This window comes from Lactuca sativa, chromosome 8 (assembly GCF_002870075.4).
Source record: "Lactuca sativa cultivar Salinas chromosome 8, Lsat_Salinas_v11, whole genome shotgun sequence".
NCBI lineage: Eukaryota > Viridiplantae > Streptophyta > Magnoliopsida > Asterales > Asteraceae > Lactuca > Lactuca sativa.
The window spans coordinates 337,742,654-337,814,742 of NC_056630.2; the positions used below are offsets into that span (position 1 = coordinate 337,742,654).

Consider the following 72,089-nt stretch of genomic DNA (forward strand, 5'->3'; position numbering starts at 1 on the left):
AGCTGTGACTATTCTCTCAAAGTTCCAAGTTTGTGGTGGTTTGTGATTTCCATTTGAGGCATCCACACTATTGGTGCTAGGCTCTAAAACTCCAAGCAATCAACTACAACTACACGGTAAGTAATTCTACTAGCTTTATTTTATTCAGGTTCCCCATGCCATGCTAGATAGGATATAAACCTTGGAAAAATAATTATTTGCATGTATCTTAGACAAACATAGATTCAAGGTTTATTAGGGTTGCATGTACATTTAATAAGTGTTAGAATGCTCAAAACCCATCAGTGGTATCAGAGCCTAGGCTTGTTTGTTTGATACTTGATGCAAAATATTGGAAAAAGTCGAAAAACTTGTTGTCTTCCTGATGAACCCGTCGAGTCCATGGGGGGACTCACCGAGTTCATGTGTATATTCATCCTACTCGGCGAGTTGGTTCGTGCACTCGACGAGTAGGAGCCTCATAATGCATATTTTCGACTTTTGCTGCTGGAAATGGACTAGAAACATTACCCTAAACTGTTTTGGTGTTATAAAACTTGTTTTAGATGGTGTAATGTTTGTTCTAATTCACTTACAATGGTTAATATCAAATTTTCATGATTATATGTTCTCATATGGTCTTGAAACTTTGATATGGATATTCATGTTCTTAATCTTATGAATTTAGATGATCATAGGAATTACTTGTAACCTACTTGGTAGTTTAATTCTTGATCATAATGTGTTTTAATGGAGTCCATAACTTGTCCTCAAGTTATGCAGAACCAAGAGTCACACTTGAATTTAAACCATTAAAAGAACACAAGAGTTAGAAAAATGAAGAGTCTTCATCTTAATACTCTAATTAACTCATAAGTTACAAGAAATGAAAAGTTTTGAAAGTTTACAAAACTTTCCCTCAAGTTTTGGAACAAGTAAAGTCATATTAAAAACTTTAGTCCCAACCCTTAGAATTTTAAAATGTAAAAATCAACCGTTATACTTATAATATTATAAGTTAATAATATATATATATATATATATATATATATATATATATATATATATATATATATATATAAGATCAAAGATGTCTTACCGCTAGTACGCCTCATTCACGAAGTAGTCTATAAGGTGGGTATAAGGTTGTTGCCTATAAAATGGCAACTTAATGGGTGTCCACTCTCACCCACCGCTTGCTTGACTGGTGGAGGCTCGTTAGCCGAACGGGTAGGACAAGGACTTATCAATTCTCATTAAAAGTATAATGATAATACTAAAGTAAATAAACCTTATTGAATTCCCAATCTTAGTTATTTTAGGAAAATGTGAATAAGGTGCTAATCCATGAAATTACACTTTACACTTTGTTTAAGTCGTTAGTGGAGCGTGTGTGGTTAACCGACACACTAAATTGAACTTAACAAGGTAGGTAAAGGGTGACTTAATGTTTATCATAGTATCGATGGAGCGTGTGTGGTTAACCGGCACATCGATTAAGGGGTAATACATTAAGGGTACCAAGTAACTTGCATGGTTACTTCACACTTTGTTTTGTGATCCTCGGCATCCCAATCACAAAACTTGAAGGGCACACTCGAGATTGAAACATGCCATTGAAGAAAGTTCAATGAATCTCAAATAATCTAGGAGTTTCTAAACCAATTAAAACCTAATTAAAAATTTGTTTTTCATGGTGGAAATTGGTGAATCGTCATTCACCTACCTTCAAATATCTTATAGCTTAGATTACGGCATCCCTCTTCTAAGTTATAAAATATTGTGTTGGGTCCTAGCCTTAATACTACATTTGGGTGTTTTATTAAGGACTGTCTCTAAATCTAGTCTAATCTATTCCCTCTTCCTTTCAGATGTCTTCCAATAACAATGCTTCTGGCTCTAACCCTACTAGCTCTTTCTCTCTCATGAATCTTTGTAGGACAGTCATCTTCGATGGATCCAACTTTACTGATTGGATCAGGAACATTAGGATGGTCACTCGGTATGAGAACAAAGAATATGTTCTTGACAAGGAACTAAAGGTACCTGAGCCAACTGCTACTCCTAAAGATTTTGCTGAATATGAGGTACATGAAAGGGATGCTACAACGGTAGCATGCATCATGATGGCCACCATGACAACCGAGCTCCAAAAGTCCTATGAGGACTATTATCCTTTTGAGATGCACTAGGATTTGATGGACGGTTACCATCAAAGTGTTTGTCAAGAGCGATATGAAATAGTCTCCTCCATGATAACAACCCTAATAAAGGATGGTGAACCCATCACGGGACACATGCAGAAAATGCAAAGGTATGTGGACCGTTTACTAAAGCTGAATGTGAACTTCCCCGAGCAGTTAGCAATAGACATCATTTTGCACTCCTTACAATCGTGTTATGATCAATTCCGCATGACATATCACATGAACAAGGAAGAAGTCACCCTCAGTAAACTTCAGGGACTCTTGAAGACCGCGGAAGGTGGTCTAAAGGGTAAGTTGGTTGTTACTACTCTTACTCCTACTCCTACTGCGGCCAGTGTCTTGGAAATCGGGCATGGCAAAGGGAAGAAGAGAAAGAACATTTCTAAGTGTACCAAGGGTAAGACCCTTGAAGGCTCCTCTTCAAGCAAAACCAAGAAAGGTTTTATCACTCCTTCTGCTAACCCTAATGAGGCTGAATGCTTCTATTGTCATGAAAAGTCTCATTGGAAGCGAAACTGCCCAAAGTACCAGTAAGATGTGAAGGATGGGAAAGTAAAACCCAACCATGTAGGTATATACACTATATTGTCTAATAACTCACCTCATTCTAAGTCTTGGGTCCTTGAAACAGGTTGTGGTATCCACATATGTTATGATTTGCAGGGACTAAGAAGAAATGAGAATGTGGAGCAGGGAAAGATAAACTTAATCATGGGAAACAGGAATGCTTCACCTGTCACCAAGATAGGAGTTTATTCCTTAGTGCTAAATAGTGGGTTTACATTAGATTTGAATAAGTGTTATTATTCGCCAGTAATGACAAGAAATATTATTTCCTTTCATGCATTGTATAAACAAGGTTTTACCTTTTATTTTGATAATAATAATGGGAGTATTGATGCTTTCTTTAATAATGTTCATTATTTTAAAGCATTACCTTGTGATGGTGTGTATGAAACTGTATCTGTTGTAGATAATCTAGGAAATAATGTATTGTATATTGACTCTTCCACTTGCTTAGATAAAGAACCATTATGGCATTGTCGTCTTGGACATGTAAGCAAGAAACGCATAGGCCAACTCCAAAAGGATGGAGTCTTGGAGTCATTTGACCTAAAGTCAGATGATATTTGTGAATCTTGTTTGCTTGGTAAAATGACAAAGTCACCTTTTACTGGCACTTGTGCTAGGGGTGAAGGTTTGTTGGACCTCATACACACGGATGTGTGTGGACCCTTCAGAACCGCCACAAGAGATGCTTATCGGTTTTATGTTACTTTCACTGATGATTTTAGTAGATATTGATATGTCTACTTAATCAAGCATAAGTCAGAAACCTTTGAGAAATTCAAAGAGTTTAAGCAAGAAGTAGAGAATCAGTTGGGCAGGAACATGAAGATGCTTCGATCCGATCGTGGTGGTGAGTATCTTAGTACTGAGTTCCTTGACTATCTTAAGGAATGTGGGATTATCTCACAATTAACACCTCCTAGGACACCACAGTTGAATGGTGTAGCTGAGAGGCGCAATCGGACCTTGTTGGACATGGTTCGTTCCATGATGAGTCGAGCTTCACTACCAATCTCATTTTAGGGGTATGCCTTAGAGACTGCTGCCCATATCCTTAATCTAGTCCCTACAAAGAAGGTTGCCAAAACACCTCACGAGATGTGGACTGGAAATGTTCCCAATCTAGACCACATCAAGATTTGGGGTTGTGAGGCTTTCGTGAGACGCAAGACTCACGATAAGCTCGAACCCCGAAGCGAAAGGTGTATTTTCATTTGCTATCCATAGAAATCCTTTGGCTACATCTTCTACAGACCCAATGATAATGTGGTCTTTCTACCAAGAAGAGGATTCTTTCGAGAGAGAGAATTCATGAGTCAAGGAGACAGTGGCAGGCAAATTGACCTTGAGGAACTTCAAGAGTCAATTGATGAAGGAACCTCAAACCCTAGCCCTCAACCTGAGGAGGAAACTCCTGTTGAGACAACTGAAGAATCTATACCTCTGAGGCGTTCCACCAGAGTTAGGAATGCACCTAAGCATTATTATGGTTTCCATATTACTGCGGAAGGTGAGACACTTATGAGTGATAACACACTGGTAAATCTAGATGAGCCTAACAGCTACACGGAAGCCATGGCAGGCCCTGAGGCTGCTAAATGGAAAGAGGCTATGGATAGCGAGATACAGTCCATGTATGACAATCAAGTTTGGAACTTGGTTGACAATGTACATGATCGTAAGGTAGTTGGGTGCAAATGGATCTTCAAGAAGAAGACCGACATGGATGGTAATGTACACACTTATAAGGCAAGATTGGTTGCAAAGGGTTATTCTCAAACTCCGGGAGTTGATTATGATGAGACCTTTTCACCAGTGGCCAAGATTAAGTCTATTAGGGTTCTGTTAGCCATTGCTGCATTTCATGACTATGAAATATCGCAAATGGATGTCAAAAGCGCTTTCCTTAATTGAAAGGTTGTTGAAGATGTTTACATGGTTCAACCAGAGGGTTTTGTAAGTACAGAGTACCCTAATAGAGTGTGTAAGCTTGAGAAATCCATTTACGGGTTAAAGCAAGCACCTCGCAGATGGAATCTTTGCTTTGATGAGAAATTCAAGGAATTTGGTTTTTCTAGGAGTGAAGATGATTCTTGTGTATATGTCGAGGCTAGTGGGAGCATAGACAGCTTTTTGGTACTGTATGTGGATGACATACTACTCACAGGAAATGATATCCCAACCTTGCAGGAAGTAAAGTCCTGGCTTGGGAAGTGTTTCGCTATGAAGGACCTTGGTGAAGCTGCCTATATCATAGGGATAAGGATTTTGAGAAACAGGAGTAAAAGTCTAATTGGACTTAGTCAAAGCACCTATGTGGACAAAGTGTTGAAAAGATTCAACATGCATAACTCCATGAAAGGTGAGTTACCCATTCAGAGTAACGCCAGATTGAGTAAGACACAAAGCCCTAGTATAGAGGCTGAGATAGCAGAAATGAGTCGACTACCTTATGCTTCAGCTGTAGGATCGATCATTTATGCTATGACGTGTACTCGACCTGGTGTAGCCTTTTCTTTGAGCATGGTTAGCAGGTATTAGGGGAACCCTAGCAAGGCACACTGGACTGCGGTAAAGAATATCCTCAAGTACTTGCGAAGGACTAAGGACTGGGTCCTTACCCTTGGTGGAAGTGATGACTTGAGATTTGTAGGGTACAGTGATGCTAGCTTTCAGACTGACAGGGATAATTTCCGCTCTCAGTCGGGCTGGGTCTTTACCCTACATGGAGGAGCAATTACTTGGAAAAGTTCCAAGCAGGAGACAGTGGCTGATTCCACTTGTGAATCAGAGTATATAGTAGCAAGCAAGGCTGTAAAGGAGACTATATGGCTAAATAACTTCATCGGAGACCTTGGAGTTGTACCAACTATAAAGGAGCCAATGGAGATTTTCTGTGACAACAATAGTGCGGTTGCCTTAACCAAGGAACCAAGAGATCATGGGAGTTCCAGACACATTAACAGAAAAGATCACTTCATTAGACATCGAATAGAAGAAGGAATCCTCGTGGCAAAGAGGGTATCAACCGATGAGAACCCAACAGATCCCCTCACAATGGGACTGACTCGGGCTAAGCATCTCCAGCATGCTCGGAGCATAGGGCTGAAGGATGATATTAGTTTTAGTAGTTAGATAATCTCGAAATTTGTAAAATATAATTGACATTTGATGATAAATAAAAGCTGTTATTTATGAGTAAAGTGTTGCCATCACTTGTCAATCGTTTACTATATTTCTTTTGCATGTTTTGACTTCCAGAATAATTATGTTTGGTATAACATATTATTCAAACCTCCACAGTCGGTCATATGTCGGAAGTAGGTATGAATCAAGACTGTCATGATTGGTTGTAGAGGTCTAAGGTGTTGGACATGGCTACAACAATCATGAGTGCTCATAAGTTCTAAGCATTGGACTCAACCCACGCTCACTGGAATCACTTCATGGAATTTATCTCGAGTGATCGTGAGACGGTAATATCATATAAGTCTTCAAACCTAGAGATATGATTTGTTACTTACGAATTGGTTATGAATTGATTGTACGAAAACGCATTGGTAACTCGATGTTATAAAACGTGCTTTTGTTTATAATTCAATGAGTGGTAGAACAAACATATGAGTCGAAGTTTATTTGTTCCTTCTTGGATTAGAAGTTGATATATGGGCCCCTCGATGATTTTGTTATGACCTATGTACCGGGCCCGGTCAGGACTAAATTGATGTGTTCAGTTATGTTCTATGTCAAACAAATCGGAAATCAGGAATCAAATGCTGGACAATAAGTAAGACCATGTTCCTTGTATTTGTCTGGCTGATATCTACAATAGAGGATTATATTATTACTTATCTAAAATGGCGCGTTCTAGTTCAACAGAGTTTAATGAGCTACGATTGCTGATCGGTTCCTGAAGTCATACTTGCAACTATAGTTATTAGACTTATCCAAGTGGCAGACTGTTGGATATAGTGTCTAAGTCCATAACTATATTTGGTATGTACTTGACCCGACCCGGCATGGTCCATTTGAGTTGCACTTCACCCGAACAATTTATGGATAATCTTTGGAGAATAGTATAAGTTATGATTTATTAATATATTATAAGTTCTAATATATTAATATAAGATCATGTTATTTAATTAGTATTGATCTATAATTAATCTAGGATTAGTTTAGAGATCAAAAGTATTACTAATTAAATATGGGCTTCTATATTTATATAGTGTAGGCTAATCTTTATTTGGAATGGGCTAGGCTTGCATGGAAAGTCCATGGATACTCCATGGAGCTTTAACCTATGGATCTCATGGAAACGAAGAGACATGGGTATTAGGGTTTACATGGATGTAACCCTAATCCACCACACTATATAAAGGCTTTGGTTCTTGAAATCACACTAATTGACGTGAGTAAAGCAAGAGGGCCGATTTCAAGATAGTTGTGACTATTCTGTCAAAGTTCCAAGTTTGTGATGATTTGTGATTTCCATTTGAGGTGTAACAATGTAAATTTTCAAAACAATTTTTCATGTTTGAAACATTCATTCATTCATAAAATAATGTCGAAACACATTGTATCAAATGTTATCATCACAAAACATCTCCCCAGAATCTCAACATAAACTCCAATGCGTGTGTGTACGAATCATGTCGGCACCTTCCCGCGCTCATCACTAGTACCTGAAACACATAACACAACAACTGTAAGCATAAATGCTTAGTGAGTTACCCAAAATACCTCATACAACATATACACCACTCGAGGCTATAATACGACCTTCCGGTCGATGTGTCTCAGCAGTACCCTCTAGTCCCGTAACTCGTTGGACGCTCTGGTCCGGTCATAGCTCGTTGGGCCCTCCGGCCCGGTCTGTATCGTTGGACCCTTTGGTCCGGTCTATAACATCATACAACATACATATAACACATAGCATATAATCTCATACATAACACATAAGACCCTCTAGTCTACACAATACACCACTCTAGGTAACGTATAGTGAGAAGACTCACCTCGGTGTCTCGGTAAGTATCTGACTCGGTAGAAACGTGATCTAGCCTCCGCCTAATCACATAAAGTAAATACTCTCATAAATACAACTATACTCAAACCTAAAAGTCAACAAGTTCAACGGTCAAACTTTGACCCGACTCGTCGAGTGCATTAGGGCGACTCGGCGAGTCTACACGTGTCCACTGACTCTCTCTTAGACCCTCTCTTGGCACGTCGAGTACTTCCCCTGACTCGACGAGTTCCACCTGGCATGAATCCAAGGGCCACCTCGACTCAACTCACTGAGTCTCAAGAACAACTCGGCGAGTTCCAACTTGAACTTAGACCCTCCCCTGACTCTCCCTGACTCACCGAGTTATTCTCCAACTCGGCAAGTCCACTCACTGAGTGATTAAAGGGCAACCTTCATACTACTCGCCGAGTCTGTTCTTCGGACTCGGCGAGTTCATGCCATGCACAAACTCCATACAACTTCTGAGGTCAGATCTGTTCCATACAATCATAGATCTGCCCTTCCCAAGCATGATAATCACATAAAGTTCGGACCTTGACACTCATATAACATCTAAATGGTACAAAATGGTGATTTAGCCCCAAAAATGACATCCCTAGCTCATGGCTCCCCAAAAGACTCATAAAGCTCCAAGGGTTAAGGCCTATGAACCTCATTGGGTCTAGATCCAGAACACAAACTCGAGAAGGGGCCAAATGTTCCACTTAATCAACCTCTAAAAGAGTTAGAAAACCCTAACACTAAGAATCAACACCAAAAACTATAGAAGGTCCGAGAATAATACCTCAATACAATCTCTATGAGCTCAAAAACCACCAAAATCACACCTCCTCCAGCCTCCTCTTTCCTTGGTCACTGCCTTCTTGCAAAAACACCCACAAAAGTATCAAGAATGGCCTCTCGTTCCTCACAAACGCTCTAGATCTCTTAGGGTTTCTCTCTGGGGGTTGGTGGCCGCAAATGACGGCCCTAAGGGCCTTTAAATAGGTCTCAAACCCTGAAAATTAGGGTTTAATTAAACAGCGTGGACTCGCCGAGTCCACTCGTGAAGTCGCCGAGTCCAGCTGTGAACTCGCATACGACTTCGCGACCATACTCGGCGAGTTTAGACGCCAACTCGTCGAGTCTCCTCACAACACCCAAAAATAAAAGAACAAAATATAATACCTAGGAATTCGGATGTTACATGAGGCATCCACACTATTGGTGCTAGGCTCTAAAACTCCAAGCAATCAACTACAACTACAAGGTAAGTAATTCTACTAGCTTTATTTTATTTATGTTCCCCATGCCATGCTAGATAGGATATGAACCTTGGAAAAATAATTATTTGCATGTATCTTAGACAAACGTAGATCCAAGGTTTTTTAGGGTTGCATGTACACTTAGGAAGTGTTAGAATGCTCAAAACCCATCAGATAATGCCTCCAAATCTTGAGAGTGAATACCACCGCTCCTAACTCAAGATTGTGTGTAGGGTATCTTGTCTCATGCGGCTTCAGCTGCCGCGATGCATAGGCTATCACTCGTCCCCTTTGTATGAGGACCGTCCCCAGGCCTGTGATGGATGCATCACAAAGTACTAAAAAATCATCGACTCCCTCGGGGAGCGTCAAAACTGGTGCCTCACATAAACACTGTCGGAGGGTCTCAAACGCCCTCTACTGCTCAGGGCCCCACCATAAATCCACCCCCTTTCTCGTTAGATGGGTGATGGGTATTGCAATCTTGGAGAAATCTCGAATGAATCTCCGATAGTACCCTGCTAATCCCAAAAAATTCCTTATGTCTGAGGGAGATTTCAGAATCTCCCACTGCATAACCTCCTCAACTTTGGCTGGGTCAACCAAAATCCCCTCCTGGTTAACGAGATGTCCGAGAAGCTGGACCTCTCGTAACCAAAACTCACACTTCGAGAACTTGGCATACAGTCGTTCTCGTCGTAGAACTTCTAGCAGCTCCCTAAGGTGCTTCTCATGCTGCTCTCGGGTCTTGGAATACACCAAGATATCATCTATCAACACAATAACCGAGCGATCGAGCAACGGTCTACAGACCCGATTCATCAAATCAATAAACACTGTCGGCATGTTGGTGAGCCCAAACGGCATCACCACGAACTCATAATGACCATAACGAGTCCGAAACGTGGTCTTCTCCACGTCTTCCTCCCTCACCCTGACCTGGTGATACTCGAATCTCAAATCGATCTTGGAAAACCAAGATGCATCCTGCAGCTGATCGAAAAGATCATCTATCCTTGGGAGTGGATAACGGTTCTTCACCGTTAACTTGTTTAACTCCCTATAGTCAATGCACATCCTGTGTGAACCGTCCTTCTTCCTGCCGGAGAGGATTGGTGCTCCCCAGGGTGAACTACTTGGGAGAATAAACTGCCTACCCAGCAGCTTGTGCAACTGTGATGCCAACTCATGCATCTTTGGCAGTGCCAGACGGTACGACGCCTTAGTGATGGGGGCCGCACCCGGCACAAGATCAATCTTGAAATCCACCTGCCTCTCCGGAGGCACTCTAGGTAACTCCTCTGGAAACAATCAGCAAACTCCCTAACCACTGGAACCTCTGAAAATGAAGTATGATCCTCAATCCGCATATCTATCATATACGCTAAATAACCGGCACACCCGTGCTGAATGAACTGCCGAGTCCTGGCGGCTGAACAAAACCCTGCTCCCACTCTGGTTCCCTCACCATACACTACCATTTCTCCCCCACTTAGGTTTCGAACTCCCACTAGCTGTCCCTCGTAGTCGATCATGGCGCCAAACAGGCTGAGCCAATCCATCCCTACGATCACACATACTTCCTCCATGGGAATAGGAATCAAATCTATCGGAAATGATACCCCAAAAATCTCTAGATCGCATCTCCGGTAAACCGAAGAAGTAGAAATCCCGTGCTCGTTGGCGATCGAAACTCGCAACGGACACTTAAGCTCATCTATCGACACACTTAACTCTCTACTGAAAGTCTGAGATACAAACGACCGACTCGCCCCCGAGTCGAATAAAACCAAAGCCGACAAAGAGTTTACTAAAAACATACCTAAAAACAAGAACCACCGATAAGCATAACACAGATACAATAATTGAAACAGAAAATAGAAACATACCAGCAACCACATCCGGTGCTGCCTTGGCCTACTCGGCCATGAGCTGGAAGGTGCGCCCCTGAGCCTTCGAAGGCTCCACCTTGACTGGCCTCCCATCCCCAATCCTCAAATAGCTGGTGCAGATCCCTGTACCGGCTTGGCGGCGAGCTGCGGGCAGTTGGTCTTCAGGACTGGTGATAGTCCCTGGCATAGTGCCCCTCCTTGCCACATTTTTGGCAACGACCTCCTGCCCGAGAAACCCCAGAATGACCCCTGCGACAATTTCCACAAGTTCGGCTATGCTGACCCCCGGTCCGAGTATCAGCGGTCTTGGACCGCTTAGGTGTCGGATGAGACTGTGCCAGAACCTGATGTTGCTCCTTCAACTGCAGCTCTAACTCCAACTCACGCCGCCTCACGGCTTCCTGAAGATCCAAGAGAGTCTCACAACGTTGCGTAGCAACAAAATGTCGAATACCAGTCTTGAGCATACTCATATAATGAGTCATCTGAGACTGCTCTGAACCAAACTCCAGGCAAACTATAGCCCTCTCCGTGAAACATATGAGTGATCTACATCACCGACTCCCCATCCTGCCTGAATGTTGAAAACTCATGAGCATGCCGCTCCCGCTCAACGCGTGGAACGTAGCGGGTGCGGAACATATCCCGCAACTGCTCCCAAGTAACAGCACCTCGCTGATCATCAGTGTACGACCCTGTCGTCAATCTCCACCAGTCCTTTACCCTAAGCTTTAGTAGGTTCAGGGCACACCTGACCTTTTGGTCAGCAGGACATGAACACGTGAAGAAACATCCCTCCACATCCGATAACCACCTCATAGCCCTAATCACATCCTGTGTACCATCAAATGTCGAGGGCTTCATGTTATCAAAGTCCAGGTACTGGAAAGCCCTACCGGCTCCTCCTCCAACCCCTACCGCAGTTACAGCTGAAGTGGCTGCAACGGCAGCTATCTCTACTAGAGCTGCATATCGCTCATCAAATTACTTAACTATCGCGGTCTTAATCGACCAAAAAATATTTGGGAGTTGCGTTCGGAACGCTGCAACAATCTCAATGTGCAAAATCTCCCTGATCCTGTCATCCAACTCCTCTATCCCTATCTGTACCACGGGCTCAGGTGCTACCGACACCTCCGACCCTCCGTCTCCCAATCATGATCCTGATCCTGATCCGGATCCAGTAGTAAAACGTCTCGTCATCACCATACTAAAAATATAACCAAGACGTCGGATAAGCAACATATACCGGGAGACCAATTCCCACCACCCTAGGGGTTGTGACTTCCTTGCTACACGTATTGGTCCTGTGCTTTTAGTAGTACGAGCCTAAACTACCTTCCGTACCTACCCATATTTGTCTCAAGTATCACCACAATGCCCTAATACTATCATTAACATAATATGCGCTCAACCCTCACTCCTAGGGGAATATCGACTATCTTGTCACTGGTCTCACAGCTTCCACAACTCACACATCCATGAAACTTTCACCAACCCTGCAAGACTAGTGTATGGTAGCCACACATAATGCTGGACCCGATAGACTTTCGAATATCCAATCCTACAGTAAGGTCGAATCTGACATTCTCAGGCTATAAGATCTTGATTATACACAGTCATGATGTATACACTAAATACCTACAGTTATGATGTCAATTCCATATGCAAGATACCCTAGGCTAGTAGGTATCATATAATCAGGCAAGTCTATCATGCGATTCCTGAAGATTCCTAGCCTAACACTAGCATGCTGTTCTATCATATCATAATATCAAATAACTGTATGGTATTTTTGGGTTTACTTATAGGCTTCGACTGATCGTACCCTTTGCATCCTCCATCCTTTATTTTGAAAATCATTTTAGAATTTATTCCAAAAATTCCCTTGATTTGAGATTGGGTTCACACAAGTGTTTCCCCTAATTCACTCAAACCAAGGCTCTAATACCAACTTGTAACAACCAAAAATTTTACGCCAAATTTAAACTTTTCCAATCATAAATAAAACCAAATAGTATTTGTTTACAAAAATGTTTTCAATCATTATTCATCGGAGTGTCCCAATAACCAGATCATAAGGATGAGGTGCGGTACGGTCATGCCTTCGCCTTGCCAAGATCTCCTGAAGTACCTGAAACATTAAAGTGAAAACTGTAAGCCCAAGGGCTTAGTGAGCTACCCCCCAAAATACCAATACCACACCGATAATACCATATCAGTAACAGACCATCAACAACATGCATACTGGACCATCGGCCTAACTGGACCGCCATGTAGGGCCTACAATCTATTTGAATCTGTCCTGAGCCTTCGGCAAAACTGGACCACCACGTGGGCCTACAGTCTCCCCATACCGCTCATAGGGTGTGTTGGCCTTCAACACAAAGCAAAAACACCTCAACCCAAGCAAAAAGCAAATAACCATGTACACATAACTAACATGTACTTTCATATACAATCATCAACATATCTATCTCACTAATCATCAATCATAGCAATCTCTTATGACTAAAGCATCGACCTAGCAAGTCACTAACCTACCAATCCCAACGGATCATAAGAGCATAACATACTGTCTATCCTGATTCCGATTTAACAGATCATATCCATATGTAGCATACCATAACAATAACCACTAAAAGGTTGGCCTTGGTGCCTTAGACCCTATTGATATAGTGAGGATAACTCACCTTGTAGATGTCGACTCAGTAGATAAACTTCAACCCTCGGATCACTGCCACAAACTCCACCACCTGTTACCATAGTATAATCCTACCCATAGGAAACCAACCTTTTAAGGTATCCCATAAGCCAATTAATCAAACCCTGATCAAAGTCAAAGTCATTAGTCAAGGTAAACAGTCCATGTTTACCCTAACTCGCTGAGTACCCTCGGCTACTTGCCGAGTTCCTTGAAGTACTAGCCCACTCACCAAGTCACAGGAGTGACTCGTCGAGTTCCTTTGGTTTACGATCAAAAACCTAAGGCCACTCGTCGAGTTTCCTTCTTGCAACTTGACGGTTACACGCGCATACATAAATTGGGGAAACCTCGACCGACTCGCCAAGTTGTTCATACAACTGGTCGAGTCTACAACAATCTTCATTGGACTCGTCGAGTTGTTCATCCAACTCGTCGGGTCCAGGCTCATCTTCATGAGACTCGCTGAGTCAACCTTGCGACTCGCCAAGTTCCTTCAGTCCTTAAGCGATACAGACTCTTTTAAGTCATGCATTGGCTCCAAATTATAGATCCATGCTTTTAAGGCATGCTTTTCACGCAAAGTTGGAAACTTTACTTGCATGCATAGCAACAAGAGCTCTTAATGTCAAATCCAAGCTCACAATGAGGGTTTCATACTCAAAGAGACTTCATACATGACCAAATTCGGAGCTTTATGACTCTAGAACCCAAGAAGGGTCCATATCTAGCTCATATCCCACATTATCATCTCAACCAAAAGAGGTTTAGAAGGAAAATTAAGTAAAGGTGATGACTTGATACCTTCAAATGATGCTATTTGAGGTATATTTCTGATTTCCCACACTTCCTTGCCCCTAGCCTTTTGTCCTCCAAGCTCTTCTTCTCAAAAGATCTCCTCTCCAAAGCTTTAGACACACAAGAATGAAGCAAAACATGAATTAGGGTTTTCTGAGCTCTCAAAGGACCGCAAAGAGGCCAAAGGAGGCTTATGCTTTAATAGGGTGCAACGCCCCAGGATTTAGGGTTTCATCTACCAGCTCCTACTCGTCGAGTCCCTTCATGGACTCGGCGAGCGGGCCACTAAATACACGTCCCCAACCCGCTGCTACTGGGCGAGTAGGACAACCAACTCGTCGAGTAGACCTTAGAATCTAAGAAATTCATATTTAATCAATACTTGAGAATTGGGGCGTTACATGATGAATTTTTTTTACATGCTTCAATTCTCGTTAAGGTTGTATGAGTAAAATGTCTACGTTGATATATGGTTGTTTGTTTATGGGGTATAATGGTGTCACGGGTAGAACCTTGCAAGTTTAATCCGTTGAAAGAGCTTAATCCATAATGGTGATTAGTTACCCGATCTTTCTAGATGGTCATCTTACACATGGTTCACGTTCACCCTAGTGTACGAGAAATGGAGTGGTGTTGGCTTTATGGTGTGGACGAATCAAGAATCTTGTGGGAATCAGGAGGTGTATCGATAGAATTGACATAGTTTGTACCGATCCTGAATGACACCGCACAGTACTTGTACTTTGCAAAGTCGGAGTAGCAAAAGTGGAGTCACGGGGTTGGTGTTTCGGGTCGAAGTCATGAGCCACTTAGAGCATTTGGCTGGCCGTGCACACAAGTAGTGAACGGGGTGTTTCTCTTTGGTTTGGTAGCACTAACGGACACTTTTCTATCAATCGGTTGGATAGATATAATAAGAGGTTATATAAATAACAAAAGGTTGGTTGCATATTAAAAGGTTGAATATATAACAAAGGTTGGTTGTATATTAAAAGGTTGAATATGTAACAAAAGGTAGGTTAATAATAAAAGGTTGAACAATTAAAGGTTGCTTATATATGAAATGTGATTATTTATATGCTATGCGATTGCCTATGTGGTATTTTGTTGATTATATATGTTATGTGGTAGAATTGTGGTTAAACATATATGCATGTATGCAGTTGAATATGTGATTGACTAACTATGATATGCGGTTGTTTTCTAAGTGGTATTTGTCTATCATTTTTATGATTAATCATAAAATGAATGATTGACCCATTGGGGTTTGTATGTTTTATGTGCAACTTTATGAACTCACTAAGTAGGGGCTGACCCTTGTATCTCTTCTCTTTTGTGCCTTACGATTGGTGCAGACAGTTTAGAAGATTGGACTTGGTGAGAGGGGTTCTTATGGGTAGTAGATTTATATTAATGATGCCACTCTTGCGCACGTTTTTTGATTATTTACTTTAAAGTATTTTTGTGGTTTTGAAAAATGTTTTGAATTAAAAACTAAGCCTTCCGCTAATGTATTCTGTTAAAAAAATGTTTTAAAAGGAAAAAATATGGTGAAAATCACGATGTTACACACAGACCACTACTAGAAAAAAGGCCTTTTACGACGCTCATTGCGCGTCGTAAAACGCTCAGACGACGCGCAAATGCGTGTCAAGGAAGGCCCTGTCATAAAGAGAGACGACGCGCTTTTGCGCGTCGTCTATAGACGACGCGCATTTACGACGCTCATTTACGACGCGCAATTACGACGCGCGTTTACGACGCGCAATGCGTATCAAGGAAGGCCCTGTCATAAAGGAAGACGACACGCATTCGCGTGTCGTAACCTTACGACGCGCGTGTTAATGACACGCAATGCATATCAAGAAAGCCCATGTCAAGAAAGGCCATGTCATAAATAAAAATGACACACATTTTTGCGTATCATAATTTTAAATGTTAAAAAAATTATTTATGGATTTACTAATTTTCAAATTAAATTTGCATTTAATGTCCAATAATAGAAAATAATATATCATATACAAAAAATATAATCCATTACATAAAATTTAATGTCATACAAATAATTGTTCCATAGAAAAATAAAACAAATCAATAAAAGTTGTAACAGAAATCTACAAACTAATAGCTCTAATAACCTAATGTGTGTCTCACTGTAAACAAGATTTGTGTTGATTTTTTTAAATGTATGCCTCACTTGTCTCCACTCTTCCTTAATAACACCACTTAAGGACTCTCAATCTATGAACTTGCTCATAGTATCTATATTGCCTGCACAAAAAACATAAGTACAAAATAAGTGTGAAGATGGATTAAATAACTACAAAATAACAAGAAAAGGATGAAAAGTTTTTAGGAAATCATATGGACTTACCGAGCTGAAGGGTCATCCATGTGTTGTTCTTTCTGCAAATTACATGCACCACATATTTCTGAATTAAATAAGACAGTAAGGTCACTGACTATGCTACAAAAAATGCAAAATTTACTCCTTTTTATCTTTATCACAAACTATTATGTGAATCTGATATGGTTATATTGACATCATGATGGAACTATAGAAGACCAACATATAAAAAAAGAAAGATTATAATAAGACAACAAGATTAACCAGCAAAACAGCCATCAAGATGCCTGAACCAGGGTACTTGGAACCCAAGAATCCTACATAGACAAGACATATTCCATAAATACCCTTCTGCCTGAAAATAAATAAATAAACAGACCTCTATTAGACTTGTTGCTCCTTCTCCATCCCATGCTATTGATTTGGCAAGCCCTTGCATTACCTTAACAAAAACAAAAAATAAACACTTGTAAAATGCATGTAACAATAAAAGGGTAAATTGGTAATTTAAACATACCGCATCAAGGAACATTTGATTCAGATAAACCACTAGCCAAAGCAATAATGGTAGCATTGGTGCTAGTATCCCTATCTACCTGCAACATTTAATAAGCAATATTTTAGTTATTAATATACACATATCACTATTGGTTAAACGACTAAAAGGAGTTACAAATTACAACTGCTACACTCTTGCTCACAAGATCAGTTGTTGTTATTGCTACAGCAGTAGAATCTGCTCTGCAAATCGAAAGTAGAATTGATAATTAATTTAACATTTAAAGGAAAGCAATACAAGGAGTTACAAATTACAACATTACCACTTGACACTTGATGAAAGCAAACTAATTAACTTAGTAAATGAATTAAGAAGAGGCTCCTACACATAATATAATAAGTCAAACAAGTGGTAAAGAAATCGACTATAAATGAATTTGTTGTGTTATTTACCTTCTTTATTCGTTGACCAATTACCTCAGTTGATTGTATCAAGATTTCATCTGGGCTTACTTGAAGTAACTGTAGAATTGTGAATTATCAGTATTATTTTCATTGTGTAAATAGAAATAAATGAACATAATGAGGTTTACACTTTAGATACATTGGAAAGGGCATATGAGCAGTCTATTACATCTTGGTAACTTACTGTAATATATTTGAATATTTCTTTCATTAACCATAAAATGATAAATTTACTTGAGGAAATATATAAAAAATCAAGGGAAAAAGTGGAAATAAAAGTGTTACAGGTAAAAATAAAGGAGCAGTTTAGACGATTATACCCTCCTAAGGATTTCAAGACAGAATAAATCATCATAAGTCCTGTTTAAAGCTCCTTTCTTGATCCCGCAGTCCACGAGCTCTTGTTCGGATAGAGACACCAATTTACCTGTTTTCAGTTGGGTTATTCCTTCCATAGCTGCCACAGCTTAAAACGCCCAGCAACACCCTACAAACATATATGATGCGATACCGAGTTTAATTAAATATGGTCTTGTTAACAAACATAACTTAATTACTACTTGGACTACGTCTCAAGTTTGAAAATCCCGGTAGTAGTTTTTGCTTACCACATTGGCCTTGGTCTTTAACAGGTGTTACTGCTCCTTTCTTTCTCCAGTCCATTGATGATGGAATTGCTGTCACATTTTCATACCTGAAAGCAGAGGTCGATGGGGAACATTCGTGTGCCTTGAATCGGTTCCTTGTGCTCGTGAACTCTTGGTTTATAAGGTCTGCAAATTCATTGACTGCTAGTTTGTAAGCTTTGTTCATGACACTGTTGGATGACTCTATGTACTGAACATTCTCTTGAAAAATCTTTGAACGTTGTTCTTTCTCATCAGCATCCTTGTACACGCGTCCATAACGAGCCATCCATTGTTCGAGCAAACTCCTTCCTCAAAGAAACTACAAAAGTATATAATATATAAGAAGATTATGCAGAGAGATTGAGAATTACAAAAGCATCATAAGCTTTTTAGTCATAATACCAAAATCAGTGAACCACTTTCATAGAATGTGAGCAAACTCTACATATTCTTTTCCTTCTTTAATCTTATAAAGAAGTAGAACAAGAGGACGAGTGACAATTCCTACAAAATAGATGTTAATTAATCAAATTTTATATTCAAAATTTTGAATCAGAAAATTTTGAAGATACAATAATTACCAGAACCACAAGGCGCAGGGGAGACAGCAAAGGGAGCTGCATAGATCGCGACGAAACCAACGACGAGAGCTGAAACGAAACTCTCTACAGATAAAATCGCGTCGAATCCTGTTCGGGGGTTTCCACCACCAACGGATGCGACAGATGGGAACACATCAGGAGCGCCGTTTCCGAGCGCTAGAAGAGTGACTGCACCGGAGAGAGAGAGAGAGAGAGAGAGAGAGAGAGAGAGAGAATGTACAGGTAGTATTTGATCTCTCCGCTAATCGCCGACTCCAGTGCGTTATAATCGTAGGAAAGATCGGGAAGCGTGAACGTCTGCAATCCACGCACATGTTGCTAAAACCTGGATATCGCAACTAGGGTTTTAGCAAACGCGAGGGTTCGTAGAGCCATGTGTTCCAAGACAGAATAAACCATCGATTTATGATCTTCAACCTCTAATTCGAGTTTGATACCTCTTATTTTTGATGAAAGAGGAGACTCAAATCTGAGAGAAAAATGAGGAGTCGATAATTAGGGCAAGAGGGAAAGAAGAAAAAAAAAGGAAGACCAATCGGGAAATCGAAGCAGATCTTTACCATTTGCGTTCATAAGAGGGCGGGGTGGATATTAGCGAAAGCAGTGATCGTCGATTCTGATTTCCTTTTCTTCGATTGAACACCCAAGAGATCTTATTCCTTTTCTTCAAATTCTCATTTGCCTCCCAACCCCGGAAGACGTGGAATCGATGCCCTCTATTTTTGGAAGTAGGATCGATAGATACTCGTCCTTGTTAGATTTTTTTTAGGCTTCAAAATTGATAGATTTTTTTTTTCGATTCTTTCAAGTTTGAATCAGAAAATGAGAAAGAGTTAGGGAAATCAAGAGTGCAATGCTCGTCCTTGTTAGGTTGAAGATGAAAGATAGATAGAAGATAGAAAAAAAAAGGCGGGTTTTCAAAATTTTGGGGATTTCATTTCCCCCCTTGTCTACTAAAGGCGCGTTTCATTAAAGTTATAAAGCGACAGGTACAGACGACGCGCGTTTAAGATAAAGCGCCCTCCGTGTTTTTAATTTTTTTTCTTGAGACACTAAATTAAGGGCACACAATAAAGCGTGACGTAAATCCTTAAATTTTTTGGAGAGATGACACTATTTTAAGGGCACGTCCTTTTGCGTATCGTTAATTATCGCGTGTCGTAAAAAGCGCGTCATTAAAGGTCTTTTTTCTAGTAGTGGACGTATTCTCCTTCCTTCATCTTGCACACCATGAGGGACTTGACCCCTTCGTACTTTTCGTGATGAGCTCGCTTATGGTACTTTTCCATTAGGTCCTTGTTAATCTTGTAGGCCCCAGTAATCCTCATAAAACCTATGTAACTCAAGGTTCATGGTGGCTACAATCATGCAAGAAACTTTTGTTGCATCATCGTAGTGCTTTTGGTAGGAGGCATATTCTTCAGGAGTAGCTTTGCCTTCATCGACTTCAATGACTTCCTTTTCGAGAACATAATCTTTGTTCTCAAATCAAAGGGCCATTTTAATATTTCGCAACCAATCATTATAATTGGAACCATCCAATATGACTTTGGAGCAAATAGAGAGCAAGGATAAGTTATGGTTGTTGGAGGAGGAGGAAGCATAAGAATCAGTTGAAGTTGAAATCTGTAAAAGGAAGGTAGTTTTAGTTAGAATAGAATAATCCTTAATTTAGAAACCCAAAATAAAATATTAATTCTAGGATACAACTAATTCACAACTTAGAAAAGGGATGTCGTAATCTAATTGTAAATTTTATAAAGGTAGGTAAATGACGATTTACCAATTCCACCAAATAGTAAATGAAAATTAGTTAAGTAAAATTCCTAGGTCTTTTGAGATTCTTTGAAACTATTCAATGTCATGTTTAATATCAAATTATGCTCTTCTATTTGTGATTAGGATACCGAGGATCACAAGCAAGATGTGAATAACAATGAAAATGTGTTTGGTAACACCATTGTCATTTATCATCCCAATTGATGTGCTGGGAAACCACACATGCTCCATCAACAATGATAATTTAAGAGATACCCATTAGAAGCCCTTATTCATTCCTATTAGTGTGCTGGTTAACCACACACGCTCCACTAATGACTCAAAAAGTGTAAGGTGCAATTTCATGGGTTAGCATACAAATTCGCATTTTTCCTAAAATAACTGGATTTGGGATTTTAATAAAAGAAGGTTCTAATACTTTTTAGTATCATTATACTTTTAGTGAGAATTAATGTCCTCTCAAGTTTGTTTTGCTAACGACCCTCTACCAATCAAGGAAGTGGTGGGTGAGAGTGGAGACCTATTCAACTACCATTTTGTAGACAGTTTCCTTATAACCCCTTTATAGATTGACATCGTGAATGAGGCATACTAGCAACTTGACTGACTTAGTCTTATACATATAATATATTAACAATTAATAATATATATATATATATATATATATATATATATATATATATATATATATAAGGTCTATTTTAAACTCTTCAAAATATAGGTTTATTCTATTAAAATTTTGAAATTAATAAACAATTAATTTAAATTCAAAAGTAAACTAAATGATTTATTATTTATATATTAATTAACTTCTAATTAAATATATTAAACCAATTAAGGATTAACTAATTAAATCAATCAAATAATTTAATCCTAATCCTTACCCTCTAAAATTTAAAAAATAATGGGTATAAGATTATCTAATTTTATAACTATCCCTTTTAATCAAATTAAACTAACAATTATAAAAAATTAGGATTGTGTTACCAACAATTCAAGTATATACCAATTATAGTTATGGGCTTAGACACTAAAATCACTAACATATGGGTGTTGTATTTGTTGCTGTTATCTTTTGGTTTGATAAACAATTTCCTTTTCTTGTCTATTAGTTTGGTTATGGAGTTGGGTACAACCATATTATCGTGTTTTTTCATATTGTCTTTTCTTGCCAATTAGTTTTTCCTTTTTGTGATATCTTGTGAGTGGTTGCATGGGCTCCCCCCTCTTTCTTTATATATCTTATATTCCAAAGTTTTTTTCTTGTACCCACTATAAGGGTCTATTTATTTATGTAGTGGCTTTATCTCAATTCTATTATACTTCTAACTCTTGTATTTTAGTTCCATTGAATACTAATACTGTTACCATCTTGTCACATTATTGAGTAACTGAAGATTTGTATTGATTGGATACACACAAGTGATAAATGATCAAGTGATAACATAGCAAAACTAAACTTTTCTCCCCCTTTTTGACTGCATCAATACTCACTACTTTTTTTAAAGAAGACAACAAGTAGGCCAAAATTAAGTAAACATCAATAAATTTCAGAAATATGAGAAGATTTGGTGTATCACACTATTGTGTTGTTGCAATAGCAAATCATTTACATTGAATTGTCAAGTCTCATCAGCGTATGGTTTTATACGCTGAATCGTTAACTACATTTATAAGAAGAGAGGGAGAGAGTGGAATGATGCGTGAAATACATTTTGATATTGAATGTACCCATCGGCATAAATTTTTCAAGTTCTCATCAGTGTCTGGTAGTTGACACTAAATCATAAAACCTTTAAAAAGAATGATAGGGCAGGACAAAATTCCAAACTTTTATCAATGTGTAGTTTTACACAGTGAATGAACAAATTCTATATTAGAAGACATGTGGGAAAGAAGTTATAACACCCCGAATTCAGAAGACCAAGAAAGGAAAGGAAAACCCCCAAGTCCAGAGGTCTACTCGTCGAGTCGAGGGAGGAACTTGACGAGTAGGAGCGATGTAACAACCCGGATTCCCAAGTATTATTTATTCTCATAATTTTGGTGATTTATGAGGAGACTCGGCGAGTTGGAGCCCAAACTCGCCGAGTTGGAGCCCAAACTCGGCGAGTCCAAAAGGTGGACTCGGCAAGTCCACGCTGTTTAATGAAACCGTAATTTCCAGGGTATGAGACCTATTTAAAGGGGCTTATGGCCGTCATTTGTGGCCACCAACCCCAGAGAGAACCCTAAAGAGTCTTTGAGCATCTTGTGAGAGAGAAGAGGAAGATCCTTGACTATTTGTGGGTGTTTTTGCATATAGAAGAGCATCAAGGCAAGAGGTGACCAAAGAAGGTGCTAATCCAGTGATTTCTGAGCTCAGAGACTTCATTTGAGGTAACCATTCGATCCTTTCTCAGTCCTTGGTGTAAATCTTAGAGTTAGGGTTTCTTTATGGAATGATCCATGGAGTAATTGGCCTCTTCTTGTGTTGGTGCTTTAGATCTGGACCCAAAGAGGTCTAGACACCCTTTTCCCTCAAGCTTTATGAGTGTTAATGGAGGCCATGAGCTTAGAATATCATTCTAGAGACCATATCATCAAATAAGGCCTTTGGACCTTTGCATGAGCACCAAGATTGTAACTTTACGTGATGTATGTGCTTAGAAGGACTGGATCTATGAGTTATTGGAATGGATCTGACCTCAGGAGTGAGTTTGAGATTATGCATGGCATAGACTCGTCGAGTTCGAAGAACAGACTCGGAGAGTAGCATGAAGATTGTCCATAACCACTCAGCGACTGGTCTTGCCGAGTTAAGGGGTTGACTCAGTGAGTCAGGGAGAGTCAGATAGGGTTGACGGGTGGACTGAGTCAAGTTGGAACTCGCCGAGTTGTTCTTGAGACTCGGGGAGTTGAGTCGTGGTGGCCCCGCGATTCATGCCTTACAGGAGATTCATCCAGGATTTCTCCAAGATAAAAGTACCGCTCACCCAACTGACCAAGAAGTCGGTAGCGTTTCGTTATGGGCCTGAGCAGCAGATAGCGTTTGAGACCCTCAGGCAGAGATTATGCGAGGCACCGATTCTTACCCTGCCGGAGGGAGTAGAGGATTTTGTAGTTTACTGTGATGCCTCGATCGCAGGTATGCAAGCAGTGTTGATGCAACGAGGTCGTGTGATAGCTTACGCCTCGAGATAGTTGAAGCCTCACGAGGCCAATTATCCTACGCATGATTTAGAGTTGCGGGCAGTGGTGTTTGCCCTCAAGATTTGGAGACATTACCTTTATGGGGTCCGTTGTACCATTTACACGGATCACAAGAGCTTGAGGTACCTTATGGATCAGCCGAATCTGAACATGAGGCAGAGGCGGTGGTTAGATGTGTTGAAGGATTATGATTGTGAGAGCCTTTATCACCCAGGGAAGGCCAACGCAGTGTCCGACGCTCTAAGCCGAAAGGCAATAGCGGCCCCGATTAGAGACATTTAATTGAGGATGCCGGTGATTACTCCATTATTGGAGCAAATCAAGGAGGTACAGGTAAAGGGCCTCAAGGAGGAGAGACAGAAGTTTGAGAGGATCGTGGGCCGAGTAGCTTCTTTTGACTATGATAGTAGAGGATTGTTGACCCTTCATGGGAGAGTTTGGGTGCCGTACTGGGGCAGAGTACGGCAAGTGTTGATGGATGAGGCTCATAAGTCTCGATTTTCCATTCATCCAGGGCCGACGTAGATGTATAGAGATCTTTGACCTTATTATTGGTGGCCCTGCATGAAGCGGGATGTCGCCTGGTATGTGGAGAGGTGCCTGACCTGCAGGAAGGTTAAGGCAGAACACCAAAGACCTCATGGAAAGATGCTGCCGTTAGACATTCCAGTGTGGAAATGCGAAGACATCACCATGGATTACATCATGAAGCTTCCCAAGATGACGCGTGGAGTGGATTCTATATGGGTTATAGTGGATTGGTTGACGAAGAGTGCTCATTTTATACCGATCCAGGAGAGTATATCAGCAGAGAACTTAGCTGATATTTATGTGTGAGAGGTGGTGGCACAACATCGAGTGCCTGTTTCAGTGGTGTCAGAACGAGATTTTCGTTTTACTTCCAGATTCTGGAAGTGGTTTCACGATGAGATGGGTACTCGTCTCCATTTCAGCACCGCTTTCCATCCTCAGACGGACGGGTAGAGCGAGAGAACGATTCTGACTCTCGAGGACATGTTGCGGGCATGTGTTCCAGACTTTGGTGGCAGTTGGGATACGTATCTTCCGTTAGCGGAATTTTCGTATAACAACAGCTACCACGCGAGTATTGATCGACCTCCTTTCAAGATACTCTATGGGAGGAAGTGCAGGACCCTGATTTGTTGGGGCGAGGTCGGTCAGCGAGTCATTAGGAGCACCAAAGTGGTGCTCAAGACGAAAGAGTTAATCCAGCAGGTTCATGGCAGACTGCAGACTTGCCACTCTTCCGAAACCTGATAACACCCTTCCAGGGAGATACCTTCAGGAGGACCATATCGCCCACCTGGAACTCCAAATCTGAACGCCTCCATTGAGGATATTCATGTGGATAGCATCCTGAATTATGTCGAGAGACCAATTGCGATCTTAGATCGGAAGGTGAAGACCTTGAGGAACAAGGTGATTCAGTTAGTGAAGGTGTAGTGGCAGCACCGGAAGGGTTCATAGTGGACGTGGGAGTCTAAGGAGGAGATGCCAGGGCATTACCCAGAGTTGTTTCCAGATTCAGCAATAGCATACTTCGAGGACGAAGTCTAAGACAAGTGGGGGAGAGTTGTAACGCCCCAATTCTGGTATGTTATTTAAATAATTATTTTTCAAGTTTTCAGACTTCGAGGACGAAGTCTAAGACAAGTGGGGGAGAGATGACTCGTCGAGTTGAGTCGGGACTTTGAGCATGTGTAGGTTGGCAACTCGACGAGTCCATATTCCGGACTCAGCGAGTCCGCCGGTCTGGATGAAACTCTAATTTCATGGGTTTGCACCCTATTTAAAAATTTTTTGGGGCCTCAAGTCAGCCCCCATCACACCTCAGAGCACCATTCTCGAAACCCTAGAACCCTCTTAGCATTTTTGTGTGATTTGGTGGGTTTCTTTGAAGATTTTGAGAGAAGAATGAAGGTAGATCAAGAGGAGAAGAAGGAGATCCAGGATCTTTGTGGCATTTCAGAGAATAGTGAGGTATAACTTGCCCCTTTTCTGTTTTCATGCTTAAATTCCTTTTGGAAAGCCATTAAATCTATTCTTGAACCATTTCTTGGCTTGGAAATTGTAGCCGAGGTGAAACCGGAGCCGCAACAGATAGATTCCAGAGCAGTTCTTTCAGCAGCTAGGCTACGAGGTGAGTTTCCTTCCAGTAGGAACGGGTCTACGGCCACAATGCCGGCCCGTTTAGCAAGCAGTAGTTTTCGGACTTCGGTCTGATGCAGTAGATAGTATGTTTGATGCCTTCATGGCACAGACAGGATTTATGTGTTGGGTGTCCCGGGCTACGGTCCGATGCAGTATGTAGTTATGTGTTCATGCTAGTTGATATGTTTATGCTATGCTATGTTATGTCAGTTTCCGGACTTCGGTTCGATGCAGAGGGCAAGGCCCTGGTTAGTTCCGGACATCGCTCCGATTCAGTTAGTTTCGGACTTCGGTCCGATGCAGGGGATGCGGTCCCATTCAGTTCCGGACTTCGATCCGATGCAGTTTATGGGCTTCGGTCCGATGCAGAGGGAAAGGCCCTGGATAGTTTAGGACTTCGGTCCGATGCAGTTTCCGGACTTCGGTCCGATGCAGTGGGAAAGGGCCCAGTATGTGTTGTATGTTATTGTATGGTATGTGGTGTTGGATTAGTGTCTAAGGCTCTAACTATATTTGTGAAGTACCTGACCCGATTGTGCATGGTCCTTTTGGGTTGCCTTCACCATTGCAACTTGATAGGGTAATTTAGAAAGAAGAGATATTATTATTAATGTATTATAAGAATAATATGTTAAAAGAATAACAATATTATTTGATTAATATAAGTCATAAATTAATTAGGAATTAATTTGGTGACTTAAAGAGATTAATTGAATAAAGGGGTATAAATTGTCAAATGTATGAAAGTTGTATTTTGAGCTGATAATCCTTATGGATATAGGGTTGGACGATTTTAGGGATATGGATCACCTAGAAATCGTCCAAGGCCTTATCTAGGAAGGGATTTGGGTTGCTTTGAGGCTAAGTTATCCAATTAGGGTTTTAAGGTGAAACCCTAGGAGCTCACAGTATAAATAGACCCATAGGGTTGAGGAAATCGACCACCCTTGTGATTGGAGAAACCCTAGAGCCGATTTCCCTCTTCCTCATTTCTCTCAAATCATCTTCTTGCTAGTTGGTGTTTGTAAGCCATTATAGGAGTGACATTTGTGACTCTAAGCACCAAGAAGAAGAAGGTTTTCAAGCAAGTAACTCAAGGTATCATTCTAGATCTGTTTTCATATGTTTCAATGGTTAGTTTATTAGATCTAGCCATGAAAGTCTTGGATATATTGCATGTTCAATTAGTGAAACCTAGATCCAAGCTATAGGGTTGTATGTCCAAATAGGTAAAGTACTTATGTCAAAAACCCATCAGTGGTATCAAAGCCATGATTGGTTTCAATTGAATATGATGCTTAACTGTTTTACTTGCTGAAAATCATTTTTCTTGCCCTCTGTCGACCCAACTCGGCGAGTTAGTGTTTTGACTCGGCGAGTTGGCCCTACTCGCCGAGTCCAAAGCTTGACTCGGCGAGTCCAAGCGTCAGACAGAGGATAATTCGGGATTTTCTTGTTGTTTTGTCTTGGATTGATACCTAAATCGTGTTATTATGTAAAAATCCGAATTTTGACTTAATTTAATGATTATCCTTGACATAAATATAGATAATTTTAAATCTTTTAAATATTGATTATTTATATGATAAATATTGGACTATTTAAGATTATTTGGTAATTATCTAATGACTAAAATTTAATTAGGTCAAATATAGATAATTTTGAAATTAATTGTTTAATTTGAATTATTTGTTATTTGATCCCTATTGTTTTGAAAAGTTCAATTTCTATCCCGAAGTTTTGAATTTTGAATTTTGTGCTTAATAGTTTAATTTAGAAGAATTTAAAATTCAACCCCTAGAGTTTTACAAGTTTAAAATTCAACCCTATAGTATTATATTATTAAAAGCTTAATAAATATATAAATAAAATTAAAATTCTAGTCTTACCGTTAGTAGGCCTCATTCACGAAGCCGGTCTATAAGGTGGGTATAAGGTTGCTGCCTATAAAATGGCGCTTAATGGGTGTACACTCACACCCACCGCTTGCTTGACCGGTGGTGGATCGTTAGCCGAACGGGTAGGATAGGGCAACGCTCTCTCCTCATTAATAAGTATGATGAAACTATAAAGTAACAAAACTATTTTATAAAATTCCCAATCTTAGTTACTTTAGGAAAAGTGAATTGATGCATTCCCATGAAATTGCACTTTACACCCTTGCTAAGAAGTTAGTGGAGCGTGTGTGGTTTACCGGCACACTAATTGGTTCTAAGCAAAGGTGGAAAAGGGTGATTCATCGTTTATCATAGTTCGATGGAGCGTGTGTGGTTTACCGGCACATCAAATAGATGATTGTAACAATGAAGGCACCATGTAGATTTGCATGGTAATTCACACCCGCTTTGTGATCCTCGGTATCCCAGTAACAAACTAGAGGGGCATATCGAGATTTAAACATGCCATTGAAGAGTTCAATGAATCTCTAAAATCTAGGAATTCTCAATAAAACTTAAGGTTATGTTTTCGTGGTGAAGAATTAGTGAATCGTCATTCACTTACCTCCAAATTATTTATATGATTGGATTATGGCGTCCCTTCTCTAATATGTAAATAATGTTGTTGGGTGCTAGCCGTAATTTTTCATTTTGGGTGTTTAATTAGGGATCCAAATTCTAATCAAACTTTGTCCTTTCTATTTGTAGATGTTGAACGCAAACAACGTTGCTGCTAACTCATTCACATTAATGAGTCTTTGCCAAAAGGTGACCTTCGATGGTACGAACTTTAGCGAATGGATAAGATACATTCGCACCATTGCACGCTACGAGGACAAAGAGTATGTCCTCGACGAAAAGCTCGAGAAGGTCAACCCGGAAATCGCTACTCCCGAAGAGATGGTTGTCTTTGAGACAAATGAACGTGATGCAAACGAAATTCCATTGCATCATGATAGCCACCATGAACCAAGAATTCCAAAAGTCCTATGAGGAGATGTATCCATATGAAATGCATCAAGACTTGATGGAGAGGTACCACCAAAGCGCGAGGCAAGAGCGCTACATGATCATCACTAACATGATCACCGCTAAGAAGGAAATGGAGAATCATTGACAGTGCACTTGCAAAAGATACAACGATATGTTGATCGTCTTCGCAACTTAAATGTTAACTTTGGGGAGGATTTGGCCATCGTCATTGTTCTTCATTCCTTGCCTTCATGCTACAACCAATTTAGGATGACCTACCACATGAACAAGGAAGAGGTCACCCTAAGCAAACTCCAAGGACTGCTGAGAGCAACCTAAAGGACAAGTCTGTTGCACCAACTCCCGCACCAACCGGTGCTCCTGTTTTGGCTATAGGGCAGGGAAAGGGCAAGAAGAGGAAGGCTCCGTCAAAGAGCCACCGCAAGGGAAAGTCCCAAGATGGTTCCTCTTCTAGTGGGACCAAAGTTGATCCCGCTAAGCCCAACCCTAACCCGAAGGAGGCAGAGTGCCATCATTGCCACAAGATAAGGCATTGGAAAAGAAGTTGCCTAGAATATCTGCAAGCCATCAAGGATGGAAAGATCAAGCCATCTTTTGCAGGTATATACACAATTAAATATAGTAATTCATCTCACACTATTTCTTGGGTTCTTGACACAGGATGTGGTTACCACATTTGTTCTGACTTGCAGGGACTAAGAAGAGATAGAGATGTGGAGAAAGGAAGAATAAATCTAATCATGGGAAATAGAAGATCGTCGCTTGTCACCAAGATTGGAGTCTATTCTTTAGTGCTTAGTAATGGATTAAGTCTAGATTTAAATAATTGTTTCTACTCGCCAGATATGGCAAGAAACATTATTTCATTTCATGGTTTGTTTAAAAAGGGATTTAGATATTTGTTTAATAATATGAATTGTTCTATTTATGCTTATCTAAATGGTGTTTTATACTTTGAAGCAATGCCTTGTAATGGAACTTATGAAACTGTTATGGTTGTAGATAACCTAGGAAATGATGTGTTGTGTATAGATTCTTCCAATAGTATGGATAAAGCATCTTTGTGGCATTGTCGTCTTGGACATGTCAACAAGAAGCGAATAGCCCAACTCCAAAAGGATGGAGTGTTGGAGTCATTCGACCTTAGGGAAGATGACACATGCGAATCTTATTTACTTGGAAAGATGACCAAGTCACCCTTCACTGGCACTTCTGAGAAGGGTGAGGGTTTATTGGATCTCATACATACCGATGTATGTGGATCCTTTAGATCCACCACAAAGGATGGAAACCGCTTCTACGTGACTTTCACCGATGATTATAGTAGATATGGGTATAATTACTTAATCAAGCACAAGTCTGAAACATTTGAAAAGTTCAAAGAGTTCAAGAATGAAGTGGAGAATCAATTGGGCAGGAAAATCAAGATGCTTCGATCCGATCGAGGAGAAGAGTACCTAAGTCTTGAATTCCATGACTGTCTCAAGGAATGTGGAATAGTTTCGCAATTGACGCCACCTAGGACACCGCAGTTAAATGGTGTGGCAGAAAGGCGCAATCGAACCTTGTTGGACATGGTTCGTTCTATGATGATTCGTGCTTCACTACCTATCTCATTTTGGGGGTATGCCTTAGAGACTGTCGCCTATATCCTTAACCGAGTCCCTACAAAGAAAGTTGCCAAAACACCTCACGAGATGTGGACAGGGAAAGCTCCCTCGTTGGCACATATCAAGGTTTGGGGTTGTGATGTTTTCATAAGACGAGAAACTCATGATAAGCTTGAACCTCGTAGTGAGCGAAGTATTTTCATCGGCTACCCGCAGAAATCCTTTGGATATCTCTTCTATAGACCGAGTGACAATGTGGTCTTCGTTGCGAGGAGAGGGGTTTTCCGAGAGAGAGAACTCATAAGCCAAGGAGACAGTGGGAGGCAGCTCGATCTTGAAGAGATTCAAGAGTCGAGCGATGAAGGAACCTCTACCGCTGGCGCTCAACCCGAGGAGGAAACTCTGGTTGAAACAATTGACGAGTCGTTACCTCTTAGACGTTCCGAAAGAGTTAGAGTTCAGTCCCAGTTGTATGGTTTTCATATTACTACCGAAGGGGACACGTATATTAGTGATAGTACACTAATAAATCTAGATGAACCTAATTGCTATAAGGAAGCCATGGTAGGCCCGGAGTCTACAAAATGGAATGAGGCAATGGACACCGAGATTCAGTCCATGTATGACAACCAAGTTTGGAATTTGGTTAACAATGTGCCCAGACGTAAGACGGTTGGGTGCAAATGGATCTTCAAGAAGAAGACCGACATGGATGGAAATATGCACACATAAAAGGCGCGATTGGTTGCGAAGGGCTTTACTCAAACTCCCAGAGTTGACTATGATAATTCCTTCTCACCAGTTGCGAAGATTAAATCTATTAGGGTGATGCTAGCTATTGCTGCATTTCATGATTATGAGATATGGCAAATGGATGTCAAGACCGCTTTCTTTAATGAGAAGCTGGATGAGGATGTTTACATGGGTCACCCAGAAGGTTTTGTCGATCCGAAGCATCCAAATAGAGTGTGCAAGCTTGAGAAGTCCATTAATGGAATTAAACAAGCGTCTCGCAGATGGAATCTTTGCTTTGATGAGATAGTCAAAGAGTTTGGATTTGTACGAATCGAAGATGAATCAGGTGTATATGTCAAAGCCAGTGGGAGCATAGTTAGCTTTCTCGTTTTGTATGTCGATGACATATTGCTTATATGAAACGACATCCCTGTTGGATTAGCGTCTAAGTCCATAACTATTTTGGTATGTACTTGACCCGATGGTGCATGGTCCTTTTGGGTTGCCTTCACCAAAGCAACTTGATAGGATGAATTATGGAGAGAAAGGATTAAATATGATTTATTAATATATTATGAGAATAATATATTAAAGGAGAAATCATATTGTTTAATTAATATTAGTCAATAATCAATTGGTAATTAGTTTTGTGACTAAAAGAGATTAATTAAACTTAAGGGACTGGAATTGTAATTATAAGATAATTCTAATTTGGGCTATGGATTGCCTTAATTATGGAGTGGATGAATTCTATGGGGAAACCCATAAGGAAATCGTCCAAGGCCCTAATTAAAGGAGTCCATGGGTTGCTTAGGGCTTAAGCATCCAAATTAGGGTTTCCTTGTTAGATAACCCTAATAGCCTCACTATATATAAGACCCTTATGACCCAAAAACGTGGGGAAGCTTTATTCTAGGGTTAGAACACGTTTTGGGCAGCCTCCTTCCTCTCTCCTCGTCATCCTCTTGCTTATGGTGTTTGTGAACCATTAGAGGAGTGACAATTGTGACTCTAAGCTTTCTAAAGTCAATACAAGGAGATTTGGGATTGTTATTGCTACATAACAATCAAGGTAACATCTTAAACCTATTCTCATGTTAATATGATTAATTGAATGCTAGAATTATGGTTTATAGTCTTGGATTACTTGCATGTACAATAGAGAAACCTAGATCCAAGCATTAGGGTTTGTATGAGCACATAGGATGTCTTATGACCAAAACCCATCAGTGGTATCAGAGCCTAGACTGGTTCTATTGTATTGATGCATTGTATGAATGAAAAATTCGTTTTTTGTGTTTCTGGAGGCTGGACTCGCCGAGTCCATAGATGAACTCGCCGAGTCCATGCTGACTCGACGAGTCCATGCCTGACTCGGCGAGTCGGCTCGTCAAATGGAGGGAAAACCGAGATTTCTTGCTGTTTTTGCTTAAGGATAGTTGCGTTTTCATATTAGATCAATATAAATCCGATGTTATGATATATTTGACTATATTCATCATCTAATTGAAGATATTTATCAATTAATAAAATATTTGTTTCCTTATGTGATAATTGATTAATTGTTTTGATTAAATTGATAAATTGTTTTGCAAGAAATCATTAAATAAATCAAATATGGATAATTATATGATTACTTGTTAATTTAGATTATTTGTTATTTGATCCTTGTGTTATGAAAAGTTTCATATTTTCCCCTTTTGGTTTTATAGTTTAAATTTGAACCCAAAAGTTTTGTTGTTTTGAAATTTAAATAGTTAAAACCCTAATGTTTTGAAAAAGGTTTCAAAACTTGCCCTCAAGTTTTGGAATTTAAATTTTGATTAATTGTTTAATTTTGATGTATATATAAATTCTAAACCCTAATGTTTTTGAAATGTTTAAAAACTTGCCCTCAAGTTTTGGAATTTAAAAGTTGATTAAAAGTTTAATTAGGAATGTTAAATTCTAAAACACTAGTATTGTTTTGAAAAAGTTCAAATCACACCCTTATGGTTTTATTAATTAATTAAGGTGTATAATTAAAAGAGGTTTAATAAATCCATAAAGTTTTTGGTTAAAATTTAATTCAATTAAAATTATAATTGTTAGATTTGACCACCTAATATTTTAAAAGTGTAAAATACACCCTATACTATATATAACATTAAAACTCTAACATTATATATATGTATGAGTAAAAGTCAGTCTTACCGTTAGTAGGCCTCATTCACGAAGCTGGTCTATAAGGGGTGTTTAAGGAAATTGTCTATAAAATGGGGATTGAATGGGTATCCACTCTTACCCACTGCACTCTTGACTAGTGGAGGGTCGTTAGACGAACGGGTAGGATAGGACGAAACCTTCCATTATAAGTATAATGAATTATTAAAGTAACTAAATTTTTTCATAAAATTCACAATCTTAGTTACTTAGGCAAAAGTGAATTGATGCAATTCCATGAAATTACACTTTGTACCCTTGCGAAGACGTTAGTGGAGCGTGTGTGGTTTACCGGCACACTAAATGGTTCTAATCAAAGGTAGCAAAGGGTGACTCAATGTTTGTCATAGTTCAGTGGAGCGTGTGTGGTTTACCGGCACATCGAATAGGTGACTGTAACATGTGGGGGCACCATGTAGTTTGCATGGTTATTCACACCCGCTTTGTGATCCTCGGCATCCCAGTCACAAACAAGAGGGACATATCGAGATTTAAACATGCCATTGAAATGTTCAATGAATCTCATAGGATCTAGGAGTTTTCATAGATTTAAAACTTAAATTTCTTTTTCGTTTTTCATGGTGGAAATTAGTGAATCGTCATTCACTTACCTTCAAATGTTCTACAATTTGGGTTACGGTTTCCGTCTCCCGAGTTGTAGAATATTGTGTTGGGTCCTAGCCTTAGTATCTCATTTGGGTGATTTACTAAGGACTCAATCAATCAACTAACTTGAATTAGTTTTCTCCCGTTTTGTAGATGTCAAAGTTCGACAACTATGGTCTTCTCAAATCCCGTGGAACAAGCATTCCACATGAAGATGATATTCCACGATTCGATCGAGAAACAAGATATCATACTTCACTTCCTCCTCCTCCTCCAATTATTCTCCCTAACCCACAAGTTCGAAGGCTTGAAAAGTTGAAGATCACTCAAGCCCTTTTGGCAAGTAAACATAAAGAAGGAAAGCCGGTGTGTGCACACGTCCTAGGGATGAAGTCACACATTGATAGGTTAAGAATGTTGGGATCCGTTGTCTGTGAGGAAATGGCTGTTGATTGGGTTCTTCAGTCACTTCCTTACTCATATAGTGAGTTCATAAAAGAGTACTATATGATGAACCGCGACGTGACCCTTATAGATCTCACCTATATGCTTATTGCTGCTGAATCAGAAATGTTTTGGCACAATGGAAAAGCAAAGTTGATTGGTGAATCTGCCTTTAAGACCTCTATGGATATAGACAATGGCAACGAAAGATATGCTATGATCGAAAAGTTTGATTATAAGAGAAAGGCAATATCTGAAGTAGTTCCATGTCATGTTCCAAAAGAGTCAATTTGCTTTTATTTCCAAGAGAAGGGGCATTGGAGACGAAGCCACCCCATTTACCTAAGAGATCTAAGAGATGGGAGAGTCGAAACATATGGCTCTAATATAGGTAAAATCCATTAACTAACTCTTTTCAGCTTCTATTCTAGATTCTTGATACATAATGTGATAAGATTGCAATTGATGTTTTGTAGGATCGAAGAAAAGGAAGGAAGCTTAAGAGAAGAAGTGAGCAGAATCTAACCGTGAAGGAATGGATTTCGATTGCATTTCTCGAAGATTAGATTCTTGAGCTACTACTTAGAGTTAGAATTAGATTGCTAAGAAAGATGTATTAGCATAGTTTTTCAATGAATTGCAATGTAAGGACAAAATTTTTCCGCACTAAAATAAATTTTGATTTTATATTATTTGTTTATCCTTGCAATGGTGTATATGAAAATTTGATGCTTGAATGTTTCTATTATTAGCAAAAAAATATGGATTTGGTTTTTATTATGTTATTTATGGAAAGTCGAGAGTTTAACAAATAAAGAGAGTTTCTCATTGCCCAAGTTTCAATTGGACAGAAACTTGGAATCATGCAACTTGGTTGCACGATGAATGAGAAAATTTATATTTTGGAAATTAGACTAATTCATTGACAAGGTGTCAAGTGAAGGACTAGGAGATCGAGCACACAAAGTTGCGTGTTGATCAAGTCCACCATAAGAGTAACAATGATATTCGTCATGATTCACTAAAGGTTTAGTAAATGTGATTATACTTACAAGATTAAGTGTAATTCTAGATTGATTGAAAAAGGTTTAAATCAATAGTAGAACGAATAAGAAGAATCAAGTAGGCAGAAAGATAAAAGTTTCTCCATTCAAAGAAGAAGGGAGAGTACCTTTTATGCTTTATGATAGGTCTTAATGATTAAGAACCATATCTCAATTGATCCTCTAAGTGAGTCTTAGTACAATTGTATGTTTAAGAAGAGGAATCAAGGATTGAAGAAATGGTTAAATCAAGAAGTCAATCATACTTCGTTCCAATAACAAGTCTTAAAGTTAAGATTGTGACATTGAGTGAAAAGTATTAAGAAGGTTTGTAACATTCATCAAATGTTGAAGGTTGTGATGTCTTGGATAATACAAAGACCAACTAGGACCAATTTATGAAGAGTTTTGATAAAAGCTACGCTAACTCTTGAATATTTGTTTGTCAAGAAATGTTTTGACAAGAGAATCTTATACGTCAAGGAGTCAGTGGGAGTCTGAATGGTCTTGAAAGGTTTCAAGAACAAATCAAATAAACCTTATCGATCATCACTAGCACACGAGTTGAGGTTTACAACCTATCGTGTTGACATTACTTTGTTTCTATGCCGTTGCAATTGAGTTAATTATGCATATGAGTTCTATGAGTTCTCGTTCGAATGCATAAAACGCAAGGACCTTGATCAATGAAGAGTACATTGATAGGAAAAGGTGAGCTGCTTAACTACTTGGAAGACGTGGTGGGCAGCTGTGCTACCATAAGGCAAGAAATTGAGATTAAGAAAGTTCGATCCATATGAGTATGAATTTATCGTAAACTTTGGTTTTGACAAATTCACATGGATAAGAACAAATACACCGTTTAAATCTAAGTGTCATAAGATTTCCTCCTTCATGAAAATTATTGTGAGGAAATGCTTTCACTAAGAAAGATTTTAAGAAGATAGTGATTGTAAAATTGCATTCTCAAATTCGATTATGGTTACGATATCCCTTTCCATGATTTGAATTGTGAGGTTTGGCAATTAGTCTTAATTGTTTAGACACACATATGAACTATCTAAGGCAAAGGTGTATAAGTTCAAAAAGCCTTGATAAAAGATTATCAATGCACTAAGTATTAGAAACATGGACTTAAGAAATTCAGTAGGTATTGTTTTTCTGAAAGTTAAGATGTTTATGAATACATGTCGAAGCTGGTGGAAGCATAAGTGTTATGTTTATAATAATCATCATGATAGTGGGAGCATAAAAGTTATGATTGTATGATTATTAAGGCACGTATTGCAGGTTGGCAATATTAATTATAGAAAACAAGAGTTATACCTTGCAAAGTCATAAGGGTTGTAAAGTTGTTTTGCTATAATTAAGGGAGAGAATATTATGCTTCATTTCAAATCTAAAGTTATAGGTTGTGGAATGTTAATAAATTTAGTCAAAGGTACATAGTGTGTTCTTAAAATTCCGATTATGATTACGACATTCCTCTTCACAATTCGAATTTTGAGAACATAGCAAATAAAACATTGTGCGTCGTGTCCCATACGCTTCGGGTATAGGATCGATTGCAAATGCTTTAATGTTTGACCATTCAAAAATTTTCCAAATGTCTAGCGCATTTAGAGGGAAAAGGGACTATAATCGGTTTTGACTAAAATAATCAAACAACTATCAAAGGACAATCCAAAGTTCGACGAGGATTGGTCGCTTGTGAGTAGTTGAAAGCATGGTATTGGATGGACCATATTGACATTATTATGAATAGAAAAGATTCTATTAAGAATAAGTTGTCATATGAAAAATATGGAAATGTTTCCATATTGGATGGACTATATCGACATTATTACGAATATATAAGATTCTATTAAGAATAAGTTGTCATATGGAAAATATGGAAGCGTATCCATATTGGGAATTGAATATTGAAAAATGTATGTCTATATTACAAACTTTTATGCAAAAGGATGTTTAAAGGAATGTACTTTGAGTGAGAGACATCATATCTAAGGAATTGTCTTGTAACAATCTCCGATAGAGAACTTTGTAATATCATTGGCAATAGTCTTTGTGACGTTAGTGCAGTGACATTACAAAAGGATCATTGCATAAAGTGTTAGAATCTAGCATATTCTTTAAATGGCAAGTTTTTGATATTCTTACACTTATGAAAAAAGATTTGGAGTTGTGATAAAAGGAACGGTGTATTTAAACGGTGTATGTTTAAGAAGAGGACTCAAGGATTGAGGTTTACAATCTATCGTGTTGACATTATTTTGTTTCTATGTCGTTCCATTTGAGTTAATTATGCATATGAGTTCTATGAGTTCTCGTTCGAATGCATAAAAGGCAAGGACATTGATCAATGAAGAGTACATTGATAGGAAAAGGTGAGTTTCTTAACTACTTGGAAGACGTGGTGGGCAGCTATGCTACCATAAGGCAAGAAATCGAGATTAACAAAGTACGATCCATATGAGTATGAATTTATCGTAAACTTTGGTTTTGACAAATTCACATGGATAAGAAAAAATACACCGTTTAAATCTAAGTGTCATAAGATTTCCTCCTTCATGAAAATGATTGTGAGGAAATGCTTTCACTAAGAAAGTTTTTAAGAAGATAGTGATTGTAAAATTGCATTCTCGAATTTGATTATGGTTACGATATCCCTTTCCATGATTTGAATTGTGAGGTTTGGCAATTAGTCTTAATTGTTTAGACACACATATGAACTATCTAAGGCAAAGGTGTATAAGTTCAAAAAGCCTTGATAAAAGATTATCAAAGCACTAACTATTAGAAACATGGACTTAAGAAATTCAATAGGTATTGTTTTTCTGAAAGTTAAGATGTTTATGAATACATGTCGAAGCTAGTGGGAGCATAAGTGTTATGTTTATAATAGTCATCATGATAGTGGGAGCATAAAAGTTATGATTGTATGATTATTAAGGCACGTATTGCAAGTTGGCAATATTAATTATACAAAACAAGAGTTATACCTTGAAAAGTCATAAGGGTTGTAAACTTGTTTTGCTATAATTAAGGGAGAGAATATTATGCTTCATTTCAAATCTAAAGTTATAGGTTGTGGAATGTTAATAAATTTAGTCAAAGGTACATAGTGTGTTCTTAAAATTTCGATTATGATTACGGCATTCCTCTTCACAATTCGAATTTTGAGTACATAGCAAATAAAACATTGTGCGTCGTGTCCCATACGCTTTGGGTATAGGATCGATTGCAAATGCTTTAATGTTTGACCATTCTAAAATTTTCCAAATGTCTAGTGCGTTTAGAGGGAAAAGGGACTAGAATCGGTTTTGACTAAAATAATTAAACAACTATCAAAGGACAATCCAAAGTTCGACGAGGATTGGTCGCTTGTGAGTAGTTGAAAGCATGGTATTGGATGGACCATATCGACATTATTATGAATTGAAAAGATTCTATTAAGAATAATTTGTCATATGGAAAATATGGAAATGTTTCCATATTGGATGGACAATATCGACATTATTACGAATAGATAAGATTCTATTAAGAATAAGTTGTCATATGGAAAATATGGAAGCGTATCCATATTGGGAATTGAATATCGAAAAATCTATGTTTATATTAGAAAATTTTATGCAAAAGGATGTTCAAATGAATGTACTTTGAGTGAGAGACATCATATCTAAGGAATTGTCTTGTAACAATCTCCGATAGAGAACTTTGTAATATCATTGGCAATAGTCTTTGTGACGTTGGTGCAGTGACATTACAAAAGGATCATTGCATAAAGTGTTAGAATCTAGCATATTCTATAAGTGGCAAGTTTTTGATATTCTTACACTTATGAAAAAGGATTTGGAGTTGTGAAATGAGAATGGTTGGAAATGTGTTCAATTTGATCTATTTCACAAAAGTAAGAACCATAGGTAAACATTGTGTACATGCTAAGAGCATGGGACAAGTGTAATAATTCAAGTAAGAAGTTGATTACCTGAAACGACAAATAATGAGTAATCGATATGGTGATAAATAATAGGAGTTATATTTATACTCAAAGGTTTGTGGCCATATGGGATTAGTATTATTTTTGTGTTTCACTTTGCATGTTTTGACTTCCAGAATAATTGAGTTTATTAAGAATAATTGAATTATTCTAACGGGCCACAGTCGTTCATATGTTGGAAGTAGGTATGAATGAAGACTGTCATGAATTGGTGTGTGGATTGTCTAAAAGAGTATTAGACATAAGCAAATGTTTGCTGCAACGTTCGTGAGTGCTTATGAAAATGAATTTGAGCATTGGATTAAACCCACGCTCACTTGGATTACTCCATGAACTGTATCACGAGTGATTGGTGAGACGATAACATCTTATATTCTTGAAACCGAGATGTGTGAGTTGTATCATGCAAATCGGTTGCACATTGATAATATGTAAACGCACTAGTAACTTGTTGTTATAAAACATATTGTTGTGTGTGATTCGCTGAGTGAGTGCAAGCAAGCATTGTATCAAAGTTTATCCGTTCCTTTTATCCAAAGTAGGATAAAAGCGATATCTTTGGGCCCCTCGATGATTTAATGATGACAAACATAAATGCTCGGCCGGGCTAGGGCTAATTTGATTTGTTCAATTAGTCAGTCGTCATACATCGGAATTCGAGAGATAGTACATAGAGAATGATTAGAAATCAAGTCTCATATGATATCTAGAATGGAGGAATATATGATCCCTTATCTAAGGACACGCGTATCTAATATGATCATAGTTGACAGCGGCTTTGGAAAGCTACGATTGCAGATCAGGATCTAAAGTCATACGCATAATAGTTATTAGACTTATCCAAGTGGGAGACTGTTGGATTAGTGTCTAAGTCCATAACTATTTTGGTATGTACTTGACCCGATGGTGCATGGTCCTTTTGGGTTGCCTTCACCAAAGCAACTTGATAGGATGAATTATGGAGAGAAAGGATTAAATATGATTTATTAATATATTATGAGAATAATATATTAAAGGAGAAATCATATTGTTTAATTAATATTAGTCAATAATTAATTGGTAATTAGTTTTGTGACTAAAAGAAATTAATTAAACTTAAGGGACTGGAATTGTAATTATAAGATAATTGTAATTTGGGCTATGGATTGCCTTAATTATGGAGTGGACGAATTCAATGGGGAAACCCATAAGGAAATCGTCCAAGGCCCTAATTAAAGGAGTCCATGGGTTTCTTAGGGCTTAAGCATCCAAATTAGGGTTTCCTTGTTAGATAACCCTAATAGCCTCACTATATATAAGACCCTTATGACCCAAAAACGTGGGGAAGCTTTATTCTAGGGTTAGAACACGTTTTGGGCAGCCTCCTTCCTCTCTCCTCTTCATCCTCTTGCTTATTGTGTTTGTGAACCATTAGAGGAGTGAGAATTGTGACTCTAAGCTTTCTAAAGTCAATACAAGGAGATTTTGGATTGTTATTGCTACATAACAATCAAGGTAACATCTTAAACCTATTCTCATGTTAATATGATTAATTGAATGCTAGAATTAGGGTTTATAGTCTTGGATTACTTGCATGTACAATAGAGAAACCTAGATCCAAGCATTAGGGTTTGTATGAGCACATAGGATGTCTTATGACCAAAAACCCATCAATCCCGACTTTGCAGGAGCTAAAGTCTTGGCTCGAGAAGTGCCTCGCTATGAAGGACCTTGGAGAGGCTTCCTATATTTTGGGAATAAGGATAGTGAGAGAAAGAAGTAAGAGGCTAATAGGACTTAGTCAGAATACTTACTTAGATAAGGTACTAAAACGTTTTAGTATGGAAAAACTCAAAGAAGGGAGAACTACCGATACAGAGTAATACCAAGTTGAGTAAGAGTCAAAGTCCGAGTACCAAAGCCGAGATAGTTGAGATGAGCCGCGTACCTTACGCTTCCACAGTTGGCTCGATCATGTATGCTATGACTTGTGCTTGACCTGATGTGGCCTTTGCTTTGAGCATGGTCAGTAGATATCAAGGGAATCATGGTAGAGGGCATTGGATTGCGGTCAAGAACATCCTTAAGTACCTTTGGAGGACCAAGGAATGGTTTCTAGTCCTCGGAGGGAGTGATGAATTGAAGGTGCGAGGGTATAGTGACGCCAATTTCCAAACCGACAGGGACAACTACCGTTCGCAGTCGGGATGGGTCTTTACCCTTAATGGAGGAGAAGTAACTTGGAAAAGTTCCAAACAGGAAACTATAGCTGATTCAATGTGCGAATCAGAGTACATTGTAGCGAGCAAAACGTCAAAGGAGGCAATATGGTTGAAGAACTTCATTGGCGATCTTGGAGTTGTGCCTGCCATAAAGGAGCCTATGGAAATTTTCTGTGATAATGAAGGAGCGGTTTCCTTAACCAACGAACCAAAGAATCATGGTGGATTTCGGCATATCGATAGAAAATATCACTTTATTAGGCATCGAGTAGAATAAGGACACCTCGTGGTTAAGAGGATATCATCAGAAGATAACCCAGCAGATCCGCTTACAAAGGGACTGAGCAGGGTTAAGCACTTGCAGCATGCTAGGAGTATTGGGCTGAAGGATGATACTAGTTAAGATTAGATAGTGTTAGAAACGTGTAATAGATAAATGTAATTGACATTTGATTATTAAATAAAGGAGTATTATTTATAATTAATGTTACTGTCTTATGTTAATTGTTTACCTATTGTTTCACTTTGCATGTTTTGACTTCCAGAATAATTGAGTTTGTTAAGAATAATCGAATTATTCAAACTGTCCACAATCTTTCATATGTTGGAAGTAGGTATGAATGAAGATTGTCGTGAATTGGTGTGTAGATTGTCTAAATGGTATTAGACATAGCAAAGGTTTGCTACAACATTCATGAGTGCTTATGAACAAGCTTTGAGCATTGGAATAAACCTGCACTTGCTGGAATCACTTTGGAGTGATCGCAAGACGATAATATCATATGGTCTTAAAACCTAGATATATGGTTTATTATTTACTAATTGGTTGTACATTGATAATGTGAAACCGCATCAGTAAATTGATGTAATAAAACACATTGTTGTGTATAGTTTGTTAGTCGATAAGTAAATGCATATAAGTCGAAGTTTATCTGTTACTTTTATTCTAAGAGGGTAAAAGCGATATCACGGTCGCTCGATGATTTGATTTGACTTATGTGCCGGGCCCGGTCAGGACTGAATTGATGTGTTCAATTAAGTACTATGTCAAATAAATCTGAGATCGAGAAAAATAGTTGTTGGACAATGAGTATGACAATGTTTCATGAAATCGTCTGCACGATATCAAAACAGAGGACTATACGATCCCTTATCTAAAGGACTGGTTACTGATATGATCAGAGTTGACAACGTCTTTGAGAGCTACGATTGCTAATCGGATTGTGTTTGCGTTTATAGTTGCTAGACTTATCCAAGTGGGAGACTGTTGGATTCGTGTCTAAGGCTGTAACTATATTTGGTAAGTACTTGACCCGATTGTGCATGGTCCTTTTGGGTTACCTTCACCATAGCAACTTGATAGGGTGATTTAGAGAGAAGAGATATTATTATTAATGTATTATAAGAATAACATGTTAAAAGAATAATAATTTTATTTGATTAATATAAGTGATAAATTAATTAGGAATTAATTTGGTGACTTAAAGAGATTAATTGAATAAAGGGGTATAAACTGTCAAATGTATGAAAGTTGTATTTTGAGCTGATAATCCTTATGGATATAGGGTTGTACGATTTTAGGGATATGGATCACCTAGAAATCGTCCAAGGCCTTTTCTAGGAAGGGATTTGGGTTGCTTTGAGGCTAAGTTATCCAATTAGGGTTTTAAGGTGAAACCCTAGGAGCTCACAGTATAAATAGACCCATAGGGTTGAGGAAATCGACCACCTTTGTTATTGGAGAAACCCTAGAGCCGATTTCCCTGTTCCTCATCTCTCTCAAATCATCTGCTTGCTAGTTGGTGTTTGTAAGCCATTAGAGGAGTGACATTTGTGACTCTAAGCTCCAAGAAGAAGAAGGTTTTCAAGCAAGTAACTCAAGATATCATTCTAGATCTGTTTTCATATGTTTCAATTGTTAGTTTACATTAGATCTAGCCATGAAAGTCATGGATATGTTGCATGTTCAATTAGTGAAACCTAGATCCAATCTATAGGGTTGTATGTGCACATAGGTAAAGTTCTTATGTCCAAAACCCATCATGTGGTAGTTTGGGGTAGCTTACTAAGCTTTGTGCTTACAGTTTCAGTTTTGGTTTCAGGTACTTCCGCAAGTAAAGGGAAGAGCTCGGGCTGATGGCATTGTAAACACCACAACTTCAGTCTTATTCATGGGAGTTTGTTGGTTCATAGTTTGATTTGACACAAATGTTCAAGACATCTTATTATAGGTTAAGATATTTGACACATGGTTTTATGATGCGACGTTCAGTATATGATTTTTATTATTATGAAAACAAAAATTTTTGGGTCATATTTTTGGTTGTTACAATATTGGCAAAATTGGTCATTAATGAAAAATTGAATAAATCTGGTATACATCAAAAATGCGTCTTTGTTTCCTCGAGTCATGGCGCCAATGTTCACCAGGAATTCATCAAACACATATTTCGAGAAATTGAACTTGTTGCCAGCGGCCAAGGAAACGATTGCTCCTGTATTTCTAATATAGATATCATCTGCTCCTGATCTCCTTCCTGACATGCAACTGATGAACACATGAGCCAAGAAACGCCAGTAGGGAGGCAGAAGCTTCTTCACAGTTGGAGGATAAGAACCCTCGTATCCCATCCTATCAAGGATTTGTGATATTTCTTCAGCTTCAGCTTCAGTGGGATAATCAGGATCATCAATGATTAACAAGGTGTCTCTGATATACTGCTCTGAAATTCTGATCTTGCAATTTCGCACCACTGCTTCAATAATCATCTCTTTATTCATCTCTGTCACCTTGGCTGATCTCCAGAATTCTTGAATAAGATTCTCATAGATAACAGGATTCACCGTGATAGCATGAGCCAGGCAGCATTCTTGAAGTCGATACATCATTGACATAAAGTCTTTGTGGGCCACCAGTGGATCATCCAATACAATGGCAAGGTTATGCATCTCAGCAGCTTTAAGATACACCATTAATATGCATTGAACGAGCCAAGTAAGACAATAAAATATTTAAAAATAGAAGGCTCAAGGTTTACGGTGAAACTTGGTTCAACTGACCGTAAACAGGGTTTACGGCCGTAAGGCCAAACCGAGTTTAGGGTCGTAAGGTCAAAGGTTGTTTACGGTCGCAAGGTCACAAAGGGAGTTTACGTTCAATGGATTTATGGTCTATGAATTTACGGTCTATGAATTTATGGTCTATGGATATCCTAACACCGTAAACCCCGATGAACTTTAATCTCAAATTACTCCTTTGATTTGCAGTCGATTCGAACAACAAAATACATTTTCAAGGTCGGATTTGTCATACCTTCAACATGGACTAAGCGATTTCAATAAAAATAACACGTGATTTTGAGGATTTGAGAGAAGAGAGGCAGTTTGCGGTTGATGAAGAGAGGAGGCGGTAAAGAGAGTTTACAGGAGTAAACTCCTCCTTATATACCACTTTGACTTTTCAACTTCCCTTACACAGTTAGATTATCAGTCCAATTCACAAATATAATTTCAAAAACAAAACATTTTGAGGATTATTAAAGTAAAAGTAAAAATAAAAAATAAATAAATAAAGAAATAAGATTATCCTAATTTCAAAGTTTAAGAAAAATTTGACACTTAAGAATAATAATAAAAATAAAAATAAAGAAAAATAAAAATAACCTCAAAAATAAAAGAAATTTTTTTAAACAAATAATACGCGTAAGTAAACTTTTTACTTCATCTTGTGATACTGGGATCAAAGTTGTTAGACAATCTTTATCCACTTGTCAGTACTTTTCATATTCACATCTTTGTCTGGTCGATCGTCGGTATTGTGATCCACTTAAACACGAAAAATTGTGACAGTTTTAGGACATACTAATAATTGTAGGACACAGTGATCCTAAGAACCTAGATATTATATCTGATCCTAATTCCTTAGATACTATACCTTAGGGACCATTCATCTGACGGCAACCAGGGATATTGTTGTCCACCTAAATTGAGCAACGAGATCTATAGACAATCTTTGAGTGTTCAATTTTAATTGTACTGGAACATGTTTCCCGCTTCCAGATATGCCCCGGTAATGAAGGACTTCCAGAGTACTCCTTACATCGGATGAGCAGACCATTATTAGGGGAGAAGATAGATTCAGAGTATTATCATTTATAGTGCATATGCTGTGTACCAGGTAGGATTGTTAGTCACGCAAAGGAGACAGCATATGGCTAACAGATAAGAGGAATTTCACATGTCTATATATGTATAATATGTAGAGATATAGAGTTGCATATGTTACAGTACAGGTCGGATTCCTTCCAATCACGCAGAGGAGGTAACATATGACTAACAGACAGAAAGAAAGAAAACGATTTTGTACAGACCTAATTTATCGGAATTTACCAGTTGCCCCATCAATACCGGAATTAAGGACAGAATCCGCACATGGAGGAAAAGTTAAACCACGGTTCCAGATATGGGTTCAATTAATGTGACGAGTAGATTCCCATATATATCTCCGTGCTCAACCTATCTGAGCGTCGTATTGTCAGGATGAATGGATCGAACTAGGTCAAAATTTGTCAAGTCTATAAATTTACTAAGTTCAACTCTACCTAGTCAAGTCCATTTAAAATCTTTCGTGCCTACCGACGCACCAAACTAGAGCATAGACCCTTCAACTTTGGGTACGTTACGCAGACTCAGGTTGCCTGTTATCACTTGATAATATCACTTCCCAGTCCTTCAACAACAAACAAAACTATTAGTGACAATATTTTTGAATTTTCTGAATTTTTGATGTTTTTGGATTTTTTAATTTTTTATGTTTTCGGATTTTTTTGATTATTTCTCCCACTAAATTTGTGCATGGGAGAGAATGAAAATGACTAAAAATGCGCAAATTTATACTAAGAAAACCTAAAAATTAATCCTCAAAACGAATCATTTTTAAAAATCCAACAAGCACATCGAATCGAGCTTTGTTAAACGGCTTTGTGATAAGATCCGCCATATTATTAGCAGTGGGAACCTGTTCGATCCGGATGAGCGAACGCTCATAACAATCTCTGATGAAATGAATTTTGATGTCAATGTGCTTGATTTTGGAATGTTGGACAGGATTTTTAGTGACCCGAATAGCAGCCTCATTATCACAGTGAATTGGGGTTTCTAGATAGTTCAAACCGTAGTCCAACAGCTGATGTTGGATCCAGATAACTTGAGAGCAACACGCCGATGCAGCAACGTATTCCGCTTCTGCTGTAGAAGTAGATACTGTATGCTGTTTCTTGCATTGCCACGACACCAGTCTATCACCAAGGAACTGACACCCTCCTGATGTTGATTTCCTGTCAAGCTCACAGCCTCCATAATTACTGTCAGCAAAAGCATATAAATCAAATTCAGATTTTTTCAGATACCAAACACCCAGTTTTGGGCTACTTTTGATATACGGAAAAATCCTTTTGACAGCAATAAGATGTGGAAGTTTAGGATTAGCCTGATAGCGAGCGCATTGACACACTGCAAACATGATGTCGGGACGACTTGCAGTGAGATACATCAAGGAACCGATCATCGATCCATAGTGAGTTTGATCTACGGATTCGCCATCAATATTTGGAGTCAGCAGGGGTCTTCAAGCCATGGGAGTTGATGCAGGCTTTGTTGGATTAATATCTAAGTCCATAATTATATTTGCTATGTACTTGACCCTACCCGGCATGGTCCATTTGGGTTGCACTTCACTGACACAATTTATATGGATAATCTTTTGAGAATAGTATATTTATGATTATTATTAATATATTATAAGTTCTAATATATTAATATGGAATCATATTATTTAATTAGTACTGATCAATAATTAATTTAGAATTAATTAAGTTATCAAAATGAACTAATTAAATATGGACTCTTATATATATATATATATATATATATATATATATATATATATATATATATATATATATATATATATAGAATGGGCCAAGTTCATTTAGGTTGGGCTAAGCTTTCATGGATAGTCCATGGAGTGTTCAACCCATGGATCATATGAAATGAAAGGTCATGGGTTTAACCCTAGTTTCCATACTATATAAAGATGTCCTTGGTTGGGTAAATTGGCGCTAGTGTGGTTACACTAAAAAGGCTAGCCGATTTCACTAGAGAGAACCAAGTATCCATATTCTCTAAAGTCTTCCAAGGTGTTTTGGTGATTTGTGATTCCACTTGAGGCTTCCACACTATTGGGGCTAAGCTCTTAAAGCATGAAGACATCAAGCTACATCAAAAGGTATGTGATCTAACTAGTACTTTGTAGTATAAGAGCTTCATAATATGCTAGTTAGGATTAAAGCCTTGGAAAGTTCTTATTTGCATGTATAATAGAGAAAACATAGATCCAAGGTTTATAGGGTTGCATGTACACCATAGGAGTGTTAGAATGCTCAAAACCCAACAAGCTTTGCGTCTGAAAATCCAAACTTCTCAAGAATATCTTCAACATACTTTGCTTGCTGTAGCAGGATTCCGATTGAATTCTGTTTGACCTGAAGCCCTAGAAACATGGTCATTTCACCTAGAGAACTCATCTCAAATCGCTTCTTCATCACGCCTTCAAATTCTTTGCAAAGCATTGGACACGTGGACCCGAAGATGATGTCGTCAACATAGATCTGAACCAGTATCTGATCATCACCCACAAGCTTGATGAATAAAGTTTTATCAATAGTGTCGCGAGAGTAGCCGTGCTCGAGCAAGTGCTTTGTTAGAGTCGCATACCACACTCGAGGAGCTTGATGTAACCTATACAATGCCTTGTCCAACTTGTAGACATGATTAGGGAACTTTGAGCTAACAAACCCAAGGGGTTAATCAACGTAAATTTCTTCCTTCACCTTGCCATACAGGAAGGCAGTCTTGACATCCATTTGGTAGACCGTGAAATTCTTGTAAGAAGAATATGCGAGAAAGATTCGAATAGCTTCCAGACGAGCCACGGGAGCATACACCTCAGTATAATCAAGACCCTCGACTTGTTGAAACCCGCGAACCTCCAACCTTGCTTTATTTCGTACGATTACACCAGAATCATCTTGCTTATTACGATAGACCCAACGCATGTCAAGAGACCGTTTGCCCTTTGGTAACTCAACTAATTTCCAAACCCCAAGCTTTTCAAACTGATTTAGCTCTTCATGCATCGCATCTACCCAATTGGGTTCATTCAAAGCCATTTCAACATTTTTGGGCTCTATTTGAGAGATAAAGCAAGAGTAAAGACATTCATTTACGTCTCCACTCTGACTTCTGGTTTTAACTCCGTCACCCAGCTGGCCAATGACATTTTCGATCGGATGATCGCGTTAAATTCTAGAAGGTATGTCTGTTGGATTAATGTCTAAGTCCATAATTATAATTGGTAAGACTAGACCCGACCCAGCATTGTCCATTTGGGTTGCATGGCATCATGCATTTGGATAGCCTAAAATGAGAGAAATAACACTTAAGGTTTGTTAATATATTATAGGTTCTAATATATTAATAAGGTTATTTATATAGTATTGATCAATAATTAATTTGGAATTAATTAAGTGATCAAAAGGAGACTAATTAAATATATGGGTTGATTGTGTAAATCATTCATTCTTATATATGTGGGCTTGTGATCCAAGATTCCTTATGTTGGACTAAGTCCATGGGGTGACCCATGGATGCTCCATGGAGGTTAAAATCCATGGAGCATAAGGAATGGGTAAAGTCATGAGTTACATGGTCTAACTCTAATAGCCACCATATAAAAGAATCCCATGGCTCAAGAAATCGTGCACTATGTGTGAGTGTGAGGGCTAGACGATTTCAAGGAGTGTTCAAGTTTCTCACAAGTTATTCCAAGTGTATTTGGTGTTGTGTGAACCATTTGAGGTGTCACACTTGGGGCACTAGGCACTCAAGCTTCATGAAGACTTTCTACATCAAAGAGGTATGTATTCTATCTTGTTATATTCATTGTTTTGTATGCTAGATTAGGATAATACCTTGGAAGTTCATATTTGCATGTATTATAGAGAAAACATAGATCCAAGGTATTTAGGGTTGTATGTACACTTAGGAGTGTTAGAATGCTCAAAAACCAACAGTGGTATCAGAGCCACGGGTTGTTTTATGTTATATTGATGCAAATATTTTATTTTCAAAGTTGAAAAAAAAAGGAAAAAAACATGAAGTTTGTCCAATTTTAAGATAATTACTTGTTCTTGTGAAAAACTAATTATTTGTAAAATTTGAATAATTTTCTTTATGAGTTGAATTAGGTCAAATTTAATAAAAGATAAAATGATATGATTATTTTATTAGCTTTAAAAGTTTGATCTAAAGAGTTTTATTTTTTGAAAACTCCATAAGTTATGGATATGAAAAGGTTTTAAAAAAATTGATTCAAAGTTTTTATGGAGTTAGAAAATTTGGTGTTAATGTTTTAAAGGATTTCATAACTTAAGAATAAGTTATGGATCACCAAATGTTTTTTGTGTTACCTTGTTTTATGAGTGAATTTAGATTAATGAATAAAATTATGTGATAGTTGGTCTTAATCCAAATTAATCTAAAAGAAGTTAATAAAATGTGTTTATGTAACTTATAAGTCACATTTATGAATCTTAAAACACATAAAAGTTGCCATAGGTTAAAAAATGAAGAGTCTTTTTCCTCATTAAATTGTTTTATGACTCCATAACTTGTCCTCAAGTTATGGATGTTCAAGAGTCACTTCATTAAAGTTTTTAAAACTTTAATTAAACTCATAAGTTATGAAAATCCAAGAGTTTTGAATAGTTTTAAAACTTGCCCTCAAGTTTTGGAATTTGTAAAGTTTTCCCCATGAATACTTTAATTCCAAGTTAGCCCTTAGAATTTTAAAAGTTAAAATTCAACCCTTATACTTTATAATATTATAAGTTAATAATATTTATATATATATATGTATAAGAGTAAAGTCAGTCTTACCGTTAGTAGGCCTCATTCACGAAGCCGGTCTATAAGGTGGGTATAAGGTTATTGCCTATAAAATGACAGTTTAATGGGTGTCCACTCTCACCCACCGCTTCCTTGACCGGTGGAGGGTTGTTAGCCGAACGGGTAGGACAAGGACTAGAATTCTCCCTTCATTAAAAGTATTAATGATAAATACTAAGTACCTAAACTCTTATAAATACCCAATCTTAGTTACTTAGGAAAATGTGAATAAGGTGCTAATCCATGAAATTACACTTTGCACTTTGTTTAAGTCGGTTAGTGGAGCGTGTGTGGTTAATCGGCACACTAACTCGTATTTAACAAGGTAGGCAAAGGGTAACTTAATGTTTATAATAGTATCGATTGAGCGTGTGTGGTTAACCGGCACATCAATTGAGGGATAAACACTTAAGGGTACCATGTAATTTGCATGGTCACTTCACACCTTGTTTTGTGATCCTCGGCATCCCAGTCACAAAACCTGAAGGGCACACTCGAGATTGAAACATGCCATTGAAATGTTCAATGAATCTCAAAGATCTAGGAGTTTCAAAAACCAATTAAAACCTAATAATATATTTCGTTTATCTTGGTGGAAATTGGTGAATCGTTATTCACCTACCTTCGAATATTTTATAGCTTGGATTACGGCATCCCTCTTCTAAGTTATAAAATAGTTTGTTGGATCCTGGCCTTAATATTTCATACTTGGGTGTCATATTAAGGACTTTAAATCAACTATCTTGAATATCTACCAAAAAGATGTCTGGTTTAGACATTTATGATCTTCCTAAATCTCTTGAAACAAGCTTTCCTAAATGAAGACGCTGTCCCATGCAAATCATACTTCTTTCACCTACTCCAATTATTCTCCCTAACCTACAAGTTCTTGAAAATTTTAAGGTCACTCAAGCGCTATTGGCAAGCAAAGGTCTATATGTGATCACATCTTGGAGATGTAGTCACATATTGACAAGCCGGGAAGTTGGGTGTCAAAGTGTTGAGAAAGTTGGTGCCTACTACTTTCTAAGTCACATAGTGAGTTCCTTTGGGACTCCTACGAAACAGACTATGACAAGACCCTTAATGATTTTATCTATTTGCTAAGATCAACTTCCTAAAACTTGTGGACATTGAAAATAATGACATTGAATATCCAATAAAGCTCTCTCTTTCCAATGGAAAGGGATCGGCCATAGTCAACTCGGTTGACCAAATGGTAAAGATAGAGGCTAAGTCTGAGACAGTCCCATTATCAAGGGTCCATAGGTAACTATTGTCAAAGGAAGGGGCATTGGTGGCGAAGCTGCCAAATTTACCTAAGGATGTTAAAGTCAATAAGTTTGGCTCTACTTCAGGTAAAGTCCATTGTCTAACTCTATTAAGTGCATGCTAATTCTGATCGCGAAGATGGATTTCAATCGCATGGTTCGGTGATCAGAATTTTGGGCTATTACTTAAGAGTTATGATATTTATATTGCTTAGGAATAGATAACAACAAGGTTTTCATATGGATTGTAAGGATAAGTTTTCCGCAAAGTTTTAAAATAAAAGAAAAAGGTTTTGATTTTATTTATTTTAAGTATCCTTACAATGGCATTTGTGAAAAGTTGTTGCTTATAAGATTCCACTGATAGCAATATTGGAAAGTGAATTTGATTCTTTCATTTGTGATAGTGTCTAAATTTACCAAATAAGGAAAGATTCTCATCACCCAAGTTTCAGTTGGATAGAAACTTGGAATCATGCAAGTTGTATAGCATGATGAATGAGAAGTTTCAAGCATTGAGAAAAAATCAAGACTAACTACTTGTTCACATGGATGTGTGAGTCAAGTGAAGGAGTACGGGATCGAGTACACATTCTTGTGCATTGGTCAAGTCCGCCACAAAAGATCATTAAGACTATTCGTCATGGTTTACTAAAGCTCAGTAAATATGATTATACTTGCTTAAGTGTAACTCTAAGACATTGGAAAAGGTTCCAATGTATGGCAGAGCGAATAAGAAGAATCAAATTAGGCAGAAGGATAAAAGTTTCTCAAATCTAAAAAGATGGGAGAGTACTTTAGTATTAGTTTTGTGATCATCTTAATGATTAAGAAACCATAGCACAATTAGTTCTCTAAGGAAATCTTAGTGCATTCTTATGACTAAGACGAGGAATCTTGAATTGTTGAAATGGTTAAATCAAGAAGATGAGTCATACTTCTTTCCAATACAAGTCTTAGAGTCATACTCCAAGATTGTAATTTGAGTCACATGTCTTAAAGAAGGTTTAAAACACTTGTCAAATGTAAGAGTAAAAGTTTCCTACTCTTGTACATTTGAAATTGGTAAGTTGTGATGTTTTGGATATAACAAAGACCAACTAAGGCCAATTATGTGAAGTGTTTGTCTTGATTAGAATCCGCACTATCTCTTGGATGTTTGACAAGGGAGTCTTATTGGTCAAGAGGACAGTGGGAGTCTTAAAGGTCTTGAAAGTCTCAAGAACTAATCAAGAATAAAACCTAAAGTTCTTCACTAGCACACGACTTGAGCTTTATAACCTATCATGTTGACATATTTTGTGCTCATTCCAGTTAAAATTGGCTTTGCATATGAGTTTTTAGAGTTCTCAATTGGTTGCACAACAACTTGGAAGCAACGGCAGGCCCTTGAGCTGCCAGGTGGCAACAAATTAAGATTGAGTTCAATCCATATGAGTTTGGATTTGTCATTGTCCTTGTCTTGTGATTATGGTTTTGACAAATTCATATGGGTAGGAACTCATACACCATAAAAATATAAGTGTCAGAAGGTTTCTCTCCGATTCATGAAAATGATGGTGAGGAAACACTCTCACTAAGTAGATTTTAGCTAGATAGCAATTGCGATATTTTCATTCTCAAAGTCGTTAGTGGAGCGTGTGTGGTTAACTGACACACTAACCTGTACTTGTGAGAAGTGGCAAAAAGGTCTAACCATTATGATTACGGCATCCCTCTTCATAATTGTTTAGACACACCTATGAGCTATCTAAGGGAAGGTGTATGATTTTGATAAAATTTTATCAAAACAATCTAGTATCAGAAATCTGAACTTTGGTAAGAAAGTCAGCTGATTTCTGAGTACATGTCAAAGCTAGTGGGAGTATAAGTGTCATGCTAATAATCATCATGTTAGTGGGAGCATGATAATTATGATAAGTATTGCAAGTTATCAATGTTAATTATAGAAAACAAAAGTTTCAATTGGGAAAGAGTTGTTTTGCTATAATTAAGGGAGAGGAAATTATACTTCATCTCAAATCTAAAAGCTTAGATTGAGGTTTTAATCGTATTTAGTCAAGGATATATATATATATATATATATATATATATATATATATATATATATATATATATATATATATATATATATATATATATGAATTTCATGTTGGAATGGCTCAACATAAGAAAATTCTGTATATGGGTCCATTATTTGCGTTCTAAAATTCAATTATGATTACGGCATCCCTTTTCATAATCTGAATTATGAGAACTTGGCAAATAGAAATGGAAATGTTATAGCAACAGATTGGTTTAGTCTTTATGTGAGACATCATGAATCGTGTCCCATATGCTTCAGATATAGGATCGATTACATGTGCTATATTCATCCTTTCTAAAATTTTCCTAATGCCTGGGGCATTAAGAAGGGAAAAGGTATAGAATTGGATATGACTAAAAGGATTAATCAATTGTCGAGGACAATCTATGGTTTACCAAAGATTGGGTGCTCAAGGACAGTTGGAAGTATAGTGATAATTCTGGAAGGACCATATTGACATAATCTGTAAGGAGGCAACTCTTGTTTAGAAGTGATAGTCAAAATGAAATTGGAAATGTTTCAATGTTAAAATTTTCAATCTATGTAACATTAAGGAAGCTTAATGCAAGAAGGATGTTTCCAAGGAGTTGATCTCCTTTGGAATACTTTGTAATGTTTGTTGTCAAGTCCTTGTGACTTTGTGCATAATCATTACAAGAGGATCAATGCATATAAGTTTAGAATCTAACAGACATCAGTAAATCGCATGAATTTGGAATTTTTGCATTTGCAGTAAGGATTTGGGACTGTGAAAAGAGGATCATTGGAGTTATGTTCAGTTGATCTATTTCACAAATTAAAGATCATAGACAAACATAGTATGCATACTTGGTGTATGACATGACTAGTGTTTAGAAAACCTAGTGTACATGCTTGGAGCATGGGACAACTATTGTTTTAAATTCAAGAATAAAGTTGATAGCTGAAACAGTGTACAACGAATAATGTGTAATCATATGGTGATAAATAAAAGGTGTTTTATTTATGTTCATTGGTTTTGATACCATATTGGATTCAATTATTCTTGTGTTTCATCTTGCTTATTACGATAGACCCAATGCATGTCAAGAGACCGTTTGCCCTTTCGTAACTCAACCAATTTCCAAACCCCAAGCTTTTCAAACTGATTTAGCTCTTCATGCATCGCATCTACCCAGTTGGGTTCATTCAAAGCCATTTCAACATTTTTGGGCTCTATTTGAGAGATAAAGAAAGAGTAAAGACATTCATTTACGTCTCCACTCTGACTTCTGGTTTTAACTCCATCACCCAGCTGGCCAGTGACATTTTCGATCGGATGATTGCGTTGAATTCTAGAAGGTATGTATGTTGGATTAATGTCTAAGTCCATAACTATAATTGGTAAGACTTGACCCGACCTAGCATGGTCCATTTGGGTTGCATGGCATCATGCATTTGGATAGACTAAAATGAGAGAAATAACACTTAAGGCTTGTTAATATATTATAAGTTCTAATATATTAATAAGGTTATTTAATTAGTATTGATCAAGAATTATTTTGGAATTAATTAAGTGATCAAAAGGAGACGAATTAAATATATGGGTTGATTGTGTAAATCATTCATTCTTATATATGTGGGCTTGTGATCCAAGATTCCTTATTTTGGACTAAGTCCATGGGGTGACCCATGGATGCTCCATGGAGGTTAAAATCCATGGAGCATAAGGAATGGGTAAAGTCATGAGTTACATGGTGTAACTCTAGTAGCCACCATATAAAAGAATCCCATGGCTCAAGAAATCGTGCACTATGTGTGAGTGTGAGGGCTAGACGATTTCATGGAGTGTTCAAGTTTCTCTCAAGTTATTCAAAGTGTATTTGGTGTTGTGTGAACCATTTGAGGTGTCACACTTGGGGCACTAGGCACTCAAGCTTCATGAAGACTTTCTGCATCAAAGAGGTATGTATTCTATCTTGTTATATTCATTGTTTTGTATGCTAGATTAGGATAATACCTTGGAAGTTCATATTCGCATGTATAATAGAGAAAACATAGATCCAAGGTATTTAGGGTTGCATGTACACTTAGGAGTGTTAGAATGCTCAAAACCCAACAATGTCTTCACTGATATCATTGAGAGAAATAGGAAGTGTGTGAATGTTAAAACCTCCATCATCTGTTGATTGAATCCTATTAGAGGAATCTACTATGAACTCATTTGCAATTTCTTCACTAAAGAGGAGTTCCATAAATGTTGGATTTATAGCGGAAGGATCTGTAGACATGAACTCTCTCTCAACAAGTGTAAGATGTGTAGCTTTAGAATTAGGAGTTCCAGTTGGAGCCTTAGACGTTGTTTGTTGCGCAGAAGACTCCCCCTCAGATGGAACAGAGGACTCCCCCTCAAATGGAGCAGAGGACTCCCCCTCAACCGTTGGGGGTCTGTAGACAACCTCTTCATCTTCGTCTTCGTCTTCAAAAACATTCTTCAAACTAGAAGGAGATCCACTTGAATTATCTGAAGACACATTGAAAGATCTGAATAGCGATGTGTAATCAAATAACCAGTTGGGACCCACTCGAGCGTATGTTTCATTCTCCTCCAGCCAGCGCACGTCATAGGATTCAACAATCATACCCCACGAAGTAACAGTCATCAGCTTTGGCATTGAATTTAGGGTTGGATTCTAAGTGAAGAAGGGTGCAAGGATAGCCAAGTACACAGAAATGGCCGACATAAGGCTTGTGTCCAAAAAGAATTTCGTACGGTGTCTTCATCTATGCTTTGTTGATTAGAATACGATTTTGCACATAGCAAGCAGTGTTAATCGCCTCGGCCCAAAAGAAAACATGTAGTTTGGAATCACAAAGCATTGTCCTTGCGGCGTCTTTTAATGTTCTGTTTCTCCTTTCAGCAACACCATTTTGTTGAGGCGTGTAAGCAGAGCTATATTGACGCACTATTCCCTTTTCTGTGCAAAAATGGTCAAGAACAGCATTCTTGAACTCAGTTCCATTATCAGTACGAAGCGCCTTCACTTGTTTATTGGTTTGCTTCTCAATCATCACAATGAACTTCTTTATCAGATCAGCAACCCCCGCTTTGTTGGATAAGAAGAAGACTCACGTAAATCGAGAGAAATCATCAATCACAACTAGACAGTACGAGCTTCTTTTGATGCTCAGGACGTTGACCGGACTAAACAAGTCCATATGCAATAGTTTGAGCACTTGACTAATTGAGTTGATTTGCTTGGGCATATGTGGTTTCCGATGATGTTTTCCTTGAGCACAGGAAACACACTTTTCAAATGTGATAAAGTCTCTGACAGGGAGGCCTCGGACCATCTCGTTTTTCACAAGACGATTCAGGTTTTTTGCGTTAGCATGACCGAGTCTTCGATGCCACAACATTGCGTTGTGTTTGGAGACCTTTGAGAATAAACAAGTGACTTGTTCAGGTAGGTTACAGTTCATATCAATAATGTAAGCATTCCCATCTTGTTTAGATTTGACTAGACTCCATTTTCTGGGATGACAATGCCTGGCTTGAGAATCATATACTCTTTATCAGTAAAATGGGTAGAGTAGCCTTTGTCGCATATTTGGGAAACGCTCAACAAGCTGTGCTTTAACTTGGGAGCATAGTTGACATTTTCGAAGCTCAGGATTCCATTCATAACAGTTCCACACTATGTGATCTTTCCACCATCTCCGCCCGCAAAAGAAACATAACCCCCATTAAAAGATTGAATTTCGCTTAGTTGGGAGATGTCTCCAGTCATATGCCGGGAGCAGCCGCTATCGACTTACCAAGGACGAACGACATTCCTCAGCAACTGTCCCTGCAAAATGAGCGGAATCATTTAGACTTAGGAACCCAGGTCATCACTATCCTGGGATTCCCTTTTGGTTTCTTTGAATCATTTTTCATAATTTTCAAATTTGGATCTTCATTCGTGCTTTCTTCAGAGGATTTCAATGATGAATTCGAAAGGGATTTGGGCTTCCATTGATATTTAGGTGTTATAAAATTATCAAGTGCTTTTGAAATTGGTTTCTTAAAGGTTTGCCTTGAGTCTCTGGATTTTCCACCAGTGGGGGTTGAAGATCCAGAGCTACCTTTTGATGCGACCGATCTTGGAGCATCCTTGTTCGATTTTGGCAAACGATTGTGAGTTTTGTTAGTAAAAACCTTTTTATTCTTTCGCAAAACAGTCCTTTTTCTGCCTCTATCACCTTTCCAATCATCATTTTGAGTGAGAGATCTTGTGGAATTTCTAATTAAAGACCTTCCCGAGATTCATTCTCTCCTATTGGTGACAAGTAATTCACAAAGATCCTATTTTGACAATTCCTAGCTATATGACCACCAACACCACAATTAAAACAAATTTGTATATTATTTGAACTTGTATTGCATTTTTCAGATTTATTTTCTTTACAGACACTCTTACTCTTCTCAGAATAACATGCATGAGAAATAGGTTGAGAAGTAAGTAAAGGTGCCTCAATCGTTTTGACTTGTGGAGTTGATGATTCTTCATCAGAATCACAAGCATCAGAATTACCAAACAATTCATCAAACATATCGAATAAATTTAATTCAATAGTATCAAATGATGAGCCAACACAATCAGAAACACTTTCAGTCTTAACATCAGAAACACAATCAAAATTGTTTATAACAGAAACATCAGATTTAAAAACAGAAACAGATTCTCCAGCTTCACTCTTTGCCTGATCTAATGGTTGATCTGCAGAGGAAATAGAAACGTTAGTACTTTCAATGTTAATAAACCTCTTGAAACAAAAGCAGCTGGTTTGCCATATCGAAGATGTGGCTCCCTGTCAATTTCGTCCCTTGTCATAGGGATAGATGTGTAGTTATAATTGAAAGGTGTAGGAACACTATCATACCCTAGACCCTTGTGTTGATTTTCTTTGAATTTTAATTGGGTTTCATATAAGGACTCGACTGTATTACTTGACGCAGTATAATTTTTGAAACAAACATCTATTTTTTCACTCTTATTTTTCAAAGCATCAAGTTCTTTTGTTACAACATCAAATTGTCTCTTAATATAGTCATAAAGTTCAGATTTTTCACTATATTCTGATTGAATTCTTCTAATGTCTTTTATTTTAGCTTCTAATTGTGCCTTAAGGGATTTTATCCTTTCCTAAGTTGATAACCCTCATTTTTAAGGTCTTCTACTTGCCTACGTAAGACTTGAATTTCATCACGAAGAAGTTTAACATATTCTTTACAAGCAAAAGAACAAGATGGTAGATTTACCTCGCTTTTCTTGGGCTCGGAAGAGGTAGTTACCATTAAGGAAAACTGTAGTTCCATCATCTCTGCTTCGGGATCAACATCATTATTCTTTGAAGCAATATCATCAATTTGAGCTAGGTGAGCATTTTCTGGCCCTGAGATATTCAAGGCTTGAATTTGATCCTCCTAGTCAAATGAATGAGCAACCATAGCTATTTCTCCATTAGCTGTAGCTCCTGCACGATTGTTTCCCACTGCAACCATCTGCTTGTTGTTGTTGATTCTGCGATCTGGTTCCGAGCAATCACGAGAAAAATAACCTGGCTCACGGTAGTTGAAACATCTCAGCATGCTTTTATTGAATCCCACCTTCTTGTCAGCATTCATGGCCTATATGTTTTTCCCGGTCTTCTTGGCGAATTGTTTGGCTCTGAAAATAGCCATGGCAATTTTCCATGTAATGTCCATTTCCTCCACATCTTCAGGATGTCAGTTGTGAGTGCAGTGAACCTTTGCAATTGAGCTTCAAGAGTCTCTCCTGGAATGTAGTTGAACATGTTGAATTTCTGTCTCAGCATGTCCTGCCTACTCTCTTTCATATCTTCATTGCCCTCATATACCTCAATAAGTGCTTCCTATAGAGCTTTAGCTGAAGTGTACTCACGAAAGCCTTGAGCAATATCAGGAGATAATGCCATGGTTAAAGTGGCTAATGCTCTTTCCTGTTCCTCAATCAATTCAAAATCCTCATCAGTATAGTTTTCAACAGATTTGTCAACCAATTGACCTCCAACTATCACAGTGATTCTGACAGGATCTCTAAGAATGCTTCTCCAAATCTTGAAATCTTTCATTTTAATGTATTTCTCTATTATGTACTTCCACTCGGGAAAACCTTCAGTAGACATTAACCTTGGAATACGTGTAGTAGTGCCCATCACATCATCAAGTTCTTGAAACTGAGTTTGACTTTGAGAATCCATTTGAGATTAAAGTATTTTAAAAGTTCCAAAGAGGTTTACGATTTTAAAACTAAAGCTGATTATGACAGAAAACAGAATTTAGGGTTGATGAATTTGCGACCGTAAATTGGGTTTACGGTTCAAGTTCATGGTTTCTGAGTTTACGGTTTCTTCGATCCTGATTACGGTTGTTGAAGATTAACTGTTTATGATTGATGAGATTCCTCATTTTACGACCGTAAACTAAGTTTACGGTTGGGCAGTAAACTCACAAACGGCGTTCAAAACATGATTTGAAGAAGAAATTTGTACCTTCAAAGCCTAGTACGTAGAAGCTAATGATCGAACAATGAGAATGACAGCTTAAACATTCAAAATCTCGATCAAATGAATTTTTGATACCAGTTTCTGCTCTGATAGCAATTGTTAGGTCCGGATCTGGATCTAATACTAGTAATCAAACAATCACAAATCGAGAATAACAATAAGATGAATGAGAATTGAGCTTGCACACGTTTATATCAAATAACCGTCTGGTACAACTCAAACACGAGCTGTAAACTGACTGGCATCCAACCATACAAATGACCAAGTCATAGCCCTTATATACTCGACTAGACAGTAAACGGAGTTTCGAGCCATAAACACGTTGACGACCGTAAGCGTGTTTACGATCATGAACATGACAAAACAATAAATAACTCAAAAGTACTATTACAGACTCATAATCAAACAAATCACATAGAAAGCCTAGCCCAAACCATTTATCATACCCTTTACATTCAGTAGTTGAGGACTAGGTTTAGGTTGGAGGTTACCCTAGGGCAAGCCTAGGATGAGTTTAGTGCTGGGAGCAGTAGTGAAAGGGGCTTGGTGGAGTTGAGGAAACTCTTGAGGAAAGTACGGATAGATGTGGAAGGACAAGGTTCGACTTGCCTCCTGTCTTCTGAATGATAGAGCACGAGATTGGTGGGAGGAAGTGTTGGATAAGGTGTCTAAGTCCATAACTTATTTGGTATATACTTGACCCGACCGGCATGGTCCATTTGGGTTGCATCTCATCCAAACTATTTATGGATAATTTTATGAGAGTTATACACATATGTTTATTAATATATTATAAGTTATAATATATTAATATGAAATTATGTTATTTAATTAGTCTTAGTCTTAAATTAATTATGAATTAATTTAGAGATTAAAAGGAAGACTAATTAGATCATGGGCTATTGGTTTTATATGGTGTGGGCTAACACTCATTTGTTAATGGGCTAGGCTTGGATGGAAGTCCATGGATGATCCATGGAGCTTTTAACCCATGGATCCTTGGAAAGGAAAAGACATGGGTTATTAGGGTTTCACCCTAATCATGCACACTATATAAGCATGCTTATGGAGCATGAAATGGCGCCTAGTGTAGTTAGTGAACTAGTGTGTGTGTGCTTGTGTGTGGCCGAAAATACAAGTGTGTATACTCTCTCAAAGTTTTACAAGAGTTTGTTGTGTTTTGTGATTCCATTTGAGGCATTCACACTATTGGTGCTTGGCCCTCAAACTCCTTAAGAACCAAACTCATCAAAAAGGTATGTAATCTCTTCTAACTCTTTTATGTTGAAATGTTCCCCATGCCATGTTAGATAGGTTATAAACCTTGGAAAATTATTATTTTTCATGTATTTAGAAAAACATAGATCCAAGGTTTATTAGGGTTGCATGCACACTTAGGAAGTGTTAGATTGCTCAAAACCCAACAGTGGTATCAGAGCCTAGGCTTGCTTGTTTGATACTTGATGCAAAATAGTTGAAAAAGTCGAAAAACTTGCTGTCTGGCTGATGAACTCGCCGAGTCCATGGGGGGACTCGCCGAGTCCATGTGTATCTTCAACCTACTCGCCGAGTAGGTTCATGCACTCGACGAGTAGGAGCGACAGAGTGCATATTTTCGGCTTTAGCTGCTGGAAATGGACTAGAAACATTACCCTAAACTGTTTTGGTGTTTTAAAACTTGTTTTAGTTGGTGTAATGGTTGTTATAATCCATTTACAATAGCATATATCAAAATTCCATGATTTTATGTGTTCATATAATTCTTGAAATTTTGATGATCATGTTCATGTTCTTATGAATTTTGAAGATGATAGGAATTATTTGCTGAATTGTTAGGATTAATTCTTGATCATTTATGTGTTTAATGGAGTCCATAATTTGTCCTCAAGTTATGGATATCCAAAGGTCACTTTTCTTTAACACACACTTAAAACACATAAGTTACATGAAAATGAAGAGTCTTCATTTTTATGAACCTTTAATTCATAAGTTATGAAATGAAAAGTTTTGGATGGTTACAAAAGATGAAGAGTCTTGTCCTTAAGTTATGGAGGTTCAAGAGTCACTTCATTAATAAATATATAAATAAAGTGTAACCTTAATTAATTCCATAAGTTATAAAATAAAGAAAAGTAATTCTTTTATTAGTTTAAAGTCTTCCATAACTTGTCCTCAAGTTATGGAACTTGAAGAGTTTTTGGATTAAAACCACTTTAAACAAATAAATCATGGAATTAATTAGTTTTGAATAGTTTCAAAACTTGCCCTCAAGTTTTGGAATTTGGAAAAGTTTCACACACTTTAATAAACTTTAATTCCAACACTTAGAATTTTAAAAGTTAAAATTCAACCCTTATACTATTTATAACATTAATGGTTAATTATATATATATATATATATATATATATATATATATATGTATAACAACAAGTCGTTTTACCGTTAGTAGGCCTCATTCACGAAGCCGGTCTATAAGGTGGGTATAAGGTTGTTGCCTATAAAATGGCGACTTAATGGGTGTCCACTCTCACCCACCGCTTGCTTGACTGGTGGAGGGTCGTTAGCCGAACGGGTAGGACAATGACTTTAAATTCTCATTAAAAGTATAATGATTATTATAAAGTAACTAAATTTTATTTAATTCCCAATCTTAGTTACTTTAGGAAAAACGTGAATTTGGTGCTAGCCCATGGAATTCACACTTTGTACCTTACCAAGTCGTTGGTGGAGCGTGTGTGGTTAACCTGCACACTAATTTGGACTAGTAAGGATCACGAAGGGTGACTTAATGTTTTTCATAGATCAATGGAGCGTGTGTGGTTAACCGGCACATTGATTGGGTGATAATATTAAGGGTACCAAGTGAATTGGTATGGTTATTGACACCTTGTTTTGTGATCCTCGGCATCCCAGTCACAAAATTTGAGAGGGCACACTCGAGATTGAAACATGCCATTGAAAAGTTCAATGAATCTCAAAAGATCTAGGAATTTCAAATCCAATTAAAACCTAATAAATTATTTCGTTTTTCATGGTGGAAATTGGTGAATCGTCATTCGCCTACCTTCAAATATTTTATAGCTTGGATTACGGCATCCCTCTTCCAAATTATAAAATATTGTGTTGGGTCCTAGCCTTAATATTTCATATTGGGTGTTATATTAAGGATTTTGAATCAACTAACTTGATTTTCTCCCATTATAGGTGTCTGGTTCAGACAACTATGATCTTCCCAAATCTCTTGAAGATGGTGTCCCTCAACAACATGCTTCACTTCCTCCAATTATTCTCCCTCACCCACAAGTTCTTGAAAAGTTTAAAGTCACTCAATCCCTATTGGCAAGCATAGTCTATGTGTGCTCACATCTTGGAGATAAAGTCACATATTGACAAGCCGGGAGAGATGGGTGTCAAAGTCCCGTGAAAGTTGGATGTTCAATCACTTTCTTAGTAACATAGTGAGTCTCTTTGGGACTACTATGAGACGGACTATGACATGACCCTTAATGATGTTATCTATTTGCTTGGTGTTGTGGAATCAACAATGATTTGGAACACCAGTAAAGCAAATTTGATTAAAAGAACAACTTCCCAAGTCTTAAATGGAAATTGACAATGGTAGCATTGGATATCTAGAAAAAAGATTTCTCTTCCCAATGGAAAGGGATCGGCCATAGTCAACTCGGTTGACCAAATGGTAAATAGAAAGGCTAAGTATGAGATAGTCTCATGTGACATTACCAAAGGGTCCATGTGTTTTGTTGCCAAAGGAAGGGGCATTGGTTGCGAAGCTGCCCTATTCACCTGAAAGGTCATAAGGTTGATCAAGTCAAGAGGTTTGACTCTACTTCGGGTAAAGTCTACTATCTAACTCTATTAAGTTTCTATTTGGAGATTCTTATTACATAATGTGAATGGGTCACATGCTGATGTTTTTAAGAATCAAAGAAAAGATAGGAAGCTTAAAGTAAGTATATGTTGATTCTGATTGCGAAGGTGGGTTTCGATCGCATGGTTCGGTAATCAGAATTTTGAGCTATTGCTTAAGAGTTATAATATATTGCTTATGAATAGATAACAACAAGGTTTTCATGTGGATTGTAAGGATAAGTTTTTCCGCAAAGTTTTAAAATAAAAGAAAAAAAAGGGTTTTAATTTTATTTATTTTAAAAATATCCTTACAATGGCATCTGTGGAAAATTGTTGCTTATATGTTTCCAGTAATAGCAATATTGGAAAGTGGATTTCATTCTTTCATTTGTGGTAGTGTCTGAATTTACCGAATGAAGAAAGTTTTTCATCGTCCAAGTTTCAATTGGACAGAAACTTGGAATCATACAAGTTGTATTGTATGATGAATGACAATTTTCATCTTTGAAAATTAAGACTAGTTCTTTGATCACATGTATATGTGATTCAATTGAAGGACTAAGGAATTAGGTACACTGGGTGTGCGCTGGTCAAGGTCCACCACAAAGATTGATTTGTCATGATTTACTAAAGATTAGTAAATATGATTATACTTATGAGGTTAAGTATAATTCTGTAGCATTGGAAAGGTTACAATGTATGACAAAACAATTGAGAAGAATCAAATTAGGCAGAAAGATAAAAGTTTCTCAAATCTGAAAGGATGGGAGAGTACTTTAGTATCGTATTTCATGATCATCTTAATGATTATGAAACCATATCACAAATTCATACTCTAAGGACATCTTAGTGCACTGTTATGGCTAAGAAGAGAGGTCATGAATTGTTGGATTGGTTAAAATCAAGAAGATGAGTCATATTTCGTTCCAAAACAATTCTCAGAGTCATACTCCAAGATTGTAACTTTGAGTGACATAAAGGAAGAATTATTAACACTAGTCAAATGTAAGAGTAAAATGTTTTCTACTCTTGTACATTTGAGATTGGTAAGTTGTGATGTCTTGGATGAGACAAAGACCAACTAAGACCAATTGTGTGAAGTGTTAGTCTTGATAAGAATCAGCACTATCCCTTGAATAATTGTTTTGTCAAGGAATGGTTCTTGACTGGGGAAACTTATATGTCAAGGGGATAGTGGGAGCCTTAAAGATCCTGAAAGAGTTTCAAGATTTAATCAAGAGTAAAACCTATAATTTATCACTAGCACACGACTTAAGGTTTTCAACCTATCGTGTTGACATAATTCTTATTTCTGTACCTACTTCAAATAAGTTGAATTTGCATGTGAGTTATCAGAGTTCAACTTGGAAGCATTGGTGGGCCTTGTACAACCAAGGTGACAAGAAACTAAGATTGAACAAGTTTAATCCATGTAAGGCTGAATTTGTCACTAAACTTATCTTGTGATTATGGTTTTGACAAGTTCACATGGATAGGAACTCATACACTATAAAATCTAAGTGTTATAAGGTTTCTCTCCGATTCTTGAAAATGATGGTGAGGAAAAGCTTTCACTAAGTAGATTTTGCGTAGATATCAATTGTGTTATTTGCATTTTCAAAAGTCGTTAGTGGAGCGTGTGTGGTTAACCGGCACACTAACATGGACTTGTGAGAAATGGAAAATGCCTAAGCAATTGAAACTATGATTACGCCATCCCTTTTCATAGTTCTGAAAATTGTTTAGACACACATGTGAGCTATCTAAGAAAGGGTGTATGAATCTAAATTTCAGAAGTCTAGCAGATTTCTGGAAATATGTCACAGCTAGTGGGAGCATAAGTGTTATGAAAACAAAGTTTCAACTCGTGAAGTTGCAGGGGTTGAAAAGTTGTCTTGCTATAATTAAGGGAGAGGAAATTATACTTCGTTTCAATTCTAAAGCTTAGATTGAGATTTTAATCATATTTAGTCAAGAATATATATGAATTTTATGTTGGAATGGTTCAACCTGAAGAATTCTATATATATTGCGTTTTCAAACTTCGATTATGATTATGGCATCCCTCTTCATAGTTAAATTTTGAAAACATGGAAAATAAAAAATAAAAAATATTGTAGCAAAAGACTTGTCTAGTATCATGTCTTTATGTCAAACATCATGAATCGTGTCCCATATGCTTCGGATATAGGATCGATTGCATGTGCTATAATATTCATCTTTTCTAAATTTTCCAAATGCTTAAGGCATCGAGAAAGGGAAAAGTCTAGAACTGGATATGACTAAAGTGATTAAGCAATTGTCGAGGACAATCTGAGGTTTGCCAAAGATTGGTTGCTCAGGGAAAGTTGGAAGTATGATGTAAGTTGTCAGAAAGGACCATATTGACATATTCTGAAAAGAAGTAACACTTATTCGGAAGTGATAGTCAAAATGGGACTATGGAAATGTCTCCATAGGTGGAAGTTATTCAATCTATGTAAGATTAGAAAACCTTAATGCAAGAAGGATGTTCAAAGCAATGTACTTTGAATATGAGACTTCCGTTCCATAAAAGTTGACCTTCTTTGGAATACTCTGTAATGACTGGTGACAAGGTTTTGGTGACTTTGTGCATAATCATTACAAGAGGAACATTGCATAATAGTTTAAAATCTAACAGATTTTTTTGGTAAATGATAGGAATCGGGGATTCTCACATTTACAATAAGGATTTGGGATTGTGAAATGAGTATCATTGGAATCATGTTCAATTGATCTACATCACAATGTTAGGATCATAGACAAACATAGTGTGCATACTTGGAGTATGGCATAACTATTGTTTAGAAAAACAAAGTGTACATGCTAGGAGCATGGGACGACTGTTGTTTTTATTCAAGTCTTAAGTTGATTGTTTGAAACATTATACAATGAATAATGTAATCAATATGGTGATAAATAAAAGGTGGTTCTATTTATATTCAAAAGGGTTATGAGACCATATTGGATTCAATTATTATTGTGTTTCACTTTGCATGTTTTGACTTCCAAAATAGCTAGGTTATTCTTTCCGAATGACTAAGTTATTTAAACACTCCACAGTCGTTCATATGTTGGAAGTAGGTATGAATCAAGACTGTCATGAATCGAGTTTGTAGATGGCTAAATGGGTTTAGTCATAGTAATGGTTGCTACAACATTCATGAGTGCTCATAAGTTATGAGTATTGGAATAAACCCACGCTCACTTGTATCACTTCATGGAATTTATCTCGAGTGATCGTGAGACGGTAATATCATATAAATCTTCAAACCTAGAGATATGAGTTGTTACCTATGAGTTGATTGTGCATTGATTGCACGTAAACACATCAGTAACTTGATGTTATAAAACGTTCCTTTGTGTACAATTCAACAAGTAGTAGAACAAGCATATGAGTCGAAGTTTATCTGTTCCTTCTAGAAATAGAAGCGATATCTGGGCCCTTCGATGATTTTGTTGTGACCTATGTACCGGCCGGTCAGAACTAAATTGATGTGTTCGATTAAGTTCTTTGTCAAACAAATCGGAAATCAGGAAACAAACTGCTGGACAATAAGTACGACGTTGTTTCATGTATTTGTCCGGCTGATATCATGAGAATAGAGTATTATACGATCACTTATCTTAAAATGGCGCTTCATAGTTCAACGGAGTTTTCGAGAGCTACGATTGCTGGTTGGTTCCTGAAGTAAGATACGTAAATATAGTTATTAGACTTATCCAAGTGGGAGTCTGTTGGATAAGGTGTCTAAGTCCATAACTTATTTGGTATATACTTGACCCGACCGACATGGTCCATTTGGGTTGCATCTCATCTAAACTATTTATGGATAATTTTATGAGAGTTATACACATATGTTTATTAATATATTATAAGTTATAATATATTAATATGAAATTATGTTATTTAATTAGTCTTAGTCTTAAATTAATTATGAATTAATTTAGAGATTAAAAGGAAGACTAATTAGATCATGGGCTATTGGTTTTATATGGTGTGGGCTAACACTCATTTGTTAATGGGCTAGGCTTGGATGGAAGTCCATGGATGATCCATGGAGCTTTTAACCCATGGATCCTTGGAAAGGAAAAGACATGGGTTATTAGGGTTTCACCCTAATCATGCACACTATATAAGCATGCTTATGGAGCATGAAATGGCGCCTAGTGTAGTTAGTGAACTGGTGTGTGTGTGTGTGTGCTTGTGTGTGGCCGAAAATACAAGTGTGTATACTCTCTCAAAGTTTTCCTAGAGTTTGTGTTGTTTTGTGATTCCATTTGAGGCATTCACATTATTGGTGCTTGGCCCTCAAACTCCTTAAGAACCAAACTCATCAAAAAGGTATGTAATCTCTTCTAACTCTTTTATGTTGAAATGTTCCCCATGCCATGTTAGATAGGTTATAAACCTTGGAAAATTATTATTTTGCATGTATTTAGACAAACATAGATCCAAGGTTTATTAGGGTTGCATGCGCACTTAGGAAGTGTTAGATTACTCAAAACCCAACAGGAAGTTGGTCATGCTATTGGGGATGATGTCGCATTGGATGCAATGCCATGCAGCGATTTCTTCGCTAGGTTCAAGGCTGAGTTTACATTGGTGATTGAGGTGTATCAGTTAGCCCGGGAGTTTCAGGATCTGCAGCAGACTACAGAGACAGTGGCGGAGATCACCTCCAAGTTCAGGGAGAGAGCCCTTCTGGTTCCGCAGTATGTGGCGGACGAGGAGATGAAGAAGGCTCGGTACCACGAGATGTTGAGGAGCCATATCAGTCACTTTGTGAGACGGGCCAGCTACAAGATGCTGGAAGACATGATCGCTCGGGCCAGAGAAAGAAATTCATCTTGATACAGAAAAGAAGAGAAAGTTGGCAGATGTTCAGATATCTATGGGATCGAGCAAGAGGCCTTAGACATCAGATTCTAGATTGAGAGGTCCTCAGGACCGGGGCCGCTGTGGCATGTGCGGCAGGACGCACGAGAGTGTTTGTAGGAGTGGCAGCGGTGGTGATTCTCGCTGCTTCAAGTGCGGCCGGATTGGTCATTTTAGCAGGGATTGTACTGCTACGACCACCCAGGGATCAGACCTGATATGTTTCCATTGCAGTCAGAGGAGCCACAAGCAGGCCCAATTTTCGAGTTTGCATTCAACAGGATAGGTGATAACACTTGCCCCTGCAACCTTGAGGATCACCGACGACCGTCAGGGCCAGGCAGAGGCGCCTGCAGTGAGGAGCAGGGCATATCAGTTGGTTTCAGAGGAGACGTGAGCAGCCTGATGCGTCAAGTGCGTACCTTTCATTTCTCTATCAGCTTATGTTATGATTTTATTGTTATGGTTCTGCATCGGTAATGATAATGATATTTCAGAATATTGTGGACTGCTTGTGATTGATTTATATGCCATCTGCATTCCCTGGATTTTAGAATGATAGTTAAAGGTCGTTCCCTTTTTAGGGCAGGTTAATCAGGATGCCATAACTGTAGCATGTAGGTGTGGGACTCGGTAGTATAGCTTTTGGGGAACATATCATTTGGGAATAGATTAGTTAGATCACTAGATGTGGTAAGCATGGGTTTTCAACAGAATGTACATGGGATGGTAGGGAGAATTGGGAATTCTTTCAAGCTCTGAGGAGCTAGTCAAGTCGAAGTGGGGGAGAGCCACCCGAGTAGCCAAGGGCAGAAGTTAGTGCAAGACTGGGATGGTTTCGCAGTCTTGGTGAGGAAGAAAACAACTCAAGTGGCTGCTTGGATTGAGGAGCATGCAAGTTGGGAGTTGGGGAATCCTTTCCAACCTTGAGTGCGTGTATTCATGATTAGTTGATGACTGGTTCGGGAAACCAAGTCTTAGAGCTTCCGGTAAGGTGCGAGATTAGTCAGGATATAAGATTGTGGGATAGCCGCAGCATTCCTCAGCAGTGAGTTAGTGAGGGAAGTGTTGTAACGTTGCGGGTAATCCGTAGCATTCATTAGCATCTTAGTTAGCGGAGTGTGGGCAAGGGACTGTATCTTCTAGTTCCTTGAGTGTAGGCAGGGGCCCGTATCTCTGATTTAGTATAATAAGAGTCAGGAAAGGATAGCAAGTGGAGATTAGAGGAGGAGTGGACCTGCATAGCCCGAGATAAGTGAGACCTGTGGGAGAGGCCGCTCCGAAGTATAGTTTGGGGTGAGACCCGTGGGCGAGGCCCGTGTACTTATAGCAGCAGGTAGGACCTGGTAGAGACCTTAGGGTTAAGATAGGGGATCGAGGATCCCAAATCTTTTAGAGCCAGAGTGGCTAGGTAGGTAGAGCAGTTTAGGTAGTCGTAGTATCTTCAGAAGTCGTTGAGAGCGAACGAGGCATTGTTCTTGCATTCGGTAACCGGTGGGGGACTGGTATTCCGGGTAATGGTAGATCATTTCGGACCAGGGTGGTCTCGGTTCATCGGGAAGGCAGATGGGAGTTAGCGGGACTTTAGACATAAATGATGTTAAGGGATTTTTTGCATAAAGAGGGAGTTGATTAGTAGATGCTAAGTTGCACACCGCGGGATCAAATAATCTCAGAGTGAATGATTTGGCTCTGTGATGTCGCTCTTGTCTGAGTCCTTACCATTCCAAATAGGGATCTTCTACTCGAACGATTATCCGATTCACACGCGATGTGGAGCTTTCAGGATGGGAGCATCGTATGTGGAATTATTCAGTGAGTGTTGGTGTGATAGTCGCCACCGGGAGTGGCCGAGATTGCAGTTTCAGTAGAAAATTTATCCTTGATGGAGTTTGGAAAGGTTTGATGCTGTTGGAAAGATGCCTTCGGAAGGTCAATGGCAGCGCAGGGTAAAAGGAGTGAACCCCTTGTATGCCAAGTGCATGTACTCGGGAAGTACCGGTAGGGTTACCAGTTGAGTAAGAGTGTTGTACTCGAGGGTAGTAATGATCGAATTATTCCGAAGATGATATTTTTCAGGATTGGGTCGAGCAGGCAAGGTATGCGACATTTAGAAACGCTGTGATAAGTTACATAGTTGTTAGTTGGAGCGGTCCTCCGAGGGTTGGACCGAATGGGCGAAGTGCGTGACTAATAGTAAAATTTTAAGCTGGTTGTAAGGTAGTTGACCGTGGCAAACTTTGAGGATGAATTCTAGTTTAAGTGGAGGATAGTTGTAACACCTCGAATTCAGAAGACCAAAAAAGGAAAGGAAAAGCCCCTGGTCGAGAGGTCTAGTCGTCGGCTCCAGGGAGGAACTCGACGAGTAGGATCGAGTTCTGTGTCGCGAATTAAGTGGCCGACTCGGCGAGTCGGTAGAATGACTCAACGAGTCTGGTCTGGGTTGGGAAACCCTAAATTTGGGCTTGAACCTATTTAAGGAACATTATAACCATTCATCAAACTCCTTGATGCTCTCTCAAGACCAGAAGGAAACCCTAGTGCCT

The 72,089-nt window shown here is 38.1% G+C and overlaps 1 protein-coding gene across 1 annotated transcript; it reads right to left on the reverse strand.

The window, feature by feature from the left end:
- Positions 1 to 16,636: 16,636 nt before the first annotated feature.
- On the reverse strand, positions 16,637 to 18,648 carry LOC111920507 (uncharacterized). Its single transcript, XM_052766800.1, has 9 exons — positions 18,342 to 18,648; positions 18,054 to 18,190; positions 17,722 to 17,790; positions 17,595 to 17,650; positions 17,451 to 17,511; positions 17,301 to 17,366; positions 17,150 to 17,212; positions 16,798 to 16,829; positions 16,637 to 16,694 (listed from the first exon to the last, which is right to left on the reverse strand). The coding sequence occupies exons 1-9, from the start codon at positions 18,646 to 18,648 to the stop codon at positions 16,637 to 16,639; spliced, it is 849 nt and encodes a 282-aa protein (XP_052622760.1).
- Between the last annotated feature and the right edge of the window lie 53,441 nt (positions 18,649 to 72,089).

Coding starts and splice junctions, on each gene's coding strand:
- LOC111920507 (XM_052766800.1), bottom strand. CDS start 18,648: ATGGCTCGTTATGGACGCGTGTACAAGGATGCTGATGAGAAAGAACAA. Junction 18,191..18,341: donor TAAAGACCAAGGCCAATGTG/GTAAGCAAAAAC, acceptor AAGCTGTGGCAG/CTATGGAAGGAATAACCCAA. Junction 17,651..17,721: donor TTGGTCAACGAATAAAGAAG/GTAAATAACACA, acceptor TATTATGTGTAG/GAGCCTCTTCTTAATTCATT.